General features: G+C 44.9%; 13 protein-coding genes across 13 annotated transcripts; 7 read left to right on the plus strand and 6 right to left on the minus strand.

The window, feature by feature from the left end:
- Positions 1-16413: 16413 nt before the first annotated feature.
- On the minus strand, positions 16414-17150 carry BT62DRAFT_996906 (uncharacterized protein; the record flags this gene model as incomplete). The annotated part of the gene is made up of 2 exons (XM_043190616.1): positions 16752-17150; positions 16414-16535 (listed from the first exon to the last, which is right to left on the minus strand). The coding sequence occupies exons 1-2, from the start codon at positions 17050-17052 to the stop codon at positions 16414-16416; spliced, it is 423 nt and encodes a 140-aa protein (XP_043035498.1). The 5' UTR covers positions 17053-17150.
- BT62DRAFT_936651 (uncharacterized protein) lies at positions 16882-17794 on the minus strand (the record flags this gene model as incomplete). The annotated part of the gene is made up of 2 exons (XM_043187166.1): positions 16882-17526; positions 17683-17794. A coding segment is annotated over one exon (228 nt), but the record flags the coding sequence as incomplete, so codon positions are not given.
- Positions 17795-17881: 87 nt separating this feature from the next.
- On the plus strand, positions 17882-21526 carry BT62DRAFT_936653 (uncharacterized protein). The gene is made up of 17 exons (XM_043187167.1): positions 17882-18322; positions 18373-18527; positions 18583-18736; positions 18794-18955; positions 19015-19185; positions 19238-19278; positions 19324-19400; positions 19449-19519; positions 19571-19585; positions 19643-19684; positions 19747-20159; positions 20214-20383; positions 20435-20794; positions 20845-20916; positions 20975-21115; positions 21173-21190; positions 21247-21526. The coding sequence occupies exons 1-17, from the start codon at positions 18146-18148 to the stop codon at positions 21384-21386; spliced, it is 2379 nt and encodes a 792-aa protein (XP_043035500.1). The 5' UTR covers positions 17882-18145; the 3' UTR covers positions 21387-21526.
- An 11605-nt stretch (positions 21527-33131) lies between these two features.
- BT62DRAFT_923003 (uncharacterized protein) lies at positions 33132-34405 on the minus strand (the record flags this gene model as incomplete). The annotated part of the gene is made up of 5 exons (XM_043184463.1): positions 33132-33257; positions 33298-33547; positions 33655-33747; positions 33947-34052; positions 34264-34405. 5 exons carry the CDS (start codon positions 34403-34405, stop codon positions 33132-33134), a joined length of 717 nt encoding a protein of 238 aa, XP_043035501.1.
- Positions 34406-38672: 4267 nt separating this feature from the next.
- BT62DRAFT_955393 (phosphatidylserine decarboxylase-like protein) lies at positions 38673-40558 on the plus strand. The gene is made up of 3 exons (XM_043188334.1): positions 38673-38981; positions 39039-39287; positions 39356-40558. The coding sequence occupies exons 2-3, from the start codon at positions 39045-39047 to the stop codon at positions 40367-40369; spliced, it is 1257 nt and encodes a 418-aa protein (XP_043035502.1). The 5' UTR covers positions 38673-38981; positions 39039-39044; the 3' UTR covers positions 40370-40558.
- A 1362-nt stretch (positions 40559-41920) lies between these two features.
- BT62DRAFT_1011044 (uncharacterized protein) lies at positions 41921-42996 on the minus strand (the record flags this gene model as incomplete). Its single annotated transcript, XM_043177723.1, has 6 exons — positions 41921-42089; positions 42146-42241; positions 42296-42694; positions 42745-42786; positions 42843-42893; positions 42953-42996. The coding sequence occupies 6 exons, from the start codon at positions 42994-42996 to the stop codon at positions 41921-41923; spliced, it is 801 nt and encodes a 266-aa protein (XP_043035503.1).
- A 1684-nt stretch (positions 42997-44680) lies between these two features.
- BT62DRAFT_1011045 (uncharacterized protein) lies at positions 44681-47920 on the minus strand (the record flags this gene model as incomplete). The annotated part of the gene is made up of 3 exons (XM_043177724.1): positions 44681-46255; positions 46306-46632; positions 46688-47920. The coding sequence occupies 3 exons, from the start codon at positions 47918-47920 to the stop codon at positions 44681-44683; spliced, it is 3135 nt and encodes a 1044-aa protein (XP_043035504.1).
- A 55-nt stretch (positions 47921-47975) lies between these two features.
- Positions 47976-49273, plus strand: BT62DRAFT_1011046 (uncharacterized protein; the record flags this gene model as incomplete). The annotated part of the gene is made up of 4 exons (XM_043177725.1): positions 47976-48121; positions 48521-48808; positions 49008-49127; positions 49168-49273. 4 exons carry the CDS (start codon positions 47976-47978, stop codon positions 49271-49273), a joined length of 660 nt encoding a protein of 219 aa, XP_043035505.1.
- Positions 49274-50055: 782 nt separating this feature from the next.
- Positions 50056-51296, plus strand: BT62DRAFT_923007 (alpha/beta-hydrolase; the record flags this gene model as incomplete). The annotated part of the gene is made up of 2 exons (XM_043184464.1): positions 50056-50422; positions 50479-51296. 2 exons carry the CDS (start codon positions 50056-50058, stop codon positions 51294-51296), a joined length of 1185 nt encoding a protein of 394 aa, XP_043035506.1.
- A 902-nt stretch (positions 51297-52198) lies between these two features.
- BT62DRAFT_936662 (uncharacterized protein) lies at positions 52199-53436 on the plus strand. The gene is made up of 5 exons (XM_043187168.1): positions 52199-52464; positions 52532-52618; positions 52670-52984; positions 53042-53231; positions 53284-53436. The coding sequence occupies exons 1-4, from the start codon at positions 52352-52354 to the stop codon at positions 53151-53153; spliced, it is 627 nt and encodes a 208-aa protein (XP_043035507.1). The 5' UTR covers positions 52199-52351; the 3' UTR covers positions 53154-53231; positions 53284-53436.
- Positions 53437-54094: 658 nt separating this feature from the next.
- On the plus strand, positions 54095-54956 carry BT62DRAFT_1011050 (uncharacterized protein; the record flags this gene model as incomplete). Its single annotated transcript, XM_043177726.1, has 3 exons — positions 54095-54169; positions 54234-54341; positions 54582-54956. 3 exons carry the CDS (start codon positions 54095-54097, stop codon positions 54954-54956), a joined length of 558 nt encoding a protein of 185 aa, XP_043035508.1.
- A 67-nt stretch (positions 54957-55023) lies between these two features.
- BT62DRAFT_1041928 (uncharacterized protein) lies at positions 55024-56074 on the plus strand. Its single transcript, XM_043178439.1, has 6 exons — positions 55024-55137; positions 55198-55231; positions 55289-55586; positions 55651-55759; positions 55813-55874; positions 55929-56074. The coding sequence occupies exons 3-6, from the start codon at positions 55477-55479 to the stop codon at positions 55987-55989; spliced, it is 342 nt and encodes a 113-aa protein (XP_043035509.1). The 5' UTR covers positions 55024-55137; positions 55198-55231; positions 55289-55476; the 3' UTR covers positions 55990-56074.
- A 1111-nt stretch (positions 56075-57185) lies between these two features.
- On the minus strand, positions 57186-58349 carry BT62DRAFT_936663 (uncharacterized protein). The gene is given in 4 exon segments (XM_043187169.1): positions 57186-57269; positions 57285-57379; positions 57454-58049; positions 58111-58349. 2 exon segments carry the CDS (start codon positions 58166-58168, stop codon positions 57454-57456), a joined length of 654 nt encoding a protein of 217 aa, XP_043035510.1. The 5' UTR covers positions 58169-58349; the 3' UTR covers positions 57186-57269; positions 57285-57379.
- Positions 58350-60968: the final 2619 nt, after the last annotated feature.

Raw genomic sequence — 60968 nt, forward strand, 5'->3', positions numbered from 1 at the left:
GTTCCTTGGAAGCAGGGTGGTCAGACAGCTTGTTGACAATGATGACTACCAGCAGAACGTCCGCCTCTATTGTGAGTGAGTGGAGGCAGCAAGAGCAACTGGTGGAAGCCGCTATGACTCTGAGATCAGTAGCCAGTCAGCTGCCACCTACAACTATCCACTAGGTCCTTCAACTGCTGGCCTGAGCTCCCAGCCAGGACAGCATGATGACCATCTGGCAAGAAGGGGCTGGGAGTTTCTATGACCAGCCTGTCAGTTCTCTCCTCGAGGAGGAAGATGAAGATGAGGAAGAAGAAATGGAGAGTAGCAATCCTCTCAGGGGACCACCATATGATTCACTGGAAGAGACTGACGAAGAAGAAGTAGGAAGGTTAGCGCAGGAGGAAAGGGCACAGGAGTACCAGGAGTACTACCTATGGGGAGTAAACTTCTTGTGGTGCAATGCTGCCTGGATAGCATCAGCAATGGGACAATTATATTTACGTTCAGACACTAACAAGCGAACAGAAATTCTAAGGTGGGCAGCAACAGACTATGCTGCCCAACAGTATAATCAATGACACCCTGAGTATCCAATCAGCTGAACACCGGCTTATCAGGCTACCCCCAGCATATGACCAATGCTGAAGACCCCTTCCATACCACCAAAGTGAGCCATATACCAGGCTCTATCACTTCAAAGCACCTTTACAAACTCCAACTATTCGGCACAATCCATGGCAGCCTGGCTTACCATAGCCCAAGTCCAGCTGACCACAAGACACCTGAACCCCTGGACAGGACAGGGAAGCTGACTCCTAGGGGGGCAACCACTCCTTGACCAAGCCATGACCAGTGAGGCCAGAAAGGAACCCATAAGGGATGATCCTGAGGCCATCTGACTTGGATTCACAATCTGAGATGGGGTCATTGTCCAGATAGAGGAACCAAAGGGAAGCCCAGTAGCTGACGATCACTCCCTCCATTCATTCCCCAGACCCCCTGCCGAATGGGGTCAGCCACCCTTTGATGGATGGCCTAACCCTATGAGAGCATTACCTGAAAATGCCCATGTCCTCCAGTGCTGTCCGGACCTGCTTCGGAAACCCTGCCTGTTCAAGGGGGCCTCCGATGATATCGACAGATTCCTCATAGACTGTAAACAATACTTCGAGGTATATGTTGGGTATCTGGGGTCTGACATGAACAAGGTCATCTTCACCGCCTCCTACTTAGAGGAGAAGGCCAAGACTTGGTGGATCCTTATCGCCCTGAACTTCCAATCCTCCACTCGGGGACATTACCAATACCCCTCATGGCTGGTGTTCAAACAAATGCTGAATGACAAATTCATTGATCCTGCAGTACAAGAGGTACACAGACAAAAGATCAAGGAATACAAGATGGGGGACAAGATGGCTACAGACTACTTCAACAAGCTAGAAAGGCTTGCCAAGCTAGCCAGGATCAGAGACAACATCAGAAATAATGGCCGAATGGTCGAAGCCCTCAAGAGAGGAGTTTCCCCCTTATACCTCATGATGATCTCCACAATGGGTGTCAGAATGCTGATGCCAGTCAGATATGACCAATGGAAGGAGCAGATCATCAAGATGTATAAGGAACAACAAAGGCAGAAAGCGGAATCATCGACACTACAAGACTACACCAAGAAATCAACCCCACCAATCCAGAACAAGTCTGGGCAAACTGCCAGGAAATCACCAGGACCCTCAATGGCAACAAATTACGGCAGTCAGAAGACAGGAACAGAGACCACATACACTGGTGCAGGAAAACCAATGGACATAGACTGGATGAAGAAGGAGGGCAAGTGCTTCAATTGCAGATAGAAGGGGCACATGGCCAAAGACTGCCCAAAGAAGAAGTAAATCCACAAAGACATATGGGCGCAGATAGCTGAGTTACAAAAAGAAGATGAAGAACTTGGGAAGGAGACAAAGGTCAAGGAAGTAAAAGATGGGGCTGACCAGTGAGCGATTCCACTGGATCAGCCAACAAACTTCATGGTGTGCCAACCCCAGCTGTTGAACGGACTTACAATACTTCTGTAGTTATGTCTATGCCACTAAATATGCATTTGAATATACCACAAACAATTACTATGCACACCACTGAATCACAAAAAGAAACTCAACCACCCATGGGCTGAATCAGGGCAGAGGGCCCTTCGAACTGGCTCAGGCCATTCAATACAGAGTGGACTTGGAGAGCCATCAAGGAAGCAGTTGATGGAAGTGCAGCAAAAGCCACACTAGGAGGGTGGATATATTGATCCCAAACAGGGGAAGCCACTGAGGAAATGGCGGAAGAACTAAAGAACACAGAACAAAGCAGGGCTCTAGAATGGCTAGATGGGCTACATGGGCCCCACAAGTTTATCTGATGAACCAAAACACCTCAGAGAGACCTAACGACAAAAGCCCAGATCGAGACCCTGACCAACCGATCCATGCACTCGGTAACTGCTCTAATAGATAGCGGGTGTACCAGGAGCTCAATAAACTGTGCTTTCATCATTCAACACAAGTTACCAACCCAGTCCACTGCAGCTCCAATCCCCATATATAATGCTGATGGGACAAAAAACCAAGCTGGTTTGATCACAGAATTTGTCGAACTGCACTTAACGATCAGAGATCACTCCAAATGAATCGACTTAGCAGTAACTGATCTCAGAACAAAGGAGTTGTTCCTCGGGCATGACTGGCTCATATGACATAACCCACTCATCAATTGAAAGACTGAATGAATAACCTTCGCCCGATGCTAATGCTGAAAAATCCCATTTGAACTGCCTGATGAAAACCCAGATGATAGGTGGGATGAGGAGATGGAGGATGGCAAGACCATCCTGGCTGTAGACTTGCAAAAGGAGATTCGCATCTGAGCCATTCATCATGCCAACAACCTGGCCATGAAAGCCAACAAGGGAAAGGTAGAAAAAACCTTTGAAGAACTGGTACTGGAGTGGGCATGGGACTATCGAGATCTCTTTGAAAAAGAGAGTTTCGATGAGCTCCCAAACCTAAAGCCCTGAGACCACACCATTGAACTACTCCCCAATGCCAATGCCAACTTGGATTGCAAAACCTACCCCCTCAGCAATCAGGAGCAGCAGGAACTTGACAAGTTCCTCGATGAGAACCTGTCCAGTGGACAGATTCGACCATCAAAATCCCCAATAGCATCGCTATTCTTCTTCATAAAGAAGAAGGATGGTAAACTCCAACCAGTGCAGGACTATTGGAAATTAAATGAAATGATGATCAAGAACTGATACCTCTTGCCCCTGATCTCAGAACTAATGGACAAGCTCCAGGACACCAAATATTATACCAAACTCAATGTCCACTGGAGGTATAATAACATGTGAATCAAGGAAGGAGATGAATGGAAAGCCACCTTTAGGACCAATCAAGGCCTATTCAAACCCACCATCATGTTCTTTGGGTTAACCAATTCCCCTGCCACATTCCAGTGGATGATGAATGATATATTCAAAGATCTCATTGCCACCAGAAAAATCACAATCTACCTCGATGACATTTTAATCATGTCACAAACAAGGGAGGAGCATCGGAACCTGGTACAACAGGTACTCGCCCTAATGAGGAAGCACAAACTATTCCTCAAAGCCAAGAAATGTGAATTCGAGATATTGGAAACGGAATACCTCAGGGTAATTATTAGTGAAGGGAGTATCAGGATGGACCCCATCAAGGTGGCTGGGATAGTCAAATGGCTGGAACCAACCAAGAAGAAGGAATTACAATCGTTCCTTGGATTCACAAACTTCTATCGGCGATTCATTCAAGACTACAGCAAAATCATTCAACCGATGACTCAACTCACTGGCAATGCCCCATGGGGATGGGGGAATTCCCAGCAACTCATGTTTGCAGACTTGAAATGATGACTAGCTGAGGATGTCGTCCTCGCTATACCATCCCAAGAAGGAAAGTTCTGAGTAGAGGCCGACTCTAGCAAGGGAGCAATTGGAGCAGTACTGTCTCAGGAACAGGATGGAAGATGGTGCCCAGTCGTGTTCCTTTCAAAAGCATTGACGACAACAGAAAGGAACTATGAAATTTACAACAAGGAGCTGCTCACAATAATGCTTGCCCTAGAGGAATGGCGACACTATCTCATCAGGGCCACTAAGACTTTCAAGATCTGGACTGATCACCAGAATCTCAGATATTTCTGACAGCCCCAAAAGTTAAACTGTCGACAAGCTCGATGGGTTATGGAGCTTACCCAATATCAATACACCCTTCATCACAAAGCAGGAATGGCAAACAAGAAAGCAGACCTTCTTTCCCAATGTGCTGATCATGATCAGAGAGGAAACAACAATGTGGGGATCACCATCCTATGGCCTGAACACTTTCAGGCCATGATAATGCCAATGGAGGAAGAGATTCATGAGCGGATCAAAAGCACAACCCAAGACAACCACAAATGGGACCAAAGGGTCACCCCATCACTCAACCACGAGAGGGGAATGACAAAAGAAGATGGGATGATCTGTTATGATGGAAGGATCTATATCCTTAGGGACCAGAGCCTATGAGGGGAAATCATCACCACCTGCCATGATCACATGACAGCAGGGCACCCAGGTGTCACCAAAACAAAAGAACTCATTCTGCGAGAATACTGGTGGCCCAAAATGGGGGCCAACATTGTGGCATATGTCAAGGCATGCAAAACCTACCAAAGGGGAAAGGCCTCAACACAACCACAGGCAGCTCCCCTTCATCCGAATGAAATCCCATCAGCCCCATGGACTCACATCTCAGTTGACATGATCACTGGGCTACCTGACTGCAATAGATATGATGCCATCCTCATCATCATTGATTGATTCTCAAAGGCAATCATTTCCATTGCATGCTCTACAGAATTAATGTCAGAAGGGTGGGCGAAAATCCTACGAGATGAGGTATATGCCAAATATGGAATGCCCCAAGTAGTTATCTCTGACCAAGGACCACAATTTGTCTCCAAATTCCTCAACAACCTCTACAAACTCCTGAACATTAAACGAAATGCTTCCACTGCTTATCATCCACAAACTGATGGACAAACAGAGCGAGCAAACTAAGAGATTGAAAAATACCTGTGACTATTCATCAATTATCAGCAAGATGACTGGGTTGAATGGTTAGTGCTGGCCACATTCCAGCACAACAATCGAATCCATTCAGCAACTGGTTGAACCCCATTCTTTGTCAACTATGGATGACACTCCAACATCGCCCAAACCTCATGCCATTGGGTGACAACACCCGCTTCCACAGACTTTGCTGCTGACATGGCAAAAATTCATTCTGAAACAAAAACTGCACTTGAAAGAGCCACAACAACGATGAAAATCCAGTACAACAAGCACCATCAACCAGCCCACACATACTTGATCAATGAAAAGGTCTGGCTTGACATGACAAACCTACACCTGCCTCAGCCAAAAAGGAAGTTGGCAGACAAACACACTGGCCTCTTCCCTATTATTGTAAAAATAGAGGACAGTGCATATAAGCTCTGCCTCCCAACCAGCTGGAAGGTACATGATGTATTCAACAAAAGTCTCCTTTCACCATATGTCACCCCAGCATTCCCAAATCAGGAATGCCCTCTGCCACCCTCACCTGACCTGATTGACAATGAAGAACATTACAAAATTGACCAAGTCTTAAACCACAAAGTCAGGAAAGTCAAAGCAAGAGGCAGGGAGACAACAACAACCATTGACTATCTTGTCAGCTGGAAGGGGTATGGACCTGAATCCAACCAATGGGTTAATGAAAAACATATGGCAGCAAATGACACAATCCATGACTACAAACTATCCCTAAATTAAGCCATCAGGATGATGGTCTTAAGGAGGGGGTAATGTTATGATTTTTTCCTTTTTCTTTATGATTTTACCCCTATTTATGCTTAGTCAGGATGCATAGGACCATGGGAGAGCTTAGTCATCACAACTAACCCATCCATCAAGTCAGCTCAGACAACAATGCTCAATGACACACAAGCACCCTTTTATGTATGGTAACAATGCCCAAGGACAATGGGCACTATAGACACAGACAAACACAATTAGTAGGAATATTATTAGCACAGCCTGTACAGTATTTAAGACCCACAGCTCTCACTGGCATATCCCAGCTTTGAGCTAAAGTTTATAACTACCATTCTACCTTGAGTCTATCACTGACCTTGAGTCACACAGATGAAGGACCAATTCTGTGAACTCAGCTGATCTCTCGAAGTGTGAAGGGACAGCCATTTATCATGTGGTTCTGCTCACGTGATGCTTAGGCCTAACACAATCATTCTGATTGCCTGTTTGACCAAGCTATCCTCTGAAGGATGGGCAAAGATTCTGCAAGATGAAGTATAAGCTAAATATGGCATGCCTCAGATTGTTATCTCTGACAGGAGTCCTCAATTTGTCTCAAAATTCCTCAATGACTTGTACCAACTCCTTAACATAAAGCACAATGCTTCAACTGCCTATCACCCACAGACAGATGGCCAAACAGAATGAGCAAACCAGGAGGTGGAAAAGTACCTACACCTCTTCATTAATTACCAACAAGATGACTGAGTGGAATGGTTGGCTTTAGCAGCTTTCCAACACAACAACTGCATCCACTCAGCCACAAGCCAAACTCCATTTTTCATCAACTATGGGCAACATCCAAATATTCCAAACAGAATGAGCTCAAACAACAACCCTCACATTCACAAACTTTACCACCACAATGGCAAAAATTCATGCTGAAATGAAAACAGCCTTTGAAAAGACTGCCATCACCATAAAAAAACAGTATGATAAGTATCATTGACCAGCCTGTGAATATTCAGTCAATGATAAAGTTTGGCTGGATACAACAAACCTTCACCTCCTTTAGCCAAAATGTAAACTATCCAATAAATGAACAGGCTCATTTCTGATCCTTGCTAAAATTAGCAACTCCACTTATAGATTACATCTTCCTCCAACCTGGAAGGTTCACAACATCTTCAATGAATCACTGTTAACACTATACATTGCCCCTGCTTTCCTCAATCAGGATTGACCACTGCCTCCACTGCCTGACTTGATTGATGATGAGGAACATTATGAAGTCAACCAAGTATTATACCACAAATTATGAAAAATCAAGGCAAAAGGAGGTGGTATGACCACCATGATTGATTACCTGGTCAGTTGAAAGGGCTACAGACCCAAATCAAACCAGTGGGTCAATGAGAAGCAAATGTCCACCAACAACACAATATACAACTATAAACTATCTCTAAATTAAGCTATCAGAATGATAGTCTTAAGGAGAGGGTAATGTTATGTATGATTTTTCCTCATATTTACTCTTTTTCATACAACTGACCCCTATTTATACTTAGTCAGAGCACCTGAGCCAGCACTTAAGACCATGGGACAAAGCTTAGTCATCACAACTGGCTGCATTCATCATTGTCTTTTGACACAACAGCATTGCCCAACAATGCACAATCACTCTTTTATATACAGTAATAATGCCCAAGAACAATAGGCACAAAAGACACAGCAATGCACAATAAGTAGTAGTATATTTAGCCAGGACTTGTACAGTATTTAAGACTCTCACTCTCACTGGTAATCTCCAGCTTTGAGCTAAAGTTTATTCTTTCACCATCTTATCTCAAGCAACTTGCAACACCTTGACTACACAGCACCATCAACACATCAGTGGACTCTGACATTCTAACCTGAAGTGCAAGGTTGTGTCAGTTTATCATGTGTTATTAGTCACATGGAATTTAGGCTTAACACTGGAAGAGAATAAGTGCAGCAACTGTGATATTCATGTGAATAATACCTGTGGGATCCAGCATGGAGTCCCATGCTTTGAAGATACTATAGTAGGATTGTATTAGTAAGTACCATAGTAGAGTATTTAAATACCACATTGTATGAGTAGAAGGGAGAGTTTTCTGACCTCCACAGTTGTAGTGTATTGGGCACAGAAAGTCTTGCACTCTAGCTCTGGGTTCATGTTTGTAACTTTGGGTGAGAGAATAAACTTATTATCAAATATCATTGAGAGAGCATTAAGAACTGAGTAAGGCTTTGAAGCTTGTGAAGGACTTGAACCTGGTTTGATAAGAGGTTTTGGATTGCACTCTAATCTGAGAATAAGAAAGCAGTGTCTGAAGGGCATCATCTTGAGTTTTTGAGGTATTTGTGATGCATGGTGCTACAGGTGGCAGAGGTTCAAACCCTTTGGTCTGTCAGATGATGTTTATTGTGTTTTGTGTCTCTGGATCACATAGGTTTGAATCCTGTGGGTCTATGATTGGTTTGGAAACTTGTGAACAGAGATCTGTGCTCTTTGGCACTTGTGGACATGTTTGTGATTGGTTTTTGCTTAGAGCACAAAGCTTTGAGTCATGTATTGTGTGTATTAGGGATTTTGAGGTGATCTGGGCTGTACTTAGGACTTTTTGGAGAGTTTTGTGAGAGTGTTTTGACATATTGTATTGAGCTGCAGTACTCTTTGCCTTGAGATCCAGCAACACCTGTTGCCACCTCTTGTTTTGATAAAACGAAAAGCTTTGAGACTTAGAGAGATCTAGGACTGCTGTATGCATGCTATTACTGTTCACATGCTGTAAATTCATTAAAGAAGACAATTATATTTGTTGATTACTATTTTTATCACATTATAATCCCTCCACAAACTAAGAGTTTTGTGTGTGTGTTGGTGTGAGTGTGATCAGTGGATAGCACTCTGCTGTATCCGTTTTCACCTTGCATGCACTCAGATCCTCTTCAACACAGATATTCTTCAATATGTGGCCACCAAGCAGGCCATTTTTATTTATAACAGAAAATATTTAGGATTTCAGTTAGCACTGCTCCTAGCATATAAGTCCAGGAACAACATTGAACCAATGCTGTGGATGCTGAGTGTCATGTGCAGCCAAGCCATGTACATGGCACCCTCAATTTGAAGCAACTCCTCCTGCTATACATTTGCCATCTCAGCCATCTACAGCATGGCATCTTGGCTCACTCAAAGCTGACCACAGCTGAAAAACCCATATCAGAATCCATGGGCACAACCAATGTGCCAACCTCTTGCTGGGCAACCCCCATCAGATGAAGCTGAAGGAAGTGGAAAGGTGCCAGAATCAATGGAAGGAGATAACCCCAAGGTGGTAGAACTAGGGTTTACCATCAAGAATGAGTGCATCATGTGCAAGAAAACACAGCCACTGGGGAGTCCTGTTGCTGATGACAGCTCCCTTCATTGATTCTCAGACCCTCTGACAATCTGGAATGTCTCATCTTTCAGTGAGATCTCAAACCTGATGACCACCCTCACCACTGATGCAGCAGTCATCAACTGCTGACCTGACCTCCTACAAAAGCCCCACCTGTTCAAGGGGGCCTCTGATGACATAGATCATTTCCTCATTGACTGTGACCAGTACTTCTGGGTATATGCACTATTCTTCATGCTCAACATGTACAGGATCAGATTTGCCATGATATATCTTGAAGAGAAGGCAAAAACATGGTGGGTACTTCTTGCCCTCACATTCTGGTCAACAACAAGACAGCATCACTGGTACCCCTCATGGCTGGTATTCAAACAAATGGTGATCGACAAGTTCACCAATCCTATAGTCCAGGAGGTGCACAAGCAGAAGATGAAGGAGTACAAGATGGGCAACAAACCAGCCACTGAGTACTTCAACAAGCTGAAATGACTCAGCAAACTCACCAGAGTCTGAGATGACATTGCAAACACTAGCCAAATGGTCAAGTACATGAAGATGGGAGCACTGTCCTCCTATCTAAAGATAATCTCAGACATTGGGCATAGTATTCTGAAGAGATATGATGAGTGGAAGGCTCAGATCATTACCATGTACAGAGAAAGGCAATGACAGAAGGTGGAACAAACCACTCTGACTGAGGGACATGGTCAGAGTGGACAGAAGAATCAAGGACAGGGCATGAACTCCATCCCCAGCATGACCATATCCATCAAGCCCAGTGGCTTGACCCTAACTTCCTCATATAGCAAGAAGAAAACTGGTATGGGCATGACATTCACCAGAATGGGTAAGCCAATGGATGTGGATTAGCTCAAGAAGGAGGGTAAGTGTTTCAATTGTGGCCAGAAGGGCCACATGGCACAGAACTGCCTGTAGAAGAAGAACAAGCATACCCAGGAAGATCTTCAAGTGCTAATCACCAAATTACAGAAGAAAGAAGAAGATCTCAGGCTGGAGATGAAGATTGAGGAGATAAAAGGCCAGGCTGAGCAGTGAGCAATTCTGCTGACTTAGCCAGAACAAAGAGTGGTGTGTCACAAGCAGATGTTAAATGGACTGATTCTATCTCTGTAGTACCATCTATATCTAAATTATGCATGCATTTGAATATACCTGACATCACCACTCCAAAACAAGAATTGCCTAAGGAATAGACTCAACTGCCTATGGGCTGAACAGGGGCAGAGAGTCCCACTAGTTGGCTCAAGCCATTTGACACTGAGTGGACTTGGTGAGCTATCAAGGATGCAAAGGATGAAGCTGCAGCAAAAGTGATACTCAAAAACTGGATTCACAAAATCTGAGTCAAAGAGGTGATCAGCAAGATGACAGAAGGAATAAAGAAGGTGGAGCAATGCTGAGCCCTGGAATGGCTCAATGAATTCCAAGGATTCTGGAAGTTCATCTGATGGTCCAAAACCCTGGGCTGGAACCTTCTGGCCAAAGCCCAAATCGAGATGCTCATATCTTGAAGCACCTATGTGGTCACTGCACTAATCAACAGTGAGTGCACTGGCAGCTCAATTAATCATGCTTTTGTCACCAAGCACAATCTCCCAACTCAGGCCACTGCAGCCCCAATATCAGTCTACAACTCAGATAGCACCAAGAACCAAGCTGGTTCAATTACCAAATTGGTTGAGCTTAGGCTCATGATAGGTGATCATTCTAAAAGAATTGACTTGGCTGTAACAGACCTAGGAACCAAGGAAATCTTTCTTGGCCATGATTGGTTGATCTGTCACAATCTGCTTATCAATTAGAAGACTGGCTGCATCACCTTTGCAAGGTGTCATTGCCAGAAAATCCCATTCAAATTGCCCAATGAAGACCCTGAAGACCAGTGGGATGAGAAAATAGAAGATGGCGAGACCATCCTCACTATAGACCTGCAGAAGGCCATACACATTTGAGCCATACATTACACCAATGACTTGGCAGCAAAGACCAATGCAGAAAAGAAGAGCAAAATGTTTGAAGAGATGGTACCAGAATGGGCCCAGAACTACAAAGACTTATTCAATAAAGAAAGCTTCAATGAGTTACCAGACCCAAAGCTGTAGGATCATGCTATTGAGCTGATCCCAAATGCCAATGCTAATCTGGACTGCAAGATGTATCCACTTAGTAACAATGAGCAAGAAGAGCTCAATCAGTTCCTGGAAGAGAACCTCTCCAGTGGACAAATTCAGCTATCAAAGTCTCTGATAGCCTCACCCTTCTTCTTCATCAAGAAGAAGGATGGCAAACTTCAACTGGTACAAGATTATCAGAAGCTTAATGAAATAACAATCAAGAATTGTTATCTGCTTCCTCTGATCTCTGAGTTAATGGACAAGCTCCATGGCACCTGGTACTACACTAAGCTGGATGTCTGATGGGGCTACAACAATGTATGAATAAAGAAAGAGGATGAGTGGAAGGCCACCTTCTGCATGAATTGAAGACTATTTGAGCTGATGGTCATGTTCTTTGGCCTCACCAACTTGCCAGCCACCTTCCAATGGATGATGAATGATATCTTCAAGGATCTTATCACCACAGAAAAGGTCACTATCTACTTGGACAACATTCTCATCATGTCCAAGACTAAAGAAGAACACCAATAGCTAGTATGACAAGTACTAGCCCTCATGAGGAAACATTGACTATTTGTCAAAGCCAAGAAATGTGAATTTGAGGTACTTGAAACCAAGTACCTCAGAGTCATTATCAGTGAAGAAAGCATCAGGATAGACCCCATCAAAGTAGCTGGAGTAACAGAATGGCCAGAGCTAACAAAGAAGAAGGAATTACAATCCTTTCTTGGCTTCACCAACTTCTACTGGTGGTTCATTCAGGACTATAGCAAGATGATCTGATCAATGACTCAACTGACCAGCAATGCACCATGGACCTGGAGCCCATCACAACAGTCAGCATTCTAAGATCTGAAACAATGATTGGTGGAGGATGTAGTACTTGCAATCCTAACACAAGATGGGAAGTTCTGTGTCAAAGCTGACTCAAGTGAAGGCACCATAGATGCTGTCCTCTCTCAAAAACAGGATGGCCAATGGCATCCAGTTGTGTTCTTATCCAAGACACTGACCATCATGGAATGCAACTATGAGATATATGATAAAGAGCTGCTTGCCATAATGCTCACCCTTGCCAAGTGGTGACATTACCTAATCAGATTAGTCCAGACCTTTGAAATCTAGACTGACCACTAGAACCTTTGATACTTCTGGATGCCCCAAAAGCTAAACTGCTGACAAGCCCAGTGGGTGACAGAATTATCCAAGTACAACTATATGCTGCATCACAAAGCCAGTGCATCCAACAAGAAAGCAGATTTGCTCAGCAGGAGAGCAGACCATGATCAAGAAGGAGACAACAACAAGAGGGTCATGATTCTGAAACCAGAGCACTTCTTTGTGATGATCATGCTGATAGGAGAAGAGATCCATGAGTGCATCAAGAGCACCATGTGAGACACCTGCAAATAGGACCAGCAGGTTGTCCCATCACTCAATCATGAATGAGGAATGAAGGAGGAGGAGAGGATGATCTGTCATGATGGACAGATCTATATTCCCAGGGACTAAGCTCTTCATAGCAAGATCATTGCCATGTGCCATGACCATGTGGCTGCTGGACACTCAGAGATCACCAAGACCAAGAAACTGGTCTTACAAGAATACTGATAGCCTAAGATAGGCCATGATATAGAATGGTACATCAAAGCATGTGAGACTTGCCAGCATAGCAAGTCTTTAACATAACTATGGGCCATCCCACTCCATCCAAATGAGGTCCCATCATCACCATGAACCCATATTTTGGTGGACATGATCACTGGATTACTGGACTGCAATAGCTATGATGCCATCATCATCATAGTCAATCAATTTTCTAAAGTGATCATTCTGATCACTTGCTCAATAGAACTAACCTCAGAAGGATGGGCAAAGATCCTATGCAACAAGGTATATGCCAAATACAGCATGCTTCAAGTGATCATCTCTGACAGAGGCCCACAGTTTGTCTCCAAGTTTTTGGATGATTTATACTGGCTCCTCAATATCAAGCACAATGCATCAACTGCCTATCACCCCCAGACAGATGGTCAGATAGAATGGGTGAATAAGAGGTGGAGAAATACCTCTGCCTCTTTATCAATTACCACCAAGATGACTGGATGGAATGGTTGGCACTTGCCATCTTCCAACACAACAATCACATCCACTCAGCCACAGGCAAGATCCCATTTTACATTAACTACAGTCAACACTCTCACATTGCCCAAACCAAATGTGCACACACCTCCACATCCACCTCCACAGATTTCACCACAACCATGATGAAAATTCATACTGAAACCAAGGCAGCCCTTGAAAAGGCCACAGCAACAATAAAGAAACAGTACAACAAACACTGCTGCTCTGCCTATGAATATTCAGTCAATGATAAAGTTTGGCTGGATACAATGAACCTCCACCTCCCATGCCCAAAACACAAACTTGCTGACAAGCACACAGGCCCATTCTCCATACTTGCAAAAGTCAGCAACTCTGCCTATAAATTGCAACTTTCCATTGCCTGGAAAGTCTATAATGTCTTTAATGAGACATTGTTAATGCTCTACATTGCACCAGCATTCCTGAACCAGAAATGGCCACTTCCACCACCACCTGACTTAATCAATGACAAAGAACATTATGAAATTGACCAAGTATTGGACCATAAATTATGAAAAATCAAGGCTAAAGGCAGCAGAATAACAACAATGGTCGACTACCTAGTCAGTTGGAAGTGCTACAGACCAGAGTCAAATCAATGGGTTAATGAATGGCATATGGATGCAGAGGATGCAATATATAAATATGACCAGAGGCATTGACCAATTTAATGGTCAATGTCTTTATGAATCTTATGAGAAGAAGGGCAGGTTATCTGCTCATGGATGCCATGACTTATTCCTAATTTAAGCCATCAGGACAATGGTCTTAAGGAGGGGGTAATGTTATGATTTTTCCTGATTTTTATCTTTTATTCAAGGGATTGACTCCTATCTTTGATTAGTCAGAGCACTTAGCCAGTGCTTAGGACCATGGGACAGACTTAGTCATCACAACAATGCCCAGTCAGTCATTGTCCTTCAACACAATGGTAACTGCTTGACAACAGACAATACCCTTTTGTAGATAGCTTAATGACACTGGACAAAATGCTCTATAATGCCAGGACACACAATTAGATAGTTATATCTTTAGACAGATGATGACTAGTATATAAGTAGCATAGCTCTCACTGTAGTATCCCCAGCTTCAAGCTAAAGTTTATTCTTCACTATCTTATCTCAAGCCAGTCATGAGGCCTTGCAACACATAGACAAACAGACACATATAGTGGACTCTGATGTGACTGCCCAAATGCAAAGCAGCATCAGTTTATCATGTGTTTCAGTCATGAGTTATTTGGGCTCAACAGAATGGTGGTTATTCATGTATCCAAATAATAGGGTAATAATAGGGTAATATTCTGATAGTGTTTAGAGTAGAGGGCAAATAAGAAGCAACTCTTTACAGTAGAAACCATGAAGTGTACAGAGAAAGTGGCAAGTTACTGTGGGACCAAGCATATACAGCAATTGATGTATTGCCATAGCATGGTAATTGCATGGTAATGTGAAATATGCATGTATTCAGTAGGGCTGAGAGTGTAGTCCAATAGAATAGAAACTGTAAGTACCACTTCATAAGGCTGTAACATGGAATCTTAGTAAGTTTCCAAGAAACCATAGGGGATCATTGCTTCTAATAGTGAAAGCAAGTGATCTCTGTTGCTGCACTTCAAGAGAAACCATGCAGTTTTAGTTACTAGTGAGCAGATTGAGGGATGCTGTTTAACTGCAGATTTGCAAGAAGTAGTCCATGTGCTGAGGAGTATTCATGGGTTTAGCTATTGTAATGAGTCTTAGCACTATAACAGCCTTAGTAAACATGGTTTTCTGTTGCCATGCATCAGAAACTAAGTGTTAGCAGTGAAATCATGCAGAATCTACATCATATAATGGACTGATCAGAGGGCCTGTCAGCTTCCTGATGTGTAATGATGCAGCTACTACCCTGATAGGATAATTTTGATCATTGTTACCTTGCCATGATGGAATGTGGTCATTATGGGTGTGTATGAGAGGGATAACATGTAGAAGTGACTGAGAGGGTATTTCCATGACAGAAAAGTAGTATATTCATGCTTGCAATCATTAGTTTGCTGAAAGTCCACTTATGGGATGGCAATAATAGTGGCATACTGAATCTGTGAATTCTGAGTGTATAGAGCCTAGAGGCTCATCAGCAGTGACTACTTTTATTGCATTATAATCCCTCCATGAACTAAGAGTATTTTGTGTGTGTGTTGGTGTGGGTGTGATCAGTGGATAGCACTCTGATGTATTTGTTTTCACCTTGTGTGCATACAGGATCTCTTCATCAGAAAGGATGAAGACAATACTGAGGGCAAAGAAGATGTGAGATCTGATACAGTGATGAAGATAGGCAGTTCTAAGAGTTGTGAATCAGAGTCTGGCTCCAGTGAGATGGATGGTGTCATGAGAGAATACAAGGGAATGTCTGAGAGAAAAGGTGAAGTGTGGCTAGAAAGAAAGAGAAAGTCCACTGTTGACAAGATTTAAGGGCTATGTCCTTCAGAGAAGTGGTATTCCAAAGGTGTCAGCATGAAAGAGGCTTCATTCTTTACAGAATCAGAGTTGGAGAGGTAGTTGTATGGATAGTCCTGAGAAAAAGCAACTGAAGGTTGGGTTGGACTCTATCTCATATGGATCCCCAAACAACAAAGAAAAACAAAGTGACCTGGTCACCACAATACTATTCAGGTTGAGTCTACAACTCAAAGCTCTTAGCCAAACACAACTCATCCTATTTGCTTGGTAGTGTCCTGGGAGGGGAAGAAACCTGCCTTCCCTCTATACAAGACCTGGTATTTATTCTTTCTGGCTACTTATATCTGACTAATATAATGGACTACTGACTAATATACTTGCTGATCCAACCAAGTAGGCTAAACTCATCTCCTGGCAGGTATGAGCTCATATGCAGCTGCCTGGTCAATCAATTGGACTAGGCCCTGGTCCTTGCCAACATGCCAGTCATTTGGGTCTCCATTCCCAGACCTGGGAACCTCACATACTGAACAGAGAGGTTCATTAGTACTTCAGTCTCTGCTAGATACTGATATGTCACACTTGATGGAATTGTGCCCTCACCAGGTAATTGCTTGCTTATTATATCTTACTATGGTGGGTACAAGGTAGCTAACAAGGTAGAAAAACAATAAATATATTCACTTTTCTACCTGGTACAGCTGCCTGGTGTATCACCAATCTATGGCATCAATCTTTGTACCACAGTTTTGCATGCTTATTTTTCCCAGTGATAACTGGCATCTGGTGGTGCGAGCAAGTATGGAGTTAACAAGGTCGACATATGTTGATCCTTCTCCTAGCTGACCAGACTTGAGAGCGCGAACAACATCCTGTGTGAAAATCCCATTGAACCCATCCTTCCTGCGTTTCTCCTTTACAAACTCGTACTCCCTACACGCTGCCATCATAACATGAGAATCCATATCTGGGAGCCAGTCCTCCGACAATACGGACTTATAACCAGGGAAGCACTTCAAACTTTTGTCCGTGGCGACGAGCATGTCCTCGAGCGAAGCGAGCGGGGGGACAGTGCGAACTCCTGGCCCGGGTAAGTTCCGGATTCTGCCACCGAGTAACGGCAGTCTAGGATCAAGGTGATTCGATTTCCTTTGATGCGACAAATTTAGAAAAGAATTGCATTGATCTCGCGGTCGCTGAAATCAGGAATAACGGTGCCGTTGGTGTCTCGAGTGTTACGGTCCATTGGACAGAGGGCCTCTATGGATCCACTCCCTGCAACAGAGACTTGCCCATCATCAGAGTCCGAGTCGCAATTATGGAAGTACTCTGAACAGGAATAGTGCGACCCGTGGCCAGAGTAATAAATTATGATGTTATCACCGTAATGGATCTATGTGTTGGTCATGGCACTGAGAAGGGTCCGAATAATGTTGGTACGGGAAGGAATAGAGGGACCTCCTGGGTAGGTATATGCTTGGGTACTGATAAGGCGCTGAATCCCTCCTTTTGGCACGAACAACGCATCCGACACGCAACTGCGCAGTGGGGAGGACGTTTACGCATCAATGCCAATGGCGATAGCCCAAAATCTGGAGGCACCAACGCCACACGGCGCCTACAATGTCATTTGTTGATAAGTATCCAAAAAGACAGCTAAAAATATAATCTTACCGTGACATCTGTCATCAAAGGTGGCTCGCGTTTCACTCGAAAGCGAAGCGCACGCTGATTGGCCGCGAGGTCCCATAAAATAACGTGTTGCGGTCTTTTGCGAGTCGCATTTGGAGAGTACCGGCAGAGTGAGTCGGACCGGCGAGCTGTAGAGGATCATTGCAAAAACGCGTGTTCCCTGCTTCTGTTTTCCACTACTGAAAGAGTATTAATGAAGATTGAGCTTTTAGGCTCTCAATTTCCGCCTGGTGGTTTATTAATTACCAGGACTACTCGCCGTAAACACTATCTACTTAACCTTTTCCTTCTTGAAAACCAAGAACTTGAAAGGACTTCTGTGCTCTGGTGCGGTGTACACAGCAACAACGATACTGGAGCCGCGTGGTGTCTTTGTGCCCTTTCAGTGCAGTGCCGGCATGTTCGACTTTTCGGCGCTTAACGATTTCTTGTCCACTTGTAGCCATGAAGAAACCAACCTCGAAAACAACCACGACACCCTCCGGGAACTCGAACGATGCAATAACAGCTTCCCTCGAGCTCGCAAAGGTTTTTGTTGATGTCGGTGCAATGGTGCCACTGGTTGGCGGGTTCTTCAGGGGCCTTGGTGGAGTTGCTGTAGGTTTCCTAACGACCTTGGAAGTTAGTTGTGTTTCCGTGGCCTTTCTGCACCACTAACAGTATCTCGGCAGCTATATCAAAAGAACAAGGAGGACGTGGAGGATCTCGCCAAGGATATCATCGATATCTTGATAATTGTCCGCGACGCCTGTATCAAGATATCTGCCGTACCTGAGGGTGTCACATATATCGAAGATCTTCGAAAAGCTTGCTTAGAGTTCCAGGAGTAGTTATCCTTCCGGCCTTGAGCGAATATCCAGTTCTAATATATATTGGTGCAGGTTTCTATCGAATCTCACAACTCAGGTGCTCGACATCGACCGAAGTCGAAGGGGCCCTTGGAAGGGTATAAGACAGTTTATAACTTCACGGAACGTCAAAGAGGAAATCGATGGTCATCGCCAAGCCATGGAAACCGCCAAGTCGAACCTAATGGTTTGCTTTCGCGGTTCAATAAGTTCACTCCGATATTCTGATGGAATACTCTCATAGCTGTCTCTGACATTGAAATCTAATGCATCGATTTCCCAAATAAACCATGGAATCTCCTCTCTTCAAACTTCGCAAACTGACCTTATGACCGTTACACATGATATCCAGCGTGACGTATCTCACATAAGAGCAAATACAAGAAATCTGCTGGTCAACAACAAGGTTCATTTCATCATATCCTTTGTCCTTCCAGCCCCTACGGCCGATTGATGATCCCTTAGTTCCACAGTCTACGTTACGGCGATATTCAGCTTCGGGAAATATGGACCAAAAATAATTTCAGGGAGCTGTACACTAGAAGGAAGGGTGAGGTCGTCACGTTCGTGGCGGATGTCTCCACATCGAACAGAGTCATGGTCGTGAAGGAGTATTCTGGAGATCTGGGACTCGTGGTAAGTCCATGACTGCTCGAATCTCCTGTCGATGAAACTCACACAAACCAAGGAATGGAAGAAGCAGTTGGACATTCATAGCGTGGCTAAAAGGTAGGTGGCTTGCTTCTTCCTCCTACTGAAATTGACTGGTAAAAGACATCCAAACTTGCGCCAACTATACGGTGTTGTTCAGTCCGGATCTACGCCTTGTTTGGTATTCCACGGAAATGCCGGTATGGATTTTGAGTGGTCTCACATTGACGTGGCTCATTGGGCTCTAGACGAAATGACATTTACCGAGTTTCCAAAGCTCTTTGACAAGCGTCTCGAGCCTCTCGCATATTGTCTACTGGTATGATTCATACAAAAGTCAGCTGCCGTCGTCAAACTGAACCGTCCACAGGCTTATAGATTCCATGTACGTCTCGATACTTCAGCTATAAACCAGATACCCGTTTGACCAGCAACCCTGCAGAGAGCCCTTATATTCTCACTAACGCATCTTCAAGTACTCTTTGTGAGCAGCGGCCTTTATCTCAGTTCATTCCATAGTCAGCACTGAATGTATCAACATTACAGGACTTCGAAAGCGTGCGCTGTACCACAGATGGGCGTCTCTTATTCGATGAACAAGTCGATGACTTACGAATCAAGCGTCACATAAACAGCCTCGCTGACAAGTTCCGTCCGCTTTCACCAGAGATACAGGGGTCGCTCGATTCCTTTGTACGACGCCTGCAGGCGCCTTTGATTGTAAAGGAGCATCTCTTGTCTTACTACGACGTGATTTTCATGGGGGGGTCACTTGATCAGATTGTTTGTTTCCCCCTTGATCTTGACACCCTATTCGGGAAGATCGTTGTAAGCGATACCCTGTCAGGTCGTCATTTCATGGTAGATTACCCTGAGGATGAACCTTTGTCCGTTGGAATCTCGATGTCCCAATATCCGGAAACTTCGAATGTTCTCGAACTACCGAATGGCCTGTGGCGGTACGTTCGATTACATCGCTGATGGTGAATCTGCTGAAACGAATCGGGTTACAGATATACATTGTCGGGAAATATCAGAACTATCAACTTGTTTTGCCTCTTAAAACTGACAACTCCAGCAAAACGCGAACTTTGCTTCCACTGGTTCTCACAGGGCCCACGAATTTTGGCTCAGATCGACATGGGTTCCGACGATCCCCTCCCGCAGCTGATCGTTTCTCAAAGTATGTAGCCGTAGTCCCCAAAGCAACGGAGGTCCTCTAAATCTTCTTTAGTTACGACACGGTATTTTCAAATTCGTGTAGAAGCAGACCCGAAGGTCAATCGGCCGCCCACGAGCGATCTGTACTTATTCATTGGCGCGCCTTTTCCTACCGACAATCATCAGGTGTATGTTCCGGATGTTTACCTTTCAAGCGATCCGCATGGTGCCAAACACGGAGAAGAACACGCATCGGATAATGTTTATACGTATTCCGTGGAAAATATCGCCCAGGACGTGCTGCTACACGGCCCTGTCAGCCTTGACTGCAGCACCCTCCTCCACGAGACCTGTGGTTTTCATCCTATGAGCCTCGACATTGCGAAATACTTGGAACAATCGGAGTTGAGCATATATCTGATCCAAGACGAAGGTAATGTCGACGCCGTTGCGTTTAATAACTTATGCTGACACCTCCTTTAGCAATGAAGAAGGAGATACATAAGAGTCTTGCCGGATGTTCTTCAAGCGTTGTGACCGCAAACTTTGTGCCAAGTGAGTAGTGCCCACAGCACGCCTCCCTGGATTGTATTAGGCTAATTTCACTATCAAGGGGAACAACTCAAAAGATACACTGACATGCTCAAGGACCTTGAATCAAAGTACAATCATGATGCTTCACCGGGGGGTGATCTATCACAATCAGAACTTCGTATCTACGAGGTCGAATCAGATGGAGTTATTACCCCCGAAGGTGAGCGGGAGCGTCAGATTTATATGCTACATAAAACTGACAAGACTACACATGCAGATACGTCAGAATCTTCTGGTAAGTACTACTTGTGGATTGATTATCGCTTGATGTTCTGACACTTGCTGTCGCAGCAATCCGTTCGCCGATCTCCCGAATATTTCTTGGAATTTTTATTCTCGGTAGTATGATCGCAGTTCTCGTTGACTCGATGCTTATCCGAGTCACCGTACTTATTGGATTCTATCTTTATGCTCGTGGATATCGTTTCTAACATGTACTTAGTATTGTATCAGAATGCGGACTTCCTTGCAAGACGATCTTCTCACTACATGATTTACGTCCCTTGAATAACTGCACAAGCAGTTATCTGAGGGGAAAAGAGTAGGACAATAAAATGGCGAGTGTGCTGGCTTCGAGACTGATGAGGGAAATCTTCGCTGTTGTACACGATACAGTTTTTCATGTAAATGACGGACGGCATAGTATGACATCAACATTCTCTATGCCATATGCAATTCACGTACACAAATGCCTCAGGACTGGCCCGCTTATGATTTCTCTGTTTGCATGTTAATTAGTATCCTTTCTGTAACTCCCCCACATACAAAACATATCAATAGCCGCATGATAATTTGCTGTTCAATGGGACCATGACTAATTGAGATCTGCCGGCCTGTCCATATTAATTATGTATCTTGGGTTTGTATCCCACCTTGCACTTGCCAACTCGGCATGCCTCTTGTGATTAGAGACAAAGGATTAGCTGTTAGCATGAGATGGCCAATAGTCAGCTTACTCTGAAGAATCAGTAAGCAATGGTGAGATAGATGCAAGATAATCATCCACTATACCTGAAATTGTGCCTAGAAGCACACAAAGTCCAGGAGCATCTGTGTCACTGGTTGTACTACAGATGATCCCCACCAATATCATTATATGAGAAAGGCATGAGCCACTTACTGAATGTTTATCCTCTGATCCCCATGTTGACCAAATGTGGTGACAGCCAGCCTTGCAAAGCAGTCAATGAAGTATTCATGACCAGCCTAGGCATCACCAATACCTGGCACTTCATTAAATTCCTACAGTCATTTGTGGTACTCATAGAGCATTGACATTGACATACCCTCTATATGTTCACATGTGAAATTTTGCAAATTAGAATGATAGATTGATTGTATCCATGCCTACTATGCATGCAATAGAAGATATGAGTAGCACATGATAAAACAAGACTTAATATGATACCTGACTTGAGTGATGATTCATAGAGTGCATGGCCTAGTAGTAGGATGATACCAGAGGGATTATACTGTACATGAGGTCTCAGCATTTGGCACTAAATGTGCTGCTACAAGTACAGAGGGACACACTAAACATAAAAAGAACATGATCAAACTATGATCAGGACTTCACATAGGACTTTGGTTTTTACACTATGGCTATGAATCTGTTTTTAGCAGGAATATACATCAACTGACCAGTATACAGATGTCTGTCAGCAAAAGGTAGCCATGCAAATTAGGAAGTATGGTAGTAAACTATTTGAATACAACATTATGAGAGTTGAGTACAAGTTTCTAACCTCCACTATTGAGGTGTAAAGGCACAAAGGCCTTGTGCTCCAGCTTCTGGGTTTAGTTTGTAACTTCAGGTGAGAGAATGGACCAATTATTGATATCATTAAGAGTGATTTGAGTATCATGTGAGGCATCAAAAGCTCCTGCAGGACTCTAGTTCAAGTTAATAGATGGTTTTGAATTGCACTCTAGCCTGAGAATAAGAGAGCAGTGTCTGAAGGGCACTCTTTTAAGTTTTTGAGGTATTTGTGAGGCAATATAGATGGTAGAGGTTCAAATCTTTTAGCTTGATTAGTGCTCACTTTTTGATTATTTCTGCTGATCAGTAGAGGTTTGAACCTTTTGAGTCTGTGGATGGGCTTTTATTGTGTTTTTGTGTCTCTTGTGAATGTGTTCATAAAGGATTTCTGCTTAGAGTGTGAAGCTTTAAGTCATGTATTGTGTGTGTTAAGGTTTTTGAGTTTAGTCTAAGCAGTGCTTGGAGCTTTTTATGAGCTTTGTGAGAGTGTTTTGAAGTATTGAGTGGTGATACAGTACTCTTACCTTGAGGCCTAATGACATTCATTGCCCCTCTTGTCAAACAAAAGCTTTGAAACTTAGAGAGATCTTAGATATATGTGTGTATGCTATTGCTATTTGCATGCAGTGGATCATTGAAGATACAGTTGTATTGGCCATTACTACTCTTATCACAGTATAATCCCCCAACAAAATAAGATTGTTGTACATGTATATAGATGTAGATGTGATCAGTGAATAGTTCTCTGCTGTAACAGTTTCTAGCTTGGGCAACTACCTCCTCATCAGTGAATGTATATTCCTGCTGTGTGGAAATTCATAGCTGTAGTGTAAAAAATGATGGCACTGGCTGGATGTGTCTCAGATTTGTCTGCAGCATATTTTGCATGGCTGTCATGATTTTAGCCTTTCAATCATGCCCAGCCAAGCCTTAGTCTGACACAGCCATAGAACCAGAGATATACCAAAGCTTGGTTTGAAATCATGAAGACTTTTCTATAAAGTATTTGTTATGATTTTTCCTATTTCCTTTCTTGAATAACCCTTATTTCTACTTAGTCAGAGCACCTAAGTCAGCACTTAGCACTGTGGGATCTGTTTAGTCACTATGATAGACAGAGTCAGCCATTGTCCTTTGACACTCAGCAACACTCTTGACAGTGGACAATGATCTTTTGTGGACAGTAACAATGCTCCAGGACAAGGAGCACAGTAGCCTAGAAACACACAATTAGTAGGATTATTTTTACTTCACTAATGAACAGTATATAAGTAGCATAGCTCTCACTGTAGATACCCAGCTTTGAGCTAAAGTTTATTCTTACCACTTCATCTTGAGCTGACTATCTATAGGCCTTGAAGCATTTGGTCAACAGATACACACAAGTGAACTCTGATGTGACTGTATGAACTCAATACAGCATCAGTTTATCATGTGTTCTGATCACATGTGACTTGGGTTTAACAGTATTTAAGTCCATAGTATACAGTGAAATACTCTAGTCTTAAGCTAAGGTCAATATACTGATAATCTTATGATTTTCTGTTTATCTTATCAAGGTCTTATCTTATCAAGTACCTATCTAATCATAGGCACTTACTTCTTATCTATCCAGCTAGACCAGTAACCATGACTATACCAGATGACTTGTGATATTGTACTATAGCTTGCAACCAATAACTTGACAATAGATAGTATTTAATTATTTCATGCATATACCATATGCTCTTTAGTTTCAGACCACAGACAGATATAATAAGTAGGACTATATTTATCATGCTCAGAAACATATATAAGTAGCATAGCTCTTGCTGTAGTAGACTCAGCTTCAAGCTAAAGTTTATTCTATATCATTCACTCTCAAGCCACTTGTAAAAGCCTTGAACCTCACACTGAGTCAGACACCAGAAGTGGACTCTGGAATGATTGTATGAACACAATACAATGCCAGTTTATTATAAGACTGCACTCATGTGACACTTTCATCTAATAATATTTTATCCACTGTATAATCTGATTGAGATTTTGGAAATGCTCTCATACAAAGCAGTGGATCTCTGCATTATCTGGTATGGTCTTATATCCACCATCTGCAGTCTCATAGTGGGTAATAGGTCTCTTCACATCTGTATCATCAATGAATGGAATAGTGACATCTGGTATTTCATCCTGTAGCATGTAGATTATGTCTCTCTGCAGTGCCTGCATTGAGTTTGTCTATCCCATTAGAAGCATGGTCAATTGAAAAGTCTCCAGAGGTGTTTGAAAGGTCATCAAGTCTCTGCTACTGATTAAAAGCAGTCATTGATCAAAGGTAATGAACAGATCAAACACTCCATAATATGTGCATCTGCTGAAGGTTTCCATCAGCTGTTCAATGAGCAGGAACACCTTTGAATTGTGGATGATAACAGCATTGAGAGACTGGAGGTCATAAACAATCCATAGTGATCACCTATCTTTCTTGAATACTATGAACCACTTAGAGTGATATAAAGAACTGGAAGGCTCATATATTTCTGAAGCAATCTTGTCTTTGACTATGTCTATGACTTCATGATATAGACCTGAAGGAATAGAAATATTTTTGTGAACTCAAGAGATATGTTCTATGGCAGGAATGGTCACCAGAGGGAAGAAATCTTCTCTGAATTTCTCTTTTTGCAACTCATCCTATATGAATCTGGCTTCCTGCAACATTATGAAATGGTGCATAAGCTTCCACCCTTCTGGCCATAAGAATTTCCCAGAGTGATTTTTATTTATAATGTCATGATTTTCTTTGATATAATACTCTGTCTGAGTAAAGTCTGGTGGGTGGCCAGAAAGAACTGGTATGTCCACCAGCAGATCCCCTGTGATCTCTCAGATTATTCAAAACTGTTCTGGCAATGTCATGGGTATGAGCTTAACACAGTGGTTGACCTTCTTATACTTCTTTTTCTTGAGCTTGGATCTTGAGATCTTGAATATGCTGTTGGGTGTGAAGTGAGAAGTGTCAGCCCACATGCTGTCCTCTCTGAACAAATCCATGAATAAGAGATCATAGGGCTGAGAGGCATGCTTTAGTGTTGAAACTTGAGGGGTAAACACAGACAGTGGCCTGTCAAAGCATCTGTTCACAGATTGATATGCTATACCATGGCTTTATGGGCATCAAATGTTGGTTTTCCTGGCTCTAGATCCACCATAGCATCAAGAGAGCTGAGCAGTAAGCATCCCACTTTTGAAATGCAGAAAACTATTCTCTCACTGCTGCTTAAGCAATGGAACACTTACACAATCTGCCCAGGGGCCTGCTGTGTGATTGATAACCCACAAACAGTAACAGATGACTGTCCACTGTCTGCCTCTTTGTATCTAGTGCACAACATTTGACACTACATCTGCATTCAGGAGTGGATGCTTATCAACTGGAGTGTGTACATGGATGGATGTTTTATCTGGCCAGGAATGGATTGACTATTGGCTATGGATAATCTTATAAAGCTATTCAAGAAGGCACCAGATGTAAAAGATGTAGCTGATTCAATTATGGAAAGCAGACCTGCAGGGCAAACTGGTGGTATCATGCTGTTATAGGTCAGATGGGACCTAAAGAGGTGGTCAAGATCCTCATAGGAGCCACAGCAGATAGGGCAACAGATCTCTGGAGCCTCAGTATTTAAGAGATAACCTTGTAGATAGAAAGGAACAAAATTTTTATAATGCAAAGCAAAGGAATAAGATTCCACTAATCTCCAACAAGCAGAACCCACAAGCATACCTAGAAGTCTTTAAGCCTGACATTGCACAGAAGACAGCTTAGAGCCATTCTCAAATCTCTCTCATCCTCTTTGCATCCCATTTGCATCCTGTCTATCTACCCTCAAAGTGGATGCTGGATCTTATTCTACCAAAAAGCCTTTGTTTCTGGCAGATTCTATCAGATCCACTCTGAACAGCTGGATTTCCCCCTTGTGATTATAAAAGAATTTGGAAGAGCAGACACATCTTTCTTGTACCAGAGAGTTTGCTAGCCTTACAACATTTATTAACTTGGACTGGAGTCTCATGAGAGCTTTTAATGCCTCTCTGTACTTGTATTAGTGCATTTAGTGCCAAGTGCTATGATCTGAAGCACAGTATAATCCCTCTGGTATCATTCTGCTACTAGGCCATGCACTCTACCAATCATCACTCAAGTCAGATACCATATTAAGTCTCATTTTATTGTGCACTAGTCATATCTTTTATTGCATGCATAGTAGACATGAATGCAATCAATATATCATTATAATTCACAAATTTAGATGTGTGAACAAGTACAGGGCATGTCATCAGTCAATGTATATTCCTGCTACAGACTGACTTATAGCTGTAGTGTAAAAAACTATGGCACTCAGTGAATGTGTCTCAAATTTATCAGCAAGATAGTTTGCAAGGCTAACTTTTGCTGACAAGCATCTGCAGCAGGACTGCTGGTATTGCTCTGCTATTAAGTCTTGCACTCCACCAATTGTCTCTTAAGCCAGGTATAATGCAGAGTCCTGTTTCATCATATACCAGCTGTAATAGCCTTTGCACACATAGTAGACTCAAATACACTTAATGTATCCTCATATTTCATAAAATTGCATGCATGAACACATTGAGGGTTTGTCAATGAGATGGGCCCCATCTTGTATCTGATCATATAGCTATGGTTGCTTTCATACCTAACAATCTGGTGCCAAGGAAGAATGAAATAATGGCTAGGTTTATTGACATCAAGGATCTGTAGGGCTTGGAGCTTCAAGAATGTATGCAATAGGTGTGGTTTTTCATCTGCATCAATGAAGGCAACATTATCAAGGGAAAGAAATGAAAATCTTTCCAATGATAGCAATGGTAATCATAGCTGTGCAAGTTCAATGAATATTTCTCAACAGATGGATAGATGGAGCTTTTGGATATCATGAGATATGGTGAATAAAATTCTGGTGAGTTGTGCCAGAAATATAGGGAAATCATTGATATTTATGAGTGATAGAGATGAATAATGGGTGATTTCATGAATGATGGCACTGTTCACTCAGGCACCACATATATGACAGACACCTTCTATTGTCTAAGATGATGTTGATAGATAACCACAGCTTAGGATAAGATATTGTCACCATTCTCCACTGCTTGGAAACACATTCTATGGACTACATAGGGTTATCACTGGAATGAAGGAATATCTGAAGTGAAATATTCACTGGAAGGCTTCATACAGAGCTGAGAACATGTTTTCTGTGATCTGTGGCAGCCAAAAGTCATTCTTTCTCTCTAACTAAGACACAAAATCTCTTCTTGACAGAAGCCAGCATCTTTGTTAGCACTTTCTGCAGCTTTGCTTCCTCAGCCATCGGATTCTGAACCTGCTGCATATGTGATAATACTGCCAATTTCAGTTTGTCTGCTTCAGATGGTGATGGTGCATCATTGCAGTGAGTCAACCAATCCAGATATTGAGAGGAGATAGTTTCTGTAGAGAAGTGATAGGACAGCAGCTGATGATTGGAGCAGAAGCAGCCAGACCAAGGCTTCCAGCTCTGTTGATTTGACTGTGACATTGTCAAAGATTTGAAGTCTGTCACCACCAACTGCATGGCTTATGAGACTTGAAGTGTAGAGGGAGAGAAAGTACTCTTACCACAGAGCAATTTATCAGAGTAGATAAATCTTGGCTGTGGGCAGTTGTGGGAGCAGTTTGAAGGTTGAATGGCCTCTTTTATCAAGCAGTAGTTGTATAATAGTGGCAAGTTGTCTTGGAATTTGGTGAAAATTCTAATCAACATCCACATAGACAGTGAACTTTCTGCTATGTTTTCACTATTATCTTTGTTTTAGAACTAGTTTTCCATGTTTTTGTGGGAATTGCAGTTGACTATCTCACAATGCATGATGTTGAAATACATAATTCTGACTTTGCATACAGATTAGGCTGAAATGCAGTCAGGGAGCAGAGAAATGGACTAGAAATGCATATTGCATAATGCATATAGTTTTAGTTAAGAATATGCATTGTCAGATCCAAAATTATAGTAAGCTGATATGACATTGTATATATATTAGAACAATAAAGAACATAATTTGTTTGTATAGACTATGACAAACACAAAAAGAATTATTATAAAGCAGTGCAGCCTATATCTCTATAAACATGCCTCCTGAACCAACATGAAAACCACATGCTAAACCTGGAAATCCATACAAGTGCACAAAACAGAAGGAGAAAGTCCTAATATACACATCATCAGCTCAGCCTCCAAAGAAGATCTCCCACCCACACCTCACAACACAAGACTGGCTCATAGTATTCAAACATATTGATAACCATCCTTCTCATTGATATGCTGACATTGTGGCCTATTTCACAAACTAAAAGGAGGATGCACTGCTCTTTATCCAACCAACCCTTTCATGGAAACTGGCATCTTATACAAAAATTGAACAGCATGCAAATGAGAACTCTAATGCACTATCATCCAAAAAGTCTTGGATTGTCACCTGACCTGATGTGGAGCAAGCTGTTGTATCCTGGTATCAGAACATGCAGCTCTGAAGTAAGACTGTGACTGGTGCAATCCTGATAGAGAAGTGAAATCAGATTGAAAATCTGATGGATATTCCAGAGGATTAGTATTTGAAGGGAGAGGGATGGTTGAGGTCATTCTGCAAGACATAGAAGATTCAGGAGGTTCAGTAGCATGGAGAAGCAGGCTCAGTGGATATAGTGGCAGTGAAAAAAGAACATGTGTGTCTTCACAGCATTATGGTGAAACATGCGATGCAGGACAGATGAAATATTAATGAATCTGGTCTTGTGATCTTTGCCATCCCAGATTGTATCTTAGCATCTAGTCCTATGAGTGGACAGAAACAGGACAAGTTCCACATCATCATGTGTTTTGCTGTGAATGCAGATGGGAGTGAGCAGATGCCAGTTGTTTTTATTGGAAAGTCAAAGCAACCACAGTGTTTCAAAAAAAAGAGTCCAACAGCAATGGGATTCTATTATTGGAATAATAAGAAGGCCTGGATGATGAGCAAAATATTTACAGAGTGGATGAAGATGTTTGATTTAAAGATGAAGAGGGAGATGTGACAGGTTCTGCTGACCTTGGACAACTTTTGAGGGCATTCCATCACTTATACACCCTATAACACAAAGCTGGAGTTCTTCAAGCCCAACATGACTCCATATATCCAGCTGCTAGATGCTGGTATTATCTGCTGCTTCAAGGCACATTATTAGAATGCCATGTATATCTATGCACTTGATCTTGATAATTTTGGAGAGTCTGAGATCTTCAAGCTTGATCTCCTTGAAACTATGACTATTGCTCATGATGCTTGGGCAAATGTTAGCAGTGAAATGATAGCAAACTGTTGGAAACACTGGTATAATGCCTGACAATGCACCCAAGTCACAGTCCACCATACCACCCAATGATTTCCAAGACATCTTACACACTCCTCAAGTCTGCATGGAACTTTATTCATGACTTTGCCTCAACAGACAAATACATGCTTTCAGGGTTCAAACAGGCATTGCAGGATCTGCTTAGAAACCAATATGCTGATGCTGACTGGTGTCCTGCTCTTACAGCTGTTATGAATGCAGAGAATGATGTTGGTAAAGCACTGGAGGCAGTCAATCAGTTGGCTTCTTCATCACAGTCAAAAATGAACACACCTCCAACCCAAATTTCCTGCATTCAACAGCTCCAGACAGCAGATATAATGTTGAATGACCACCTTGTCAAATTAAAACAACAAAATTGCATGTTTCATCCCATTCCAACTATTGAAAAAATGGTTAACTCTATTGCAGAAGAGTATATTAAAGATCTTGAGGTGATGCCAACAGATGAGGAGATTGTTGCTGCTGTCAAGCATGATATTGCAGTAGAAAATAGGGAAATAACTGTCATTGATGATGAGGAGGAAGAGAAGGAAGAGAGGGGTGAGGAAGAACAGGCCTTGATAACAACAAGAGAAGGATTTGAGCTTATTTGAAAGCTGGAGGCATTTTGTATTTCACAAGGTGACCAGAGTGAATTAGTACCACAGCTGAGAAAGTTGAGAGGAGCATTATTCAAGGATATGCATGGAAAGCTGACTGAAAAGCCACTGACAGCATTTTGGAGCAATGATGATATTGTTATATATATCAAATGTCATATCATGTACTATTTTGGTTCTGCATAAATCTATAAATGCATATGGTTTTAGTGTCTCCTGACTGTATGCATTGCAAGATAGTCAACTGTGTATATCTTACAAGTTTGAAATATCCTCAGCTCCTTCACCAGATCTAATGATCTGTGCTTAGCTTGTTATTTGAAATGATATGCATGATGAGTTGATTGACATATTTGTGTCACAGTCAGATATCAAGGTAACATACTTTCAAATTCCATTTCAAATTCACATCTCACAGTGATTGTTTCATAATTTGCAGTCACTTGAGGAGCTGATTTTCAGACTCAAGAGAGGTTGGTCTATACTTAGAGCTGAGAACTGAGGTACATATGTGTCTTGAGAGTGACAAAACTCTGCAGCAGATTGCTGTGGATGCAGCATCATTCAAAAGACTAGCAAAGAATTCAGAAAAATTATAACCATATATCCAGGGCAGTAAACATAAGGATAGGAGATGGCATGTCAGAGAGAGGTCAAAGGTGAGCATCATGTCAAAAAAAATTGTGGTGATATTTTGATCCAGCTTTTGATTATTTGCTCAGTCTCTCATTCTCATTTCAATCCTTCAGTACCTCAGGCTTTTTGCCATCAAGCCTTGTATTTTTCTTTGTATATAATTGTTGTCACACTGGATGGCCCAGAGCAAAGACTTATATATCAGACACCAACTTCCTATGTGTTGACATTGTTGAAAACAATATCAGATGGTGAGTCTCACTCTTTGCAATGACTACTCATTGCTATGGGTTACATTCTCATGGTGGGTCTTTCATCATCACTTATAGTTTGGTGAACCTCTGCATGCACAAGGAATCCTGCCAATTCATCTTTTGTTCTTCAGACAGTTATATCACCATGTGTATTATTTTGCTGATCTTTCTCTATCATGCTAATATTCTTCATCCCATACAGATGTTCAATGTCACATATTGGCCACTTAAATCTATGACATTCATACTATCTGATTTCTTAGCCTCTAGTGCCATGTACCCCAAACTTTCCACTGGCAGTCTAAATTATCCTCTATCTGATATTGCAGCCTCAATTATTTTCATATCATCATTGGAAACATGGAGCTCAGTTCATCTGTTGCATATTTTCTGTTGAGTGAATACCTGGTTACCACCTCCAACCTCAGTTTCCATCTCCTTGAATGTAATTCTCACAAGACATCTCAGTGGATATCATTTTTATTCTGGAACAAAGTAGCTGGACATTACAGGCTAATTAATACTCATACATCTTCATTGACATTCTTATGCTCAGACACCCTTGATTCTGTCATCCAGTGCAGGTTTCTGATGGAAGCATAAGACAGGCAGAAATGGAAGGGGCAGTGATGAGAGCTATGGGCAATGATTGCTAATGTAGATGTTAAGCATGTTGGGCAACCTCTATCCCTGCTGCTTATTGGAGGTCATTCTGCAGGGTCTGCCTTTAGTCTCTTACTTGTTGTCAACCAGAAGTAGAGCCTGACTGTGAGACCTGAGACAGAGATATTGCAACTATTTGCATAGGTATTGTGGTGGAAATCAGTGTTTCTGGGCAAACAGGCTTCATTGAAACAATATCTTCTTGGAAGCACAGAATGTCACATGATAATCAGGAGTCTTGTTTATAATCAATGAAGCATAGCCATTGCTAAATATTATATATTAGTAGCATCATTATCTCTCAAATCTCTGTCTTAAAGAAAACTCAATACTTTATATCTCAATTTTCATTGAATATCATCATGCTATGAGGCCCCCAGCCATTGCTGATGAACCTGTACTATAAAGAAGCCACCACAAAGGTATACTCATCTCAAGCAAGCAAGATCATATCCTTTGTAGCAATGCCTAGAATATGCAGCCTCTTCATTTCCTCTAAGTCAGAAATCTCAAGTCTTTGCCCAACTATTCAGGGTTGCACTTTGACCTCATCATTATCAAACAGTTTGTTACCTAGCAGTGTAGATGCTCAGATGGTAATGAATGCAGAGGAGAGAGAAACTGAACTAGAGATGGTATTATCATGATCTACATGTAGTATGTACAAGCATATATACTGGTTGTCCGTGGTCCTAGCGTAGTAATGTAACAATGAGTGGAAGTAACAATAAGCATAAGTACAATGGAAACTGTGAGCTATGGCCCAGGTGGAAGGACCTTGCTGTTCTATGCACGTAGGGGCGCCGAATCGTCTACAGCAGTGTGTAAAATCATTCCGGTATCGGGTATTGATACTCGGCGACAAATTTGAACGTATGTTTTGCCCCAGAGTGATCTTCGACGACTAACAACTCTCCCTGTCGGCGATTCCCCTCTGATGATCCTATGTCCAATCCCTGCACATAAACAGCTTCCATGATAGCAGTCGGCATCTACCTCCTCCGACCGCGTAATCCGCCCCAACCAGCGGGGATTGGCCGATAGCAGCACCTCGTTCATCACCTGCCTCCATGACGGTCGCCAAATTTTGCTTCTGTCCCCGGCTTGAGGATATCGGAAGAACAATTCCTCCCACATACAGAGCGACATCACAGCTACCAGCGCAATCCACGCATCCTCTTCAGACTGTCTCTCGTCGTATGCTGGTATCCCCCTCTCGCCCGAGAAGGCATGCCAACCCTGCAACCTTATCCACCGGATTAGTTGACACCCGCTTCTGCATCATTTCAAGCTGGACAAATAGCGTTTCCTTTGTTATCCGTGGTCTGCAAGGACGACAGTTCCTTTTCAAACCTCGCCTGTATCTCCTCTTCCATAAACCCATCTTCGCCTGTCTTCCTACCAATGGTCGGAGCCTCGTAGGTCTCCTGGAGCGTCCATGCGCGTCTGAACCAAATTCAGTCGCTCTCAAAGTCAGCCGCGTTCATGCTCAAAGGCAGTCCCAACTCGCCAAAGTAGCAGACCACTCTTCCGCCGCGATAACAAAAATCCGATGGTAGGTACATCGACCTGCCACTCCCTCGCATGTAGATCCTCCCTTCGCCCGCCCATCTGTCTCGAACAAAGCACGTCCAACGATGCGTACTCTGCACCCGCGTTCACCATCTCAATGCGGATGAGGTCGAAGTTGACATCCTTAGTTACCGGCACTGGCCATTCATCTCCATTGATAGGCGTCGCCACATCTCTTCCTGCCATGCATGTGATATCTCCCATGGCCCATTGCTGTACAGATCCCAAACACGCCAAGGAGGTACATATCGCGGTTTATGATCGTGTTATTGACAAGTACGTCTTCCCGCATATCGCGATCCAGCGGGCGCATAGCTCGTCTTGAATGTTTGTCAAGTCATCATACCAAACGGGGCGGAGATAGGCATATGCGGTCCCTCGGTAACGTACGCTCCAAGAAGATATGACAGGGAAGGGAAGGGTTATCTAGAATGTACGACGTTCCGAAGATGGTGTTGAGCTTCTTCAATAGTCCAGGGACACCGAGATTGATGCAAGGAGTGTTGGCGACTGAGGATGATATAACAGGCATTTTACCGATGTAAGATCGTTGCTTCGGCACTGAAATCGATGATTCTGCCGACCTCTGTGAAGGCGGAGACCGTAACCTCGGGGAAATTCTTATACTCGAGATGCGCCTGGTTTATCGACAAAATGTTATTGATTTGCTATATGTTCGTGTCTTCGCAGGCTCACCCGCTCGTTCCAGAAAAGTGATCCAGTGGCGTTAGATCATATTGGAATGAGAACAGGGAATTCGACAGGAATACAGTTATGCATACTTACTATTGCACTCTCTGTAGGGAATCGACCCCGCGTCGTACCAAAGATTTTGTCGTACCGGTTGTATCGGATGCCTATTCGTCGTTGTAGGAAAGAAAGGCAGAAGTAAGCCGGACCGGGCCGATGCGGAAGAATTTTAATCTAGCCCTCCACATCTACACGTTATTTCCGCCAGGTAATCAACTACGGCAATGTGAAATGCGAATCGATGCACTGCCTCAAATTATGAATCGCTATTAGCAGGAATTAGCGAGCGCAAGCAGTAACCGGCGCAAGGGCTCGATTGGCATATAACCTATGAAAGCCGTGGAGGACCCAACTGAAGGCAATGCGAACAATAGACTGTCCCATGGTACGTCCTCAGAGAATCTATGTCCGGTGATTAGCATAGACTCTGAGTTTCCCCCAACACCTGACGGGTGATAAACTGTCCTCTGACAGCAGCGATTCACCCATAGAGGGCTCAAGTAAGTGTTGGACATTGAAGAGCGAGCTGAGGCTGGGGAAGGAATCTCGAGAGCGGCGGTGAGACTTGTGAAAGCTCGGAGCTCGAAGGTACTGATGACTGTGTCTTGTCAGATTCAGAGATGAGTGGATGTGAGAGGGAGATCTTGCCCTGTCAATCCGAGATGCGAAGATCGCCATTATCGGAGACACGATGATCTCGGACGGGAGACGACATGGCTTATCTGATGCAAGATGGAAGCAGGAGAGCATATTGATTATTCTGTGACCGGACTATACCCTATAAAGGCCAGTCGGCTCGACGTTAGAAGATAAGATAGATGTAAACGTACGCTTGACGGACAAAAAACATTTTAACGTCCTTCATCTCTGGCGTATAGCATGCTCAATTGTCCCCATATCTGGCCTCAAAGTAAGCTGCGACTACCTTCCGTCCCCTTGGTGCTGAATAGCAGCCCTATCGGTACATCACGAGTCGTTGCATGAACTCATAGCTTAAGGTCGTACAGTGGTAGCGTTCGCACGGTCCGGTTCCTCCGAGATCACGTGTTGCATTGCTGTAGATTCCCATTTATTCGTAGCTACAACCACGACTATCACTAGTTATTCCCGATTCCCTCTCTTGGACCTAGCGATATGGTTCCAACTACTGGCTTGATTTCATTGGGAGACGCTCGGGAATACAAATTTTCTCACCTCGGCGGGGTCTTGCTATGATTGATGAGTCTCGGGTCATCGAATATGGGACCACGCCGATAATATTGGATCCGGATCCACGTCTTTTCTATAAAATCAGCTAAAGCGACGTCCTGTGAAATCGAACCATGAACAGAATAAACCATGCCGCAGCTACATAGACAGACCGGTCAACCCCCATCCTAGTGGCGGAGACCGCATATCTTATATCCAGAATAAGCAGTCCTACGCGAACAAAGGTAAGCTGTATAGTCGCCAGATGAAGAGGTCTACAGATGCACCACAGTATACTGGTAGCTCGAACCAAATCCAAATCAACGTAACAATACTTCTCTTCTCAGCATTTGGCTTCTGTCAACCGTGGAAATAAGGATCGAAGTTCCGCTTGGCTTTTCGATGAGAGGCTGGTCACGCCGAGCTTCTTGATGAGATGATATGATTCTGCATAAAGATCAGATTTATAGTCAATGATAATAGGACAGACCAGCGTTACGCACTGGAATAAATTTCCTGCTCAAGAACACCAGCGACTCTGATAGTAACATATCCAGTATCTTGTACGTGCTCGGCGTTTGCGCTTCCATCTCTGAAGGATAAATGGTCAAAGTTTGAATGGTGAACGAATACAGGACAGCGGCAGGAAAAAGAAAGAAAGAAAGATCCGGCTAATTTGATCCGGTCTCCCCCCCTTTTTTTCCCTTTCCATGCCCCTTTCTGCCATCTCATTAATGCCCTTGTCGTCTGAACATGTTCTCTACTTCGATACCTATGCAATTTATCTATGTTTTTGTCGTTGTTTCTGCTCCAGCTCCCCATATCTCGTCGGCGACCAAGTGTTGACACCAATGTCGGGAGATCACCCGACCAGAGATTTCAGTTCCAGAGGCAGAATCACATGAAGACGCTCTATTGTATGACATTCGGTCTCATACAGAGCAACCGGAAGGTCTAGACGTACGCTGTACATAGGATCTTGTACAAGATTACTTCACAGCGTGCATGGAAGTTCTCCGAGTAAAATCACAAAATTCCCATAGGTAGATCCGAACCGAGATGCGTAGAACTAATACCAGAAGATTTGCTATAAAACCTTCAGACCACGAAAGCAAGGCGGCATACTGGTGTTGTATGCCTTCACATAAGTATGTAAAGGAACACAGCAACAAATGCCTGTCTGCGAGCAATTGGTACCAATGAATTCCAGTTGATGCCCAGTCCGAAACGGGCTTAGGAATGGAGATTAAGCGCAAAAGACGACGAACCTGTACTGAAGGGCTTACATCCGTACAGTGCAACTGCTATGCAAATAGCAGGAACGGTGGGAGCGTTGAGTACGTCCGGTCCTTCCGTGACCACGTGCACTTCAGGGCAGGATTACCAGTTCTCCGCTTCTCTGTAGCTAAACCCACGACTATCAATAGCATTTCGCCATTCTCTCTCCTGAACCTAGCGAGACGTCCCAACGGATTATCCGTCCCGGATTTCCGGCCTGCTCGAGCATGAGCCTTTTATGATTCGCGAAGAAACCAGTGGTCACATACCTTTTTATTGCCATCCTTCGCTGCAGGCCATTCCAGTTTCGACAGGATCAGGCAAAAAATAGTACATGCGTGAATCTAGAATAGATTAGGGCCGGTAAGCGTGAGAGGCTGGCTGCACACGTTTTGCTTCTGTTTACGAACGACCGGGGCCGCTTTAGCACACGTTAAGTGCGCTACTCCAGGCCTCAGGAACAAGCCACTAACCCTCACAAGCGCGTGACCTACGCGACTTCGTGCGTAGTGAGTCTTCTGCCTTGTCCACCAGGATATTTTTACCCAAGGTGAGAGAAGAGAGTGGCAAGGGAAAGGTAATAGTATGCGGATCCTAGAGCTCAGAGAAGCTCGATGAAGAAGCTTGTGACGTTCCTTTTCCTCGTTCCTTGCTCGTCATGCGCTAACATGCGAATCAGCTCTGCCGAATGTTCTAGCTCTCAGTACTCCCCCGTGTCCGCCACCGGCCCTTTCTAAACCCTATTCTTCGTCCTATCCATCCTTAATTATGAGCCAATACCGTTAACGTCCCGAATTTGGCTACTACCACTATGGTCCGGTTTCGTTTTCGCTGTGTAAGAGTCTCAAATTCGCGAAAGTATATCGATAATCGAAAGGCGTTTGAAGAGGATAGTCCTCTTCTGTGCACCTCTACCTCTTGAATCAATGAGAGCTCTACACGATATGCCTGGGAATAAGGACTCGAGTCTTTGTACGTTGCCTTTTCTCTAACAATCCGGATGCAGATCACGGGTTCATTTGTCACAGGATCAGCGCGCTCTTTTTAATATGGCATTCATCCGCATTAATGGCGAGTTCTGTATCCCTCGAGACTTTCAGTCTAGTACCACTATAGCGCACTAACAGCTTTGTTACGCAAGTAGCGGCAGCGGTAGCAATGGTGCTTCTTCGAATGTCCTCTCACCAAATATATGGAAAGCTATAATTATGGTATGCGGTTTAATTTCCGCAATCTAAATGTAGTTGGTTGACATTGTTGTCGAGCTACGCAGCTGCAGTGTCTCTGTGGGGACCTCAAACCCTAACTTTATTCGGGGTGCTTCCATGAACGCTGTCGAATGACCTATCGTACCCTTTTGATCTTAGAATTGTATGTCTACCGCTTCCGCTTCCTTTCGCGTGACTGTGGCCATCCAACACCGTAGCACGGGCGGGAGCAGAGAAACCGCGGTGGCAAGCGCGTGACGAGGAGGTTGAAACACTTCGATGTTTTTCCTCAGCATCCCGTTGATATCGCCACTTGGTACAACGAACTTATTCCTGGTAGAAGTATGTCCTTGTCATTTGTGTGTTGCAAACAGGACCGCTTCTTTCGTGCTTTACAGGAATTATTTAAAAAAAAGACATGGAGAAGTCTCCATCCTTCAGATAGTTTTCAGTAGAACTTTGAGGGAGAATTTTCCGGGAGAATGTGCCGGGAATTCGCCACGGAGATGTAGAGCTACCGATGACGACTTTCTGTTTTACTCTGTCTATACGATCCATTCGGTATTCACTAACCAAATCCAGATAGGATACTTCTGGTGCGTATATAAGACGTTCGGAATCCTGTTAGAGTCTTCAAGCTCCAGCGTCCCCTCTATCCCTTGTACCAAATCATATTTGCCCTTGGTTGCATCTCCTCTTCGTGTCAAGTAACCACCTCTGCTGACAGCGTACCTCTTCTAGAACACCATGTCCATCATCGTTCGTCATCGAGTCGGCGGTTGGCTGCCTCGCGATCATCGAGTCCTCCAAAGCTGGCTTGCCAAAAAGATCGCCCAAGTTAAAGCAGACCCGCAGCCCTTCCAGCCCGTCATCCAAGACTTCCAAGACCTTATCGAAACCAACGCTGAAATCTACATGGACTTCCATCAGATGTTCGATCAAGTACCGACCAAACCGCCTTACGACCAGGATCCGACAGGGAAACCACAGGTACGTGCACCATTGTCCTAGAGTATTTGTTACAATTCAAAATCTCATGGACTGCCCTTTTCTCCTAGGTTCGCGACTACATGACCATGTTGGCGTTGTTCAATAAAATCATCACCGAGGCCCCCGACTTTGAAGAATCTGACTACGAAGTCGGCTTGGTCGGTTTCCCAATCAACGCCATCCTCGATTGGCCTATGGGTACCCCGGCAGGCCTCACCGCCTTCGTCAATGACCAGGTGAACGCCCAGTTCAAGAAGATGTTCGACGTTTGGACGGCTTTCCTCACTTCGTCCGATTCGCGCTATGTCCTCACCACCGACACGACCGGTTGGTTTGGTCCCGCCGCAAGTGCCGCGATGCCCAACTTCACAGAGACATACGTTTGCGATCCCACCGCGCAATATTATGGATTTACATCCTGGGACAACTTCTTCACCAGAATCTTTCGACCTGGCGTACGGCCCATCATGTTCCCCGATGACGACCATGTCGTCATCAGCGCCTGCGAGTCGACCGTTTACAATATAGCCTCTGACATCAAAGCGCTCGACACGTTCTGGCTTAAGGGCGAGCCTTATTCGCTCAATCACATGCTCAGCAACGACCCTCTCGCGCCCCAGTTTGTCGGCGGGACCGTCTATCAAGCTTTCCTCAGCGCCACCAAATACCACCGTTGGCACAGTCCAGTGAGCGGTATAGTTGTGAAGATCGTCCTGGTCCCCGGCACATACTACGCCGAGTCCCCTGCCATGGGATTCCCGGACCCTGACCCTGCCGCTCCCGACCTCTCGCAAGGCTTCATCACTGCTGTGGCTGCCCGCTCGCTGATCTTCATCCAAGCTGATAACCCCAGCATTGGCCTGATGTGCTTCATAGCCGTGGGAATGGCGGAGGTGTCGACGTGCGAGGTCACTGTTCAGGAAAGCCAGGTCCTGAAGAAGGGCGACGAGCTGGGGATGTTCCACTTTGGAGGGTCAACGCATTGCTTAATATTCCGACCTGGTACGAGTATTACGTTCAATCCGGAGTATCCTATCGGTGCGGATGTGCTGCTCCATGATCCGATTGCGACTGTCGGTTGAGGCTGATGACGGTGGTGAAGATGATGATGCCTAGCTGAAACGGGTTCTGTGCGCTGTATGAAATAGGACATTGTCAGGGTTCAAAGGTTCGAGCTAGTGTTTTCCGGTTCTTTTCCGTGGGTCACTCGATGGTGTGTCGGTGAAAGAAAGCAGTATTTACGTGTGTACAGTATGCAGAAATATGGCGATAGCATTCGTTTGTTTTTGAAATCGGAATATCCATTTTTTTTCACCTTGGATCCACAATTTTGACGTCATGAGTATCTCTTAATACTCATCGTGCAACCACGAATATGTGATAGTTAGAGAAAGCTGACGGAGAATATAATGGAAAGACGTCGATAGAGACAACGGAGGCTGGTCCTGAATTCGCGGTCTTTGAAAGTTATCGGAAAACTTGCATGGCTTGTTTCGCACTGGCTGCTCTTATACTGAAAATCGGCAGTTCATCATCTTTTCATGGCCTCTATGCGCTGGCTCACTTGTATGCAGCTTAAAGCTTAATTTGGATTCGATGCATTATACGCTTACCAAGGAGAAGTATTTGAGTGACAGCAGATGCTTTATCTCGCACCGGTCAATGGCAGGCAGCACGGCTTTGGGCTCTGATCAACAACCCAGATCTCTGATCGTCTCTAGATCTCTCATGGTTGGGATAAATAGACAACGATTTTTTGGCGCTACTCTCTGTGGACTCGAGCTTTGGGAATAGAGTGCATTTTCATCGAATTGTACCCGGTAACTATCCCATCCAAGTAAGCTCAAATCGATGTCGTCCACTCAATAAGTTCGTGGATCGGTGTGAAAATCGGCAAGTAATTAAGTCACTTTCCAAAAAAAGGGTACACGATCAGTCCTCAAAGCTATCATACCAGGATTCGAACCTGCAACTTCTTGGCACCATTTATTATTCAAGCTAAACACACCACAACTAAGCTATGCGGCCATTGCGTCGTGGGAATTTAGCGTGCTTATAGTACCACAAGCATCAAGACGACTTTCCCTTGTGAAATTCCCTCTACACTTACCTCCATCTTCAAGGCCACCATGTTGAGATTCGGTTTTCACGGCTTTAATATCATATTCTATATATATTTACTGCTTACCTTATGCTTTGACATTTTTCGTACCTATTGACTTGACTCCGAACCCCTACTGTCCTTAATCTCTACGGCGAAATATACCATTCCTTCGAGTCCAATACGCCTCCCTCAGAACCACCAGCACCTCAATTCCAACACACCATGGCTTTGAACTGTGTGATGATTGATTACCACCAGAACCCCAATACAACCCTCACTTCTCATGTAGTTCATGAGATGGCAGGTCCTTATGGTATAAACGCTGAGTCAAACAGCAGTCAGGATTCAGCAGGGGAAAAAAAGAATTAGATTCAAATTAAGGTAAAAGCGACAGCAGAGATTATAAAGAGCGATGAGGTTCCCTAAAAGAATTGGTATAATGGAGATAAAAATAGGAAAGAAAAGAGGGTGGTGAGTGAGGGATAGAGTGATTAATGAACGTCATGCAATATGGGTAATATACGAGGCATTACACCGAGTATCTTTGCCTCCTCCTTTTCCGTGCCCGAAGGGTCATTGTAAACGGGATTGCCTTAGGCACCTTCCGCAAAGGCTTCTTGCCGAGCTTAGCCCTAGAGATCTTCTTTTTGATGGTAAATCCTGACTTCAGAGCAGTTGACGACGAAGCCGGAGTAGAGCTGAAGATCCCAGTCCAGTCAGATCCCTTGACTCGAACGAACTGGCCACCACTTACGAAGGAACGGAAGCTGCTACAGTATCGCTCTTGAGGACAACCGGAGCATTCGCTGAACCCTCCTGAGCACGCGTAGTCGAGCGGGGACTCGGAGATCTGGAGGGAGATCTTCGTTGGTTTATCCACTATAACCGACACTGCAATACTCACGGGGACGTAGACCGAGCCGGCCGAAGGTCCTCGGAGCACTTGCCAGTAGAACGATCACGAAGGTCATACGGTTCGAATCGATTACTGCTGCGAGGCTTGCCAGTTCGCCGCTGCTGCGGAGTCACGGGAGGAGTTGCTAGCATGGTCGTGGCACTCGGAGCTGTGAATTCGCGTTGGACGACCATTGGACCAGTGAAATCGATGTCCTGAGTAAAATCCTCTTGATAAGAAGCGGCAGTCGCATCGTAGACTGAAGGTCGGGGAATAAAAGCATTGACAGGCGAAACGAAGGATTCCTCGGGCTGGTCGAATGGGAAGGCGAACATCATAAAGTCGGGATCGTACAGAGGAATTGCGGCATTGAACCGTTCCATTGGAGGGGTAGCCAAGCCAGAGAATCTGGATAATAACGTCAGCAAAACATTTGACATCGAGGAAATTTGCCTGACGCTGGTGGGAAATAGAGACTAGTTTCCCCTTGGGAATTGAGACTATTGACATGGACAGAGATGAAGGAAGGTGTGACGAAGACAAGGCAGTAACTTACGCGTCGTCGTCCTCGAACGCGTCCGTACCTGCCGGAATTGTACCGTATGTTCTGCAACGGTGGTGTGAATCTTACTGTATTGTGAAGTAGACCAGACAGGTTTAACGCACGGGTAGAAGGGAAACAATGTGTCGTAGTATTCTGAAGCAGACATGGGGCAGAAAATAGATTATCGCGACTTGAGGGGAGGAAAGTAGGATGAGGCAGAATCATCTTGGTCGGCTGGCATTTAATAGCAATCGGAAGTGGCAACCTAGGTCGACAAAGGTAACAGAGCAAGTCATTGTTGACATTGTCCCAATGATTATCGTCCCAGATTTCCGGCATGGAGACGTCTGCGTTCTAAAAGAATTGTCTTGAAGGTAGGCTTTTGACGCTCCTTACTTTCGAGTTGTTGCCACCTATTGTAACCCTGAAGATACGGAATTGCGCGATGTCAAATTCAGGGCACTCGCGGCCTCTCTTGGGTGCGCAAAGTAGATGGAATCGTTAGAACAATGACATGAGAATGGCGATTTTCTTTTGAAATTCAAATATATAACGTCCCTCGGTGGCACTTGAGCGGATGGAATGCTTCGTGTGTCCACTATCGTTGTGGTGATGAGCGTAGACGTCCAAAATATCGCTCACTTAAAATACTCACCTGTTTCAAATTAGAACCCATGATGGGTCGCAGAGGTATTTTTATCTTTAACACAAGGTAACACTTGCATGTGTTCATCATAGCTTCTGGTAAACCCATTAAACGAAAAGCTGTTTCCTTACCGGAGTCAGATTACAGCATTAGAGACTCGCTGGGCCAGAAACCGCGAGATGTTACACGTAGGCCAGCAGATGTGTCCTTTATCTTGGGCTTGAGGAATCTATAATAGATACGTAAAAGACTACGAGAACAGCCTGCTGCGTCAGGGTAAATATAGAATACTGGGTGAACACGCTGTGGAACTAAATTGAGAAGACGAACTTGGGGACGTTCCGTGAAGAGCTCCCTTGCCACCATCCCCGAATCATCCTAAAAGGCTGACGATCCCGTAAATCCCGGGCCCAAACCCAAGATCAGACCGATCTGTCTCGGCTAAAATCTCTCCCCCCCCCCGTGTTGACCATGCGAGGATGTATTCATGTGCTTTGTTATCCATTCAACGCCAGCCGAATCTCGGAATAGAGAACACCTCCTGATCGATACTCACACCGAGCCCAGCTCAGGCACATATAGCACCTGGTATTCTGCTATCAGAATCGGCGGCAGACTCCATTGCTCGCAAGTGCATTTCACACATCCACCTTAGAACCTATTTCTCCTCACCAACTTTGTTCATCTACATTATTTCTATCGAACGGACACTCCTCTCAACGCTGGGAACTACACCACCAGTTGCATATAATCGTTCTTCTCCCATCGCAGCGTTACAAACCATCAGCTCTCGGGCCGGAACACCGGTTCCCATCTCTCTCTTTCCGGGGTTAAGCCTTGAATGGAAGCTCGTTATATCGACATAATGACGGGGGTAACGAAAAAGGCCAAGTCAATATGGAGAAATAACATAACATATGGATTGAGGAAAAAAAAGAGAATGATAGTAATGATAATGGATGGAATAAACCAAAGAAAAAAAAAAGAGACGACCAGTAAATTTATGTCAACGAGCGACGTATGTATGTATAGAATCAAAGAGTCCGGCTCCTTGTAACCGGAGGCGGGAATTCTGAGACAGGGAGGGTGCACGTGTATATGTGGGAGGGAGGGTATAATAAGTAATATGAAGAGCAAGCATAAGAAACAACCAGATAACAGAAAAAAAAAGGGAGGGGGGATACATATAATTCCACGCACCAATCTACTCTTCCTCCTCTTCTTCCAAAACATTATGCAGTGGCGCTCCATGCACGTACCGCCCCGGACTCGCACGACCCTGGTCCTCATCAATCACAGGCACACGTGGGGGTGGCGATACATCTTCTTCCGACTCTTCCACCGCCTCCTCCTCCACCGGCACCGGTATCGTAACAAGCTTCGGGGTGGGAGTAGGCAGCGCCTTCGGCGGGGCAACCTGCGAAGCCCCCCCGTTCCGCTCCCGCTCTCGGTATATCTCAATCAGGGCGGCAGTCTTGCTGGGTACCTTCAACGGCGCAGTCGACGGTGACGGCTCCTCGTCGAGGTTGATGATGGGCGGAACCCTAGGAAGCGGCCTGATACCCGGCCCCGAGTGTTCGTCCTCTGAATCGCTATCGTGGCCAAACCTAGCTCGAGGGTCCTCGCCGTCGCCATTGAGTTGCGCGACGGGCCGTCGTTCCGGGTGAAGGTCAAAGTATCCAGGTCGTTTGGGTGGTGCGGGTCGGGGCTCCGGTTCCTCTTTCTCCTCTTCCTCCTGCTCCTGCTCCTGCTCCACCGTATCTCGTTCGTCTTCCTCGTCTTCATGCCGATCATAGTGGAGCGACTGTATCGACTGCTCAGTCACCAAAGGGCCATCCGCATCGTAATCCAGCGAGTCGTCATAGTACTGTGGATGTCGAGGGTCATCGACATAGTCGTTCATAGCAAGCCTCGAGGGAACCCTCTCGACTTCGATAGACTCTTCCTCTTCATTTCGAACGGGAATTCTCTCCGTTCGCTGGCTCTCTGGACTCTGGCTCAGATTCCTGACACCCTTAAGCGCCTTCTCCACCTCGAGACTAACAAGGTCGACATCCTCTCCCCTTCCTTTCCCCCGTCCACCATATTCCTGACCAGCCATACGTCGCTCTTGAGTGCCGACCAGGATATCCACCCACGCATCGTCTGCAAACTCCCGTTTCCTCGGCATACCATCGAAAGGTGGGTAATCCTCATATACATCCTCCCCATCCAGACTCGCCAGACGCGTCTCAAAATCCACACTGCTGTACTCAGCAGGAGGAAGGCTACCGATAAGGGACTTGCGTCCCATGACAGAGCCACCATTGGTCGGAGTCCCTGAACCGCCTAATCGAAACCGACGCCTATTTGAGGGGGTGCCCCCGATGGTACTCGCAGTCAAGGAGGAGTCGTCACTTCTAGCAGACGATTCGTGACTCAGCGATTGCAACATGGGAGGAGGAGGTTCGACTTCACTCGGAGAGCCGATCATCGTATGCGTCTGCATATCCTTCGATCCAAGAGTGATGACTTTGGTCTTCCGGTTGCCATCGCCCTTCAGTAGGCCCTCGAACTCGACCTCCTTAAACGAAGTCTTGGGGTTCAGCTCCTTGGGCTTGGAGCGCTCCGTTTTGTCCTTCTTCGACTTGGTCTTTACCCTTGACGACGGCGATGTGGGTAAGAATAGCGATGGAAGGCGGCGTCGACTGGATCCAGAAGACGAGGAGCCTATTTGCTGCCGATATTCGAGGGGAACAAACTCTTCGAATAGAAGTAGAGCGTCAGGTTGGAACTCGATCTGTACCAAGGCTGATGAGTAGAATATATACGGTAAACCAAGAAACGTACCAGGGCCCAGTTGCATTCTCTGTCAGCCTCATTCATATCTGTTACACCAGCCCAGCCACAGAGAATGTCGCAGAAGACGTCTAAAAACGCCTCCTCAATGACTTCTTCCTGCCCTACAACAGGTTCTGTGTCCCATCCAAACGCTGGTATGTGCTTTGCTGCCTTCTTCAGCTTCTTGGCGTATTCGGCTGGTTGATAGGAAGAAATGGTGGCCGCCATTGGAGGCGAAAACTGCAACGTCGCGCTCAGAGGCGTTATATCCGACCTTGAGAATCCCGTTGACGAGAAGTCATTCCAACTGAGCGTTTGTCGTTTGATGTTTCGTTCCTGCAGATAATGAGAAGATTACAAATTACAAGGGATATAAAATCGATATACTCACCGTCCTGGCGCTCTCGTTCAAATCAAACTGCAGCTTTTCTTGACCCAAGCCGCCAAATCCCAGAGACTCGAATTCTCCCCACTTGAGATCGGTCAGGCTGCGGAACCTCTCTCCGTCCTCTTCTCCTGCTTCAAACTGCGAGGGCATGTTCATGCGTTTCCTATAGCCATCGGAGTACTTGACGGGTGCTTTGCCGACGATTTTCCCCAGATTACACTCCCATGTCGATGCAGACTTGACGAGATCCTTCGTATAGGCTCGCACGTTACGGCGGACACTGAGGACGCGCGACGTACGAGCGCCTTTGCGTGGTTGTGGTCTTAACGATTGGTCGGCAAGCATAATTGGGTATCCCTTTATCCACTCCTTGAGCCGCGTAGGGACACCCATGGACGCAGATGACGAACGTGGACTATCCTGGAAGCGAATGAAGGAGAGAATTATGTGTTCCATCGCATTGGTAGCGCGTAGGTAATAGATATAGGTGTGGTGGAAGGGGAGTGCCGGCGGGCCCAGACCGAAGAAGAGGGGCCCGAACAGCGGTGAAAGCGTCGGTGGTGTATGCCCCGACGACGAGGAGTTCGCCGTCAAGCGGGTGAGGACGCTGAGCACGGTGATAACTATGGAACGCAAATGGGCAGGTAATGGCGGTAAGAACGTCGAGAAATGGGTGGGTGGGAAATTGGCTGCTAGCTCTGAATCTCGGAAATCGGTGTAATGGTCCCAGGAAATGATACCGCGCTCCTCCTGTCCATCCGCGATCCGCACCAGCCGACCGAGCCCCCATCGCAACAGCATTCCTAGCTCATGCGGCCCCGCAAATCGAGCCTCTTCCCGAAAACGACGTTGTTTTGTGTCTGGGTCGACGCAGGCGTCAATAAATGTTCGTATAAGTCGTTTGGTGGACGTTGAGGAAAGGTCGAGTGCCATGGAAGAGAAGATAAAGGGCGTCGTTATGCCCCCACGGGTGCCCAGTTCCTCGCTGACGACGTCGACAAGGTGCGAGACCTGCTCAAGGCCAAGTACGACGTGCCTCTCGTACGCGAGGTACCCATAATCGATCTCCGTGGCATCGCGCGGTCTGTCGAGCGTGAATGGTAGAAATCCGTCTGGCGGTGGCAATGGCAGCTGTGACGACCTCGACGACACTCGCCCGAATTCGTCAGTAGTGTCGAGTCGAAGATTCTTCTGTGGCGTTGGGGTCGACCTGGACCTCGAGAAAATGCTCGGCATCGTTGTGCGAGACGACGAGCTCGCGATTTTTTAAAAGAGGGTGAGAGCTCAGGGCATGCCGGCTTTTGCCGCGCTGATCCGGCCCGGAGAAGCTCCCGTTTCCCACGGTGGTCGTCTTATTGGCGGACGGCTTCCATCGTCCGAAGTCTTCATCTCCCTTCATGATGGCGGTGATAGGGAAGAGGCCGTTCTACCCTCTCTGTCTTGACGAGATTTTATGTGTCGTCGCTTCAACCCAGATCTCGTCTGACAAAAAAGCGAGAATGGCAACTCCACTAGGAGGTAAGAGCCTGTTCATTACTTGCATCCTCCATCGTTTCTTCTTTTCAAACAGATATCTAGTCGTGTGCTGCGCCCGCGGTCAAAGGATCATATGAGTCATCAAATGCAAATCAGCCCTGCTTGACACAGCGGCGATGCACAGTACAGAGAGAAAGAGGGAGTCATTAACCGATCGATGTCTACAATTTGCCTTTAAATTTCCGTCTCTCCAGCTGTTCGCTTCCGTCCTACAATACCGGAACCGTAACCGTAACCGTACTTCCGCACGTCGCGGCCGCCCATTGTTCAGCTTGATTCTATGCTCTGTTCATCGCTCAGCGTTCATGCATTTATCGTGGTCGTAATTGCCATCAGCATCCAGCTGGCCATCCAGGGTGAGCTCGTGGCGCCACTCATTATGCGTGACAGCTCGAATCGAATCGATCCTTCGAAGCATGATTACCCTGACAAGTCGGCCTTACACATCTATGTTTTTCCGTGCACCACGTCGGACACTTTGCACCTACTCTTTATCCCCGCGAACCGCGACTGGTCTTGCCGAAGACAACCGGGACTTTATGTCACTGAAAAAAACACACCACCGCCGGTACCTCCAGATGTTCGAAGGTCGAAATATCATTGCATCAATTCGCGGTGCTACGTACTGTGCCTTGATGTAAAAGTCCAGATTTACATACAGAGCGAATCTGCTCATCATATTGGATACATTCAATCATCATCAATATCTGCCCTCGAACAACGCTCGGCTTCTTAATTATGTGTCGCAACCTGAGCCTCCGCGCTGAATATTGACGAGCGCCTTTAGGAGTTCGCATCCATCATCTATCATGCTCCCCCCACCGCTGCCGGAAGTGGGACTTCCCAAACTCCTACCTGTCAGAACGCTTGATGAAAAGGATGTAATGACTTTGACATATTATACATCGTACGTGTCTGGCATATGGCACTTCGCTTCTATTCCGTAGCGCCTTCCTGTTAATATCAATGCCCAATCGCGAAAGTATGGCTGCGGCTGCGTCGTACATCTGCATCACGAGAATCCTCTCTGGTCCTCACTCTTGTACCCACTAACGGACGCAACAAGCCTTTCACCGTTACAACCCATGATGAATTAAATCCCGTTACCCGGACCGAGGCATGCGAATTTTGGGCTCATATGACACGAACTGCTGCTGTTCGAGCACAAGCTCGCGCAAGAAATTGGTATCGGTGTTCCCACCCATGTCCATCCTCAGAGAGGCTGAGGGAATTCCACTTCTATTCTCCGACAAAGGGGGCGGGGGGGAACATCACAAGTACACGTTGTATTCTATTCCTTCCTCTTTCGTAACTTCCATCGGTCAGAAATAGCACGGCGATGGGAGAAGGATGTCATCGTTGACGCTGCGCTCCCTTCAAGAAGCCGAAGGAAATCCCAACGCATTTTCCGACCTCTCCTGATGTTATCTTCGACCATATAAATGACACGCAGTTTCATCAGTATGACCAGCCGTGGCGTACGGTACAAACCATGTTCGTCATCTTCCATTCTCAATAACGAGCTCTTACATCAGATGCATTCACCCTAATGGCTGTGCTGAACGTGGCCCTCTCATCAACATCAAGCGTAGACCATCACTTGATCTTGCAAAAAAGTCACTGCTCCATCATCTCATGACTCAAGCCTTGCGCCCTCTCTTGTTCTCGTTTAAAATTAGCACGGCATACGTTCCAATTATATATCGCCACTTTGATCACCGGGCGGGTTAATTTGACCTTTTATCACTGGGTAGGGGTGTTATTTTAGAGAAACAAGCTATGCGGAGCCGACGTGGGGTACCCGGCACTCTCTTTCGCCCCACTACGACTGCTTAATGGCTCCTGGCAGTGTAACGGAAAAGATGTATTCGAAGAGCGTGATGCTACTGCTTCGTGAGCGCATAAAGTTTTTAGCATGCTTAGCTCACCGAACCGTAGCACTCTATGTCCTCAAGAGGCTCGTCTGTTCGTTCTTCACCCGCGAACGGTCGAATTCGTGGCGCACCATATGCATGGCTGCGGCCTTCCGGTTCGCGATCGACCATTCCGACTTGAGGTCGAACATGTCCTCATCTCTGAAGAATTATCTGAAATGGACGGAATCCAGTAATCTGCCAGCAGCGGTCGATGAATTACCTGATGGTGCACATTTGCTGTGGATCGGTCCAAAGCAATTAGATCAAGTTATTCTGTATTTCCATGGTGCGCCTCTCCCTTGCCGTTCATTTCGTTGCACCGGTAATGTCGTACCTGTCTAGGAGGAGCCTACATGATGAGCTGCTCCGGGAATGTCATGACATATTGTCAGTACCTCCACGAAGAGCTCAGACAACGAAACATCCACGTGGGCATCGCAATCCTAGCTTACAGTGCGTCTCCTTATTCTCCACCACATGTCGTTGATTCGTTCATGATCCAAGCAGAGCTCGTCCCAGATAACCCCTTCCCAACTCAATTACGCGAAACCAAAGCCGCGCTCGATATGCTTCTGAATGGGGGAGCCAAACCCGAAAATATCACCCTCGCAGGCGCGTCTGCGGGCGGTAACCTGGTCCTTCAAATGCTCGCCCACATCCTCCATCGTTTACCGTCCGTCGAGCCAATCCCAGAGACGCGCTTCCGTGGGGTATTCCTGATGTCTCCCTGGGTCTCCATGAAAGCCGACAATGGGCTAGCCCAGCACCTGCTCGATGCAAAACACAAGTACGATAACATAAGCTCTCTCTACGGCCGCCATGTCTGTCGAACGCTCCTGAAAGATATATCGGACACGGACATCCCATTCGTCGATCCCTTGGAAGCGCCAGAAGACTGGTTTAACGGAATAGACCGACTGGCGGATAGTGTATTCGTCATGTGGGGAGAAGTGGAGTGCTTGATGGAGGGTCAGAAGAGGCTTTGTAACAAGTATCTTGAGCCTTATCATCCACAGGTCGAGATGTATGAGCAGGTATCGGGGGTCCATTGTCAGCCGATATGGGATTCTGCTTGGATGTCGAATGTCGGTGAGCCTCGAATCGTGGAATGGTTTTCGCATGTACATACGACTGGTAAGGCCAAGGAGGAAGCAATCTGATTTCTGTAATTCTGGATGATGTCCTGGGAAGGAATGGTTCTTTCTTGCCAACAGCCTGCTGCGAGGGCAGTAGTATTTAATTTAATCTTAGGCTGTGAAAATTAAAAGATGACTTTTACCAAAAAAAAAAATGGGTGCCACTGAGACTGCGGAGATTCGAGAACAAGCCCGCCTAAGTAATGCTTCAGTGCGAGAAACTCAGAGATGATCTTCTGACTAACAACCACAAGAATAGTTTTCGGTGTAGCTACGTTGAGACACTCCAAAAATGTTTTGTTCATTTCGTTCAGCCAATGTACTGAGCGAAGCCAACGATGGTTGTTGGCAGCACGATCAACTTCGGTCCGCAGGGCCAGCATCTGCAGCCGCTTTCCTATCTGGGATATGTGCCGGCCGTAGCATGGCTTTATCCCTTCTCCTACCGAGGACGGCAGAGTGTCGTTCGTCGTGCATTCGTATCCTCTGGGAGAATTAATTTTGGATTCATCTCAACTTCCCCGTTCTCCTGGTTTCCGACTACGTCTCAAGCTAATTGTAGTAGCACTTATCTTTCTGGGAACGGGCCCTCAGCGACCAACATTGCACTCGACGAGCGGCGTTAATACTCGTCAACGAGACACAGCATGGCTCATATGTATCGCATTGATGATTAGGCGGACTTATAGTCCAGGAATCGGTGGAGTCACTTTTGATGGTCAACGTCGGCGAAGCTGAAAGCGGCGAACGCGCCGAATAAGGTAATACGTCGTGTCTTCTACTATACTTTCTACTTGCCAAGAGATCCTCCAAGATCATCAGTTTACATAAGCCAGTCTCGCTGTCACGAGCGTTTGTTTCCCTTCGACAGCTTTGGCAATAAACAAAGAGGGAGAGATGATGTCGTTTCTAGGTGCCATTGTTATTACGTCATATGCATACCGACGCGTCCGCCAATCCAGATAAATGCCACCCTACGAAAGGCAAGTTATATACAGTGCCAGCGCGCGGAAAGGGATTTCTCCAAACCGCCACTTTCGCCACTTATTCGACGTTTGTCCTTCACATATGTAACTATTATGTCCGAACTGCAGATTCCGCTCGACACCTCCAATCTCTTCGACTTCCCAGAAAACTTTCCATCCTATGATGTCCATCATGATCAACCGATTGACCATCATCTGTTTAGTAGGTGAGTCACCTATTGCTATTAATCCAGGTCGACGTTCCCCTCATAGCGTATACCATCTTTTCTTCAGTGTTGGGGATTTCAATGTTAACGCACCGGCTCTAAATGATCCAGATGTCACATTTACCTTGGCCAACCAGATGACTTCCCACTCATAGTAAGCCGTCTTATTCGCTTCAGGTATTTTCACTTCCTCACGGACATTTAGTATATACGACAATCCGCAAGCTCCTCCCTTCTTACCAAAACACGGCACCTCTGCCACCAACTACGATTCATATCTTCCTTTGACTGGTCATCCTGCAACTCAATCATATGAAACATATTTACCCCCACAACCGGTTCTCGTTTCTACTCCCAAGTCGTTGAGCGACCCCATTGACTTTGGCGACTTCGACTACAAAGGGTGGCTTGCCGAACAGGGAATCATTGGATGGTCCACATTCACAAGAAATGGTGACATAGGCCCAAATCGCATCTGCCATTTCAACCCTTCCGGACGTCTGATCGGCTCTCCCAAACAGTATGCGTGTTTTTTTGAAATTTACATTTATGCAGTTACATTGATAAAATTGTGCAGCAGGGCCATCCATCGCTATCATCCGTATGCTCGCCCTCAGTGTAAAAAGCGGCCTGGTGAGAGCAGCCTTTTCCGCACAGGATTTAAAACGACTTATTTGGCGTCTCCGTAAGTGATGTTTTCACGTCAACCTCACTTTGACTCCAAGTCTCCATACTCTAACCTGCAGATCTCCGTCTCCTGAGCCATGGCAAGTACTTCTTCTTTTCAGTAATATACTATGCACTTATGTGCTTTGGTAGCCCCCCTGGATTCCATCAAGTCTCATTTCCGTACCGCCAGCGCAAGCGGATCGTCAAAGCATATGGCGTCTCGGCTAACGGCCCATTCTGCTACAAACGGAATGTCGACGCGGACGTCCACGACTGCCCTTTCGCGTGTGGGCAAAAATTCGTCGGGAACTCTTTCAGAGAACATTTCACGATGTTCCACCCCGGACTGAATTCGAAGCGCAGAAAGATTTGCTGTATAGTCAAGTCACATCCCAAAATACGGTGTACAGGAGCAGCCGTGCAGGGCACTTACTTTACGCAGCATTTCCAGCTCATGCACTGTCTTTCGGAGTTTTTATGCTCGTTTTGTTTGTCATCGCACACGCGGAAGGAAGAAGTGCTTAGGCATCTTGGGACGTGCAAGGTGCTGAGTCGCAAAGGAACATGACTTTGGGGGAAAGGAAACCTGTAATCGGAACCCATTTCAGGATGCAGAATAACTATCGAGTAGGTTAAATGATTACTTGTGTGGAACTTGAGTCACTGGATGTCCCACCCCTCGTCTCATTCGCAGAAGTTGTTTTGGCCTAACCACTGCCATTTAAAATAGTTGTTCAACTGAGTCTGACGTTGTTAATTCTGCAGGTGCCGACAACCAAGGGGGTACTTAGCAGGGATGTCGATGAGTCCTAGTATCGGGTACGCCTTACATCAAATTTTGAAGTCGTGTACAACCCACAGTTTGTCGCTTTGGTTATAAAAGGGCGACTTCTGTAGCATTTGGCAAAGAATTGGTTCTTTGCACCCCCCCTTATTATCGACATCAGCCAGTAATTTCGCAATGGTGGTCCTCAAGCTGGGGCCAGTCGAGTATCGTCAGTTGGGATCGTCCGGCCTACGAGTATCTGTACCAATCGTATGAATTCTCTAGTTTGCTTTGGAGAGTATATCGCTTATATCACCACTTTTCAGGTTGACAGCGCGAAGGAGCCAAGTTACGTGTGAAGATGGATATCGATACTGCTTCTGCCCAAAAGCGGTCTGCGAAGCCAGAGTTACTAAGCAGGGCCCGAGTATCCTTCATGATGGTCTGCCATGCTATTCTGCACCAAAGAATGAGGGGCCGATAATAATTTCCTGGCAGGGAATTTGGTACTGTCGACTTCCGCACTTTAGCCATGAGAGCATAATACTAGATAGATATCTACGCACCTTTTCCATAAATACACCACCTCGTCGATGGTATTTATTCCACTATCCCAGGCGGCCTTCAGAATCGGGAGCGAATGTTCTTCATCTATCTTTAATGGAACAACGGGACGGTATAGGATCATGTTCTGCTTACGATCCATTCCGGAGACCCGAAGCTCATAGCGCCCAGCTATAAGTTTTTCCCGCCACAACGACAGAGAGGCTGTTCCTTCTCTGGGTGGCATACCCCTCGGATCATCAATCACCGCCCAGGAGCAATCCTCGACGGGAGATCGAATTCACTGCCGGATGTTTTTGACAAAGATTATCATCAAGTGCTGAATAATTGCCGGCGGGCAAGAGGGGAACTATTACTCGATAGCAAAAGGAACCTAACGAAGATGGAGCGGGCACTCTTTACCGATCTATACGTACTTACTTCAGCTCTTTCTCCAGTTCACAAGGCGAATCCCCGGGTGCCGAATCAACCTTCTCGACAACATCCCAGCTAACTATGATATCCTTGCTGCTAGAATTTGCATGAGTAGCGTGTATATCGTGCGAAGAGGGTCGTTGTGAAATTACTTCTTCACAGGCGTGGCGTTAAGTGTGAGTACTTAAGGTTGTTCACCGGTCCGGCTTCTTTTCCCTTCAACCCCCACTCGTCATACAGTCTGTCTTAGTCCTTCACGGGTACGTTTGTATTTCGTTGCGCTTCCTTAGGCCCGTTTGGCTAACAACTCTGTGGGAAAGATACGCCCAAAATGCAACCATCTTCAGCAAACGCGTTGGTTTTCTAATATAAGATCTGAGAGAAGCCGCTGTTAACATCATGCTTCTTTAGCTTGGATCTCTTCGAAAAAAGTGCGGCAAGGATATCGAATTAGTAGATTCGTCCGTATGGATATAAATTTTCTAGGCTCACCCATGAAGTATTATTCTAGTTTTCGTCGACCCTCCCCAGATCATCTCACCGGCTGATCTACGTGCCAACGCGTCATAAACTGAACTAGTGGCTATTTTATCCCGCTGATGGCCAGCCTAGAAGGTGGTATGATGTGTATTGTGACCTCACTAGAGCTACCAGACTGGAAGAATCTCTCGCGATGCTCAGAGATGTTCCCAAGCAGAGGACATTTGATGTATGTGACCTTCTTTCATCACGAAGACACATTTTGCTGAACCTTTAATGCGTCCACTCGCAAGGTATATTTGGGTTCAGGTAAGTATTAATATGCTCATGGCTAGAGTAAAGTTAGAATGTATTGCTGTTGTTGGCCAAGGTGCAGCCATGGCAGCCTTTCTTTCGGCATTGGTATGCCAACAGATAGACTCCATTTTGGCCCTTGATTCATGAACCACGAGCAGCTAGAAAATCCTCAGTCGTATCCTCTGATTCTCGTTGATGGCAAGCCTCCTCATCCCCCGTTGTGAGTTCTCTCCCTTGGCATTTGTTGTGACAAAACTAAACCATACACGTCCAGTCAATTTAGTGTCTGTATCGCAGGATATAGGATCAGACCCGTTAGCCGATCTCGTGTTTAACCCCACGTATGCAACGCCGACACTTCACGTCATCTGTAAAAACGACATCGTGATGCTCGAAGAACGGACGAAAGTTCTCTCGGACTCTACGAGAGGTTCTATCGCGAAATGCGTTGCCTCGGAAAGAACTTTGAGCGTTTTCAACAAAGTTTCTCGGATGGCTGGGCTTCACATTGAGGATTTTTGCATCTCGTTTCTTGACTTTTTTTTTGCTTACATTGCAGCGTAGGTGTAGGACTCTTGGTCTCGCTCGTTATTTATTATTACTTGTATGTGCCATAATCCCAGGGTCCTTTCACTATGATCAAGGTGCCAAATTGGGCGTTCTTCTTTTCTTAACACCTAATGCTTTCAAATTTTTCCTGCTATATTTTTCTTTGATTGAACCCCTAGTGCGTAACCAATTTTGAAATGTCTTTCCGAACTGATGCTGTTCAAAACTGATGCCAAGCATTTCTTTATGTGAGCCTATACACTGTGTGTCACTTACCAGCCATTGATTTGTCTTCTCTTCAGTTTTCGGCTGCCCAGGTTGCTATCGTTATCAGAGACAGCTAGTTCTTGTACCCTTCTGGGGAGTCATTGTTCCCTTCTCGACACATTCTCCTTGCTCATACTTCGATCCTGCAAGAATTATCTCTTCTAGCTCTGACGAAGCAATGAGTAGCACTGCTTTGTTTACCCTCCTATTTGCATTCGTGTTTGCTCTCTCTCACCGCTTACCATGGTAGCCCTTCAACTTCTAACAAATTTGGGTCATTCAGAATACCGCATCATTAATTACCGTGTTGTAGTATCTCCTTGTATGCGATGATCTTTTCTCTCAATGAATACCTGGCTGACTCTCTGTACTATTCGTACATTGTACTGCCGAAGCGAGGATAAAATGGTCCATTTTCAGATCTTTTCTGTTGAACACCATGAGACGAGATCGAAGCGTTCCACTGTGGCTCAAACTTATTGTCCCGTCATCCGGATTTGGAGGAATTGTCTCATTCCTTGAGACTCTTTGGCCAGATTCATGGAACCGTTTGTTCTAGCCGTAGGGAAGAGCCTGGTCATTAGTATCGCAAGTCATTGCAGTGAATGTGAAAGAGGTGAATGCGTAGTGTGACCAAATGTTGGAAAGCGCCCAGTAGGAGTATTGACGTCATCAATGTTGTGCAGGGGGCCGTTATAGGATTTACATAGCAGGTATCATTCCTATATGATTACGGTACAGAGATGTATAGATGCTGTGAGAGTAATATGCGGTACAAGATGGTAAAGAAATGGATGCTTATGATCGTTCAATTAGATGTAAATAAATCCAGAAAGTTCATGCGTGCAAGGTGGCATGCAAGCTCTTTATCGACTCGTTGATGCGTTGCACGTTCTTGTCCATAGGCATCTGAAGAGTAAATCAGAAACGAAGGCTCCTTTAAGGCGCAAAAAATCGTTCCTTACTTCGAAGAAGTCATGCATCTACTCTTTCTTCTTGGCATTCGCCTCCTCGCGTTGCGCGATCCTCTCCACGAAGACGTAAGATTCATCCGTGAATCGGCCATCGAACTCCTGCCTTTTATTCTTAACCCTATTTTTCGGACCCTTGCCAGCTTTCCTTTGGCTGGCATACACTGATCCCAAGTCATCAGAAGAAGAACAGTCGTCCCTGCGAGACTTCGTATTGGACTGATGGGTGATTCCCCAGCTCCCCCGTGGATCCTTCGGTCCATCGTGATCCAGCGAGTCCAAGTAATCTTCAAGCTTCAGAACCTCGCCTCTCTTAGCGGCCTCGATGCCTCTAATCCAATAGGAGATGTACTCCCCCATATGATCAACAAAGTATCGATACTCCGAATCCCGGGCCTCGTCCTTGGACATCTCCGCCTGCTTGGGCATTTCGGAATCCCAGGAATCCACCATCGGTGGACCCAGCGACGACTCTACGTTGGCTACGTTTTGATTGTGAAGTATGTTGTTTTCATGATGCAAGGCATCCGTTGCACTCATGTACTTGGGCTGCAGGCGAAGGGTGCATACATTACAGTACCAGTCGGAATATTTGCCTCGAGTGAAATCTATATTCCGGCGAAAGTAAGATTAGCTTCAACCCGATGCTCGAGACTTGGGTAAACGTACATTCGGGTTTAGCAAATGGAGGTGTCCTGGGCACCCGTGAGTAAGCAGTTGACCGCATATTTTGCGAAGTAGACTGAGGTCGCCGTTACCAAGGTATTGTCAATCAATATAGAGTAATGTAGAAATAGGATGAAGTATGGTGATGTTAGGGGTCGTCAGGGAAAGAGGAAAACAGGACGAAAATATTACGACACGGAACACAACTGGATCGCCGTGTCTTTATAGGACACAGCTAGGGGTGTGGAGAGACAGCGACAACCCTTGGCAATCGCCAGCTGCGTCGTGATCACCCCTTATTTTTAGACGACTAGGATGATGAACTTGAACAATTGTGCCTAGCAGGGCAGGCAGCTGCGCCTTGCTATGGAAGGTTTTACACATTCTTAAATGCCATTATCCAATTTCCGTAAGTACCTCCAAGGTGCCAGGTGCCTTCAAAGACCGAGCTCTATCTCTTGAATCAACTTGAAGTCTGACATGACCAAGCTGAGAACCACAGTGCCCGTCTAGTATTGCCGTTTCACCCGCTCCACTGCTTCGATGGAAGAGTCTTCGTTGCCAAACAACATGTTTAAGAAGATAATTGTCAAACGATCTCGTAGATGTTGACTCGGAGCCAGCAACGGAATCTAGAACATGGCATTAATTGGCTACTTGTCCTCATGAGGCCCCATATCAGGTAGTGACCCTGGACATGGGAAGACAAGAAAGCAGACTTGGAACTTGAATAAAGTTCTGGTTGTCATGTGCATTCAACTGCACTTGTCAATGACCCAGCACCTCTTATCAGATCAAGACACCATCAGTGAGGAAGAAAGTGCCATTACAAGTAAAATTCTATCTGTCTATATTTTCAGTGACCAAAAAAAAGGTGTCCACAGAGTATCACCAAGTTGGATGAACAGGATGGACTACACTAATGGATGGTACTGTTGGCACCAAATACACCAATCAAAACAAGTTGAATTCAGCATTGCATCACAGTTGAATATGCAATAGCTAGAGTAGGTCTGGAGGGGTTTCTGATATGCAGAAATAGATTTTATGTGGTTGGTATGCTGGTAAGTTCTAGGGAACATGGGAGATCCAGTCCCAGTATTAATGTTTATTGTTCAAGTCACAGTAATTGAGCCTGCTTGAACTTGCAATCATCAAGATCAACTACATGCAGTAATAATGAATTCATATGATTGCAATAGGACTTTTGATGAATAGTGGGGGGATTTAATTTTTGGAGAGGAATGAGATGTCAAGGAGAAGAGAATTATGCAGGAGAGTGTGATATTTCACAGAGTCTACTGGCAATACAAAGGACAAGGAGCATGTCAAGAGGACTGCAGAAGAAAACTAGTTAGATATGGCAGCTGGTTGGCTGTTGACTCTGTGGTATCCAAGCACAGGTTGGAGGATTGCCATTTTAAAGGAGACTGAATAAGACTTGTTGACAAGCTAAAACATGCTGAAGAACTTCAACATATTGGTTAATTCCATGGAGACTACAAGCTTGTTATTAATGTTGCATTAGAATATCCATCCAGAGAATATAACTGAACTGGGATTCCACCATGCAGTTCCAAGACACCCATATCAAGAGAGGCAAGATGATTTATCTCAAGCTCATAGTCTTTCATGAATCAATTTCCCATTTTCTCTGCTATCACTGAGTTTCTTTCAAGAAAGATCCTTGTATACAGATAATTTGATATGGCTGAAAGATATCCTCTTCCACTTCAAGTCTTTATGTGATATGCAAGACTCAGTGTAAGTATTTTTCATCTTATTCATGTGTTCATTCTTGTACACACTGGCAGCCCACATCTTGCATAGCCAAAGATTTTCCCTGAGTTACTGCTTAGAGTTAGCACTACTGCTATTAACCTAACAATGTCTCCTATTGTCTCTTGCTGCAAAGTGGTACATGCTTAATCTCTCTCTAGTATGTTTGGAAATTGAAGAATGAACCAGCTGATCACAAGCATCACACTAGAATTAAGAAGAAACATCAAAGTCTGAGACCTGAACTGCATACTTAAAAAGAAGTAAATCCATCCCTTGATTGCCAATGAATAGATTTGAACCATCATGATGTCCACAATGCCTCTGATCTGTTCTGAGGCACAGATCCATATGAAGTTTGTGGTGACATTACATGTTTTATTTCCTTGCTGGTTTTTTGTAAGCCTCATCTCACCAGAACAATATATATTCTAGTATAGAATATAAGACTGATAAGCTCTGGTTATACATCAGTATTTACATATATCTGTTCTTACTATATAAGATACTATGACCCTGGAGACAATGTCAGCAACAGATAAGGCAAATTCAATTTTCATTATTGCTATTTTACAAAACAAGTGACTTTTGTTTTCTTTTTAAAAATTACAAATTAACTATCTTAATTGGGATTATCAAAATACAGTGACTCTGTGGAAGTCTTATCAAGATGCCAATATAAATCTGTATAAACAATCAATGATTGAAGTTGTTCATTTTTTTGTCAAACACATTCTTTAAAGTGGTATCTAGGTGGGGATTATTTTACACACATGATAGTGTCAGTCTTGTTCTCTAAGCTATAACTGTTATGATTTTTTCTATTTTCTTCTCTTTTTTCTTGGAAATAACCCCTATCTTTGCTTAGTCAGGGTGCTTAGGCCAGCGCTTAGGACCATGGGAACGCTTAGCTCAGCACCCAAGTCGGTCACTCTCCTATCACGATGCTATGCACTGTGAAGGAAGAGACAATGCTCCTTTTGTCCTTAAATTGCAGTGCAGCAACAGCAGCACAACAGCCTTTGTGGAGAGCCTGGCAACAGCAGGGGTAACAGCTCTATGACAGACAATATCTTTTGTGA

This window comes from Guyanagaster necrorhizus, assembly GCF_019112545.1.
Source record: "Guyanagaster necrorhizus MCA 3950 unplaced genomic scaffold BT62scaffold_33, whole genome shotgun sequence".
Taxonomy (NCBI): domain Eukaryota; kingdom Fungi; phylum Basidiomycota; class Agaricomycetes; order Agaricales; family Physalacriaceae; genus Guyanagaster; species Guyanagaster necrorhizus.

Bases quoted from the DNA above. Each gene is read 5' to 3' on its own strand.
- BT62DRAFT_1041928 (XM_043178439.1), top strand. From the start codon at position 55,477: ATGGCCAGCCTAGAAGGTGGTATGATGTGTATTGTGACCTCACTAGAG. The intron at 55,760-55,812 runs GTATGCCAACAG...AACCACGAGCAG, and splicing joins CAGCCTTTCTTTCGGCATTG to CTAGAAAATCCTCAGTCGTA. The intron at 55,875-55,928 runs GTGAGTTCTCTC...ATACACGTCCAG, and splicing joins AAGCCTCCTCATCCCCCGTT to TCAATTTAGTGTCTGTATCG.
- BT62DRAFT_936663 (XM_043187169.1), bottom strand. From the start codon at position 58,168: ATGCGGTCAACTGCTTACTCACGGGTGCCCAGGACACCTCCATTTGCT. The intron at 58,050-58,110 runs GTACGTTTACCC...GCCGGAATATAG, and splicing joins TCCATTTGCTAAACCCGAAT to ATTTCACTCGAGGCAAATAT.
- BT62DRAFT_936662 (XM_043187168.1), top strand. From the start codon at position 52,352: ATGTCCGAACTGCAGATTCCGCTCGACACCTCCAATCTCTTCGACTTC. The intron at 52,465-52,531 runs GTGAGTCACCTA...TCTTTTCTTCAG, and splicing joins GACCATCATCTGTTTAGTAG to TGTTGGGGATTTCAATGTTA. The intron at 52,619-52,669 runs GTAAGCCGTCTT...ACGGACATTTAG, and splicing joins CAGATGACTTCCCACTCATA to TATATACGACAATCCGCAAG.
- BT62DRAFT_936653 (XM_043187167.1), top strand. From the start codon at position 18,146: ATGAAGAAACCAACCTCGAAAACAACCACGACACCCTCCGGGAACTCG. The intron at 19,279-19,323 runs GTAGGTGGCTTG...GACTGGTAAAAG, and splicing joins ATTCATAGCGTGGCTAAAAG to ACATCCAAACTTGCGCCAAC. The intron at 19,401-19,448 runs GTATGGATTTTG...ATTGGGCTCTAG, and splicing joins GGTATTCCACGGAAATGCCG to ACGAAATGACATTTACCGAG.
- BT62DRAFT_955393 (XM_043188334.1), top strand. From the start codon at position 39,045: ATGTCCATCATCGTTCGTCATCGAGTCGGCGGTTGGCTGCCTCGCGAT. The intron at 39,288-39,355 runs GTACGTGCACCA...CTTTTCTCCTAG, and splicing joins ATCCGACAGGGAAACCACAG to GTTCGCGACTACATGACCAT.